The 70,851-nt window shown below is 39.3% G+C and overlaps 4 protein-coding genes across 4 annotated transcripts; 3 read left to right on the top strand and 1 right to left on the bottom strand.

The window, feature by feature from the left end:
- Nucleotides 1-35,057: 35,057 nt before the first annotated feature.
- LOC148082804 (zinc-binding protein A33-like) lies at nucleotides 35,058-44,129 on the top strand. The gene is made up of 8 exons (XM_087790061.1): nucleotides 35,058-35,129; nucleotides 36,570-37,042; nucleotides 38,813-39,004; nucleotides 39,084-39,179; nucleotides 40,327-40,560; nucleotides 41,710-41,857; nucleotides 42,032-42,058; nucleotides 43,093-44,129. The coding sequence occupies exons 1-8, from the start codon at nucleotides 35,123-35,125 to the stop codon at nucleotides 43,629-43,631; spliced, it is 1,716 nt and encodes a 571-aa protein (XP_087646187.1). The 5' UTR covers nucleotides 35,058-35,122; the 3' UTR covers nucleotides 43,632-44,129.
- Nucleotides 44,130-45,108: 979 nt separating this feature from the next.
- LOC148082803 (E3 ubiquitin-protein ligase TRIM39) lies at nucleotides 45,109-48,843 on the top strand. The gene is made up of 8 exons (XM_087790063.1): nucleotides 45,109-45,161; nucleotides 45,591-46,017; nucleotides 46,108-46,494; nucleotides 47,490-47,585; nucleotides 47,676-47,906; nucleotides 47,987-48,134; nucleotides 48,195-48,221; nucleotides 48,296-48,843. The coding sequence occupies exons 1-8, from the start codon at nucleotides 45,121-45,123 to the stop codon at nucleotides 48,841-48,843; spliced, it is 1,905 nt and encodes a 634-aa protein (XP_087646189.1). The 5' UTR covers nucleotides 45,109-45,120.
- A 2,546-nt stretch (nucleotides 48,844-51,389) lies between these two features.
- On the top strand, nucleotides 51,390-55,677 carry LOC148082802 (E3 ubiquitin-protein ligase TRIM21-like). The gene is made up of 7 exons (XM_087790062.1): nucleotides 51,390-51,479; nucleotides 51,930-52,510; nucleotides 52,589-52,684; nucleotides 52,759-52,992; nucleotides 53,423-53,570; nucleotides 53,644-53,670; nucleotides 54,077-55,677. Exons 2-7 carry the CDS (start codon nucleotides 51,935-51,937, stop codon nucleotides 54,637-54,639), a joined length of 1,644 nt encoding a protein of 547 aa, XP_087646188.1. The 5' UTR covers nucleotides 51,390-51,479; nucleotides 51,930-51,934; the 3' UTR covers nucleotides 54,640-55,677.
- A 1,317-nt stretch (nucleotides 55,678-56,994) lies between these two features.
- polr2a (RNA polymerase II subunit A) lies at nucleotides 56,995-70,299 on the bottom strand. The gene is made up of 29 exons (XM_087790071.1): nucleotides 69,993-70,299; nucleotides 69,263-69,395; nucleotides 69,049-69,185; nucleotides 68,767-68,940; nucleotides 68,025-68,306; nucleotides 67,338-67,499; nucleotides 66,987-67,207; nucleotides 66,790-66,922; nucleotides 66,418-66,542; nucleotides 66,132-66,342; nucleotides 65,838-66,047; nucleotides 65,607-65,775; nucleotides 65,029-65,123; nucleotides 64,756-64,959; nucleotides 64,462-64,684; nucleotides 64,178-64,361; nucleotides 63,261-63,432; nucleotides 63,063-63,168; nucleotides 62,537-62,742; nucleotides 62,172-62,435; nucleotides 61,881-62,088; nucleotides 61,709-61,809; nucleotides 61,285-61,389; nucleotides 61,029-61,211; nucleotides 60,761-60,964; nucleotides 60,509-60,695; nucleotides 60,331-60,444; nucleotides 60,034-60,183; nucleotides 56,995-59,909 (listed from the first exon to the last, which is right to left on the bottom strand). The coding sequence occupies exons 1-29, from the start codon at nucleotides 70,077-70,079 to the stop codon at nucleotides 58,759-58,761; spliced, it is 5,901 nt and encodes a 1,966-aa protein (XP_087646197.1). The 5' UTR covers nucleotides 70,080-70,299; the 3' UTR covers nucleotides 56,995-58,758.
- Between the last annotated feature and the right edge of the window lie 552 nt (nucleotides 70,300-70,851).

Raw genomic sequence — 70,851 nt, 5'->3', positions numbered from 1 at the left:
AATCCCTACTTTGTACAGTCGTATTAGCAAAATAATGTCAGAATATTAAAAAATAAATAAAAAGGTCCACGAAAGGATTCAACTTCAATAGATGTTACGTTGAAACAATATAAAGGTTTGACGATCAGGCAAATGTTGCCGGAAATGAGAGGAACACCAGGCCAGCACCACGTGACTCTCTCACAGGCAGACAGGGGAGCAAACCGGAAGTTATCTATCGTTCGTATATATATTTTTTTAGTTATGTGGATCACAAAACCTACATTTTGTAAAATTAAATATTTTACTTATACTAATAATAATAAAACAATAATAATAAAATAAAAGGTCGTATATTCTATAAAGTTGAAAGGGTGTTACTCTCACCTCCCAGAGACTCAGCGTACGAAAGGAAGTTGTTGTGTTTTAGGTGTTTAACTTCATATGTATGGAAGGAACTCACAGCTCAGATGCAGTACAAGGCGGTCCCCACTCAAGACCAAACATGAGGTCCTGAACCTCAGTTCTGGTGGCATGAAACAAGTGTTGATCAGAGGGGATGTTGAGTGTCGTGTGCAGATGCGTGACTGTGGCGCATGAATGAGGCGCAGGTCAACATGAGCAACAACATGCTCACAAGAACCCTTCAGACGAGTTTACACTAACAGTCTTGAGAGCTGCAGGGATCTTGTTCCACCATGAGCGTCTATTAGCCCGCGTCTGAGTTCGAGCAGAAGTCTTTCCCAGTGGAGACCACGTGGGCGAGAGATTACAGCAGCAGCACCAAAGCAAACTGATGAGGGCAATAATAACTCATTCTATGGTCCATTCACAAAACACACTTACAAAACAGATCAGTTGTACTGTAGTCACAAAAAAAATACATTCATATTTTAGCTTAAAGCAGACAATTACATGTAAACGTTTGATTTTAAATCAAAGGGAAGTATTGTTAGAATTGTTTTAAGAATGCACTCAGTCATTCATGTGACCAAATTGTTTGAGCATTCTTGGAACAGATTATACATTTACCAAACTGTCTTTAACAGGAAGTATCAAACTCCTATCACATTCCCTTCTTTCATCAGTCTCACTATTATTGGAAGACTCTGTGTAATGACTGACATCCATAATCTATGCACCTTGTCTTATCTTAAACACTGGCATCTTTATAGATCACCATGTACTGTATCTAGTTTGGAACATTACATTATCTCTATTTGTAAATCAATTCGATTCTGCAGTGTATTATCATTATGTTAGACCCTCCAAACTCCTAATTATTTTATTTTTCCAATATTTACTCTGTAAATATGTGTTGACTAAAGCCAATCTTGGTAGTTCGTTAAAACTAAAAACGACGCGATAAGATGAATATATCTGAAACAACAGCGTCCTCTAGTGGACACACGGATAACACAGTTGGAGTAAATATAATTGAAAGAATAGGCAGTTGAAGGTTTTAAAAACGACTTGAAAAAATAATATAAAAAAATTCCGGGGAAATCTGTACTAATCGTATGATTTAATGGACAACCAAAAGGAATGGGTGACAGAGAAAATGTTCAACTGCTGAGATGATGATCTATTAGCCCACATCTCTGTGAGAGGGGGAGGGTGAGCGCGAGGAGAGAGAGAGGGAGGGAGGGAGCGCGCGAGAGAACGAGATCCTGTTGCCAGCTCTTCTGCTTCCTCACTATCGCTTCTTCTCTCAATCATCTGGTTCGGAGGAAAGCTGAGCTTCGTTTCTTCATCCTGCCCGAGCCACCAGAGTCTCTCGCTCACCGCCGGTCCTCTCTTCTCAAGAACACCCCTCCATCCCTGCAGACCTGCACCGAGACCAGACTCACTCAAGTCCACTTGTACCGCAGAAAGTCCAAAGATGAGCGAGGTGAGTTTGTGCGTCTCTCAGGTGTGCGTGTGCGCATGTGCGTGTTCTCTGCACCAACCTCGGAACCAGCAGACCTCAGTGCAGCAGAGGCAACAATTAAACAGATCTGGCTCCAGTCCCAGCATTGACAGAAACCCTGCAATAAAGCAGCAGCAGGACACCCGCTCACCAGCTCACCGCCCGAGTCCAACATCTGTTGGACCTTCTCCCGTTGGGGGGCCCGCGGACCGGGAAAGGGACGCGAGAGAAACTAGTCGGGAGTAAATCAATCTTTGCTACTTAAAAAACCCAAAAGAATGAAACCCTGTTGCCATGAAAAAAAAAATGTAAATTAAGAGGAGCAGAAATGAAGATGAACACAAGAGTGATATTATGTTGATAGATAACAATGTGTACTAACAGGGAATGGAAATATATGTTAATTAAAAAAATGTTCTTCGAAAGATTTTTTAAAAATAGATGCTGCCCGGTTCTAAAAATAACTCCTAATGCACCTTTTCAACATTTTAAGAGAGTGGTCCCCAACCGCTGGACCGTGGACCAGGAGAGGTCCGTGACGCATTGGGCTGCAAAAAAAAATACTTTATCCAATTTTGTTAAATAATTGTTGCTTTCCTAAATTAGTTTTATTTCATAAAAAAGGCCAGATTATATCTACATTACCATTAGGCTGTGGTTCTTGTCAAGGTGCTTTAATGGGGAAGTTTACCTTTTTAAAAAAAGAAGAAAACAAACTCTATATCAATTTGATACTCCCTCTGATTCAGGGTTTTGGTGAGATGTACTTTTTTTTATGCCTATTTTAATTTTTTGCAGTTTTTTCATCCCACTTATTAAGTCAGCCTGTGAAAATGAATGTCAGCATTAAACTGGTCCACAGTGTTTAAAAGTTTTGCAACCCCCGTTTTTAGGGATTATTTGAAATGAGCTCAGGATTTATCTCCGTGTTACGACTAGTTCAGAGCTGACATAGCAAATCAGAAATGAAAAAAGGTCTGTACGCATGAATGTAAAAGTGGTCATGATGTATTTTTGTAGTTGAGTTAATCTAAGACTGCTCAAATATAAAAAAAAGGTCTACCTGAAGACTTAACTACAGAAAAGAATAAAGTAAAAGAGAAAAGAAGGCAAATTAATAGTGAGGTGACTAATAAAAAATACATTTCTTTTCTCATTGAGTTATTCTATATTGAAAGCTCCTAATCTCCGCTTTCTTGGTGTTACTAGTCTACATTAAATCTCATTATTATACAATGCAGGTTGTCAGTGTTCTCGTGCTGATGTAAGCTGTGGTAATACTCATCACCAACCCTCTTATGTGATCTTTTGAGCAAGTCATTTTCTGAATTCCAGCCATATATATTTTTAAAATCTACTTATGTCTTATCTATATTGAAAGCAATGACAGCAGATGCTTTAAATTATTGACATGGTTTCCTGTAATAGCTGAGGTGTCGCTGTGTAAACCTGCTGTGTGTGCATGCCACTGTAGGCGGATGTGATGAAATATATTTATAGCGAAGCTTGAAAGAAATATAAATGAAGAATTCTAATATAAAATAGTCTCTGCTGTGTTTGTATAGTGCAGACCTTTACATAGGATGTGATTCAGGAGCAGATGAAGAGACAGTTGTTGTTATGTAACACAAATCTTGTCATGATGTTCATGGATGTGCATGACAAGCAGATCATGATCCAGTAAATTCCTCAGATTAAGAATAATGTTGCTGTAGTCCCGGCGGTATTATTTTTTTTTTCATCATCTCTGAGAGAGAAGTGGAGCAGGCCGCTCCACAGGGACCGTCAGTGTGGTCCGGGCCCGGTACGTTCTAGTCTGGACAGATGGGAAGCATCAGTGGACGTGTCTGTCTTTCTGATGCACAGCAGATGATGCCACTGCTGCTCATGGGAAATTTTGAAGTGTAAACACAGAATGACTCATGGAACATCTGCTTGTCGCTTCTGCACTTCGCAGATAATCAGAATTTGCTGCATTTCGGAAAACTTTGTTAGTCACATTGGAGCGCCGAGAGATGCAACGAGCCGAGGCCGAGAGCTGGTTTGACAACCAGTTAATGCTTTCACTTTGACTTTGTGTCGCCAGATGTTTTTCCTGCAGGCGCCGTCTCCTATTGAGAAACTACTCTTCAGTATCAAGACAGAAACATTTCTATGAAGTCGTCATCTGTTTAGTCTTATATTTTACCTTGTTGTTCACTCGTTACATGTATCATGAAATAAATATACGTATAATTACACACACTTTGGCTAACATCTTTTTTTTAATTTAAACTACTTTGTACAGGTGCAGGAAGTGTAACCAAAGAATAAAAACAAACATCATACTTCCAAATTGAAGGGTGTAATAAATTGTTTTCCACTAAGAAGAGATGTGGAAATGATGTTGAAACTAAATACTTTACCTTTGCTAACTGAGAAATAGAGCCAAATCTAACAGCACAACATGAGGGAAAAATCAAGTGTTTGGGTTTCAATTTAGTGATAATAGTGTGACAAGTGTGGACAACAAATCAGTTTAACCTGGAATAAAAAGAAAGAAGAAAGAGAATCAAAAAACAAAGGAGAGAGTCATCGTCTTTTGATGCTAGCTGAGCTAGCAAGGAAGAAGACGTTTTTAGCATTAGCAATGAGGCCATGCTAATGTAAAATATGTCTTCCAAAGTATAAACCAAAACTGTAAGAAATCATTTACAAAACCAAAATGGCTGTTAGATATGAAGGTTCAAGAACAAAAGAGAGATTCATCCTAGAGAGCTAGTGAGGACGACGCTTCGAGCATTAGCAATGAAGCAATACTAGAACCAAATATGTCGTCCATATAAACACTGCACCAGAGCTGAGACGTCGTGTTAAAAACAGAACATTTGAAACTGTCAAATTTCACAAATCAGGATTCCTGAAAAAAAAAAAAAAGTTTAAAATTGTTACACAAAAACTAACTTTTCTGCAGTGTTTTTCCGATAAAAAAAAAAAAGGCATGAAGGAATTCTGTGTTGTCCTCGAGAACAAGCGCAAGCATGCATTGTGGTCACTCTCAGCAGCTGGTCAGTCTAATCTCTGACAGTCATCTGTCTTTTAGCATTTGAACGGATACAATTTGAACTCTTGAACCTCTCGTGCATTATACAAGCATTGAGAGTCAAATTCTCTGAATGGATAAACAACAATAATATTTTATTATTATTACCCAACTGGCACTGCTAAAAATTAGATATTTATATTTCAGAAAGTATATATTTAATGTGCATCAAGGAACAATCAATTTTAGACAATATCTTCATGTTGTTTTCAATGCGATCAATGTATGTGTATTACTGCACATTGCTATGAACTGCATTAGAGTGCTTTTACGGAAACTTACCTTGAAAAATGTGTGTTTTGACGCGTACTTTTACACTACAATTACTACAAGTAACTGAAAAAAGTTAAACTAATGTTTATTATGTTATAAAGATACATTTGTTATTAAAGCTCATAGAAATGGACGCAGCATTTGAAATTAAATTAAACAAGATATTCTAGGATCCAATTGTTTGAATCTCAGCAGTAAGTTGTCACTTTGCCTTTGTTTTTGCGAGAGCCTTTTCCTCCTCCAGCTGCAATCTGGTCCCCCACTGCCTCATTTGCCTCTTTATTTCAGTCGCCTCCTTTTCTAAAGACACGGCTGTATTCTCCTTAGCAACAGCAAGACCTCGTATTAACACGAGCACATCCGCCAGCTAGCATGCGCACAGTATGAGGTGTTGAAGGAGTCAAAACCAGAAAAGCAGGCTTGGGGGGGTTGGAACTCTTCAGTTATAGAAATATGGATTCCAGTGAATTAGATTGTAAGTTTCTTGTGGGCCCTTTAGGTTGTTTCCCCCTCCTTTTTTAATCTATTGTCATTAGAAAGCACACCTTAACACTTAAAAGAGAGAATTCAGATTCCTCATTAGGCTCCTAATGAACGCCCTCACAAAGCCAGTGTGTTACAAGTGCATGCTGGGTAATTAGCTGGTTGCGACGTGGCTCGGGGGCCAATCTGAAGCTGCTGAGGTGCGAGAACCACAATGTTGTTTCTCTTTGTCAATCACCATCTGTCACTCCACCACTACACTTTCTCCCTCCCACGTCCCGCTTTTTCTCCCCCTTTGTATATTTTTCGCCTCCCCTCCCCACCCGTCCACTCACATGAGATTGTACAGCATCTGGCATGTCTGGAAATCACAGGCTTCCCCCAACCCCTTCATGGAGGTATAATCCTTTTATTTCCGTCTAAAAATACATTTCTGCTGAGCTTTTAGAGACTTTCGCTGCCTCTTTTTTGCCTCCCCTTCCTGACAGCAAGTGCACGACTAAGCCCAATGTGTGTGTGCTTTCAATAGACGACACTCTCAGAGTGGAGCCGCACAAACAGAAAGAGGATGTTTCCCCCCCATTATGGGCTGTCAGTCGGTAGTGTTTGCTCCAATTTTTCCCTTTGAGATTTTTTTAAGACCTCATTACCAGTCTCGTCCCCTCCTCTGGTCCACCGCCCAATCACCTGCGTCCCCGAAGAGATGCAGCTCTGTGTGTTTACCCGATATCAAACACTGAAATGTGAATAGTTGATGACAAAGATGCATGCCTTGAATACTAAGCAAGCTGAATATGTAAAAGCGTCAACATGGTCACGAGGATGTCCACCGAAGCTGTGTTACTAATCTAGGTCAAATCAATCTATTTATGTAGCCAGCCATACATTCATACCTGGCTATGATGGTCTAGCTACATCCCACTGTATTCCTTTATCATTACACCATCTTTTAGATGATGTCACTGTTTTTATAAAGCAGGGAGTGTTATTTTGACGGAGACCTACAAACCCACATTTAGAAAATGGGAATATTTGTCTTTTTATGTGTGGAGACCTTTCTAGTGTATCCAATAACTCTTTATAAAAGAGATTATTGGTCTTACCAGGAAATTAACTGCCAATTAATAAATAAATAAACACGGAGGAAACTAGGATAGATTGAACTCTCAAGACTAAAAGGACAACATCGCATCAGATTCATACTTCCTGTTGTCAACAAGAAAAAGATGGTTTGACCGGTGATTAAGTCTGCCTAAATATTATTGGCCCCTTGTGTAGTTAAGTTTGCTGCCCCTGATTGAGACCTTAGCATATACCATCCTTTTTCAATGTCACTTAACTTTACACCAGAATAATTCAAGGCAGGATTTATTCCTCACTCGGCTCTCTGTAAACTTGAGAATATAGTAGTGATGACATCCTTCATTACAATGGCTGCTGTTCCAAAAAAAAAAAAGAAGTCCATGTGGAAGAGTTCGATCAATAAGCGGGGTTTTAAATTTTCATGATATACTTGAACCTTGAACATGTTGCATATTTAAAATGAATATACTTGAACACACACATTAATTACTTTCTCTGCACGATAGCACAACTTTAAGTACACTCAGAACCGTGTATCATTCTTAACTCGGCTCATGACAGTTGCTGCAAGTCTGGTGCAATGCAGCCCAGACTGTTTTTATTCTGGTAGTATTCTCCTGGGTCCTTTTTGATGTTCTTAGTTGTGAACGAAATAAGTGTTAATAAATCTTTAAAATATATCTACAGTGTAATAAAACATAAACTTTCTTTCTTATAATCTTTCTTTAATACAACTGTATACATGTTTTACCCTCAACCAATTCATTGTTGTCGTAACCACCAGAGACACACACATATGCAACTATTATACCCATCTACCCTCAGGTACTACGGCTACTACTGAATGTACTGCACAGACCTGCACCCACTGACTTATGTAAAGCCATTAACTGGCGTTGTACTATTTTTAGTGGGCAGGTAGCACACATTCCAGTATGAGGAGTTGTTATGGCTCAAGAACAGAGGCTGGGGGGAACAGAGCTGCAGGATTGAACAGATGGGAGAAATGAATTGCAGTTTTGACACTGCAAGTGGAAGTTAAAAGTCAAGAAATACACACAGGGAAGCTGTTTGATACACGGATTGCACATTCTGCTTCAAGCTTTTTAGTTGAAGAGGGAGAAAAAAAGCCTCATTGTACGAAAGAGCCTTTATTAAGCTTTTGAAACAGGTTTTAAAATATTACTACAACATCCATTAGGAACGTAATGTCATGATCTTTGAGTCCATTACACAGTTTAATTATAACTTAAAGTGATGCCTGGGTTCATTAGGCTCCTCTATGTGATCTAGAATCAAAACAGAAAGCTTAAGAGTGTCAACCTTTTGATGTAAAAGCACAGATGTGGACTTGTAAGGTAGCGAACACAAATGCATGACGCACATCTGGACTCAGGGGCCGAACTTGAGCTGAGCACCTTCTCAGAGAGTGAAGTGGGAGGAGCAAAACGAGGGGGTTTGTAGAGCAATTGAGACAGGAGCCGCAGCGTGGGTGTGAAATTGAAGTGTAAAGTGCAGCAGAGGGAAGATGAGGAGCTCTGGTAGGGAGTAGATGAAGATTTGCCCCGTGCTCAAACATCTGTTCTTGTGGAACAACACAAGGTGGATGAACCAGTCGTGATACTGGCAAGTTCAGTCATTTAATTTAATTTAGGATGAGCCAGGCTGTAGAAGTGAGGTCCAGGAGGTTTGTCTTTGAGGGGGGAGGCTCTCGACACAAAGTTTTCCCAGTTTAAGCACTGGTACTTCTTCACAACCAACCTGTATCTGATAAAACTTAAGCAATACCCATCCCCAAACATGAAGACAATTTAATTATTTAAAGAAAAACACCACGTTTAATTGGCAATGGTAATCTAGGAAATTCATCAGTTCAGATTTCTTTTCTTTTTTTCTTCGTAAGGATGAAGAATGAAGTCAAATCCTTATAGTTCTTTGGACTATTAAGGGCAGTTTTAGTATGGTTTGAAGTTTATGGTGGTAATGAAGCAGGGATGATTTATCGTTGATGCAAAGATCGATGACTGCGCATCTTTATTTATTCAGCGAGGATGTTGTGCAGGGGCTAAAAAAAGGTCTGGCTAGGCTAAAGAAATGTGACAGAAGCGTGAGGAAAACCGAGGCAAGATGTATTTTCCCCGAGGAAACCTTGTTGTAAGTGTAGTGCATCTGAAGTGTTTGAGCGAGCACTAGAGGGATGGCATTGTTGTGTGTCTCTATATGTGTGTGTACAGTATAGGTGGTGTGGGTCCATCTGGACTCCATTAATGCCGGGAGAGTTTTCTCATCCATGTATGTTCTTTCTCACCAGAGCAGAGTTTTTTTTAATCACCCCCTCACAACAATGCACGTCTCTTTCCCTCTTGCCTCCTTCTCCATGCGTCTCTTTCTCTCTCTATCACCTTCAGCGGCTCCCCAGGGCAGCCTGTTAAATGCTGCAATCTGTCTCTGTCTCCCATCCTCTCTGCTCTCCTTGCCTCCACTCACTCGGCTGCTTCCCAGACTCATTGCTAATGAATCACAGTGCTAACTACAGAAGTTTAGTCAGTATATTTGCGGATAAAAAAGCAGAAAGGATGAAGATGAAATAGCTAATTCTTGGTGAATTGTTGGTATGTCCTTATCTCGTCGCTGGTGTACATTTTTCTCCTCAGTTTTGAGAATAAGTCATTTTATAGATGAGTTGTGAAGCGTGTTGACGTCAGAAGAGGGAGTAAACAAGTGTTGGTAAACCCAACTGTCAGCTGTATGAGATCAGGGTCAGTCTTAATGTGACAGCTGTGATGAGATGGTGCCACTGCAGGTTATTTCCACGTGACTTCTCACCACTGGAGGCTCCAACACTGCTTATACGCAGAGATTATTTGTCACACCACCACTGCTTTGTTCCACTTGTTACCTCCAGCACATGTCCCTCTTAGTGCTGCTCCGTGTCTGCGGCTGCAGTCCACTTCTGAATCAGAAGAATGAGAATATCAAGGGTTGAAAGTTCTACGTCGAGTTTGCGTGACTCATACAGTTATGATGTCATTGTGCTGTCAATGTAAGAATACATGACATCCAAAAAGTTAAATGTTAGCCTGTGGATATTAGGAACATGATGATGAAAGGACAGAAGAAAAAATAATGAAAATAATAATAATATCTACATTGTGTATCATGATAGATGATAGTTTCAATTATTCATGTCAAAGTCGTGTATGCTAGTGGTTAAACTATTGCGAATAAACTTCATCATATTTTTCAAAGGCTCTAGGTGTAACAATAATTGCTATGCTAATGTGTATACGCTAACAAATCAAAGATTCTAAAGATAAAAGGTGCTAAAGATAAAACTTTATACATGTCAAAAAGGGGTGTGCTCGTGGTTAAGCTATTGCTTTCATTTTGCAAACTAAGTGTGAGAATAATTGTTTTATAAATTATTTATTTAAATTGCTTAGCTACTTTTGTACTTACAAAACTTACTGTCACCAAAACCAATGAAATAGTTTTTCTTTAAAAATATGTATTTCTATTGTAAGGCCGAATCAATCGCACTAGTTAAACCATCAAATGGGCTAAAGATATATGCTGTATATTTGTTGCCTCATCAATAATTTGGTTGCGAGTTCTAGTTGAGTCTCGCCATTTTGCCACTTCAACTTCAATAGTGTCGTGCCTTTTTTTGACCTTAAAACTTTACAAGAGTGCAATTTGATATGTTTACTTTACTGTTGCCCAACTGTGAAACTAAAGAAGGAAAGCCACGATTCATTTTTTTGAACCGTAAGCCGATGAAAATGGTGACTCTTGATTGCAGCTTAGAGCTCATGCACGTATAATCTCTAAAAATTTTATCCAGATCCCAAACATCCCGCAGGAGTGCAGTGAGACAGCAAGCAGATATTGGACACTAATAGCTGACCAGGCAGCGTGAAAGCTGGTGGAAGAATGCAGCTCCGATATTTTATCGCTGCTAATTAGACCTGGCATATGAGGAAACAGACTTTTTATGTAACACGTCGGTCTTCAACCGTATTTGATTCCATTTGAAGACTCAATAGGCGCTGGATATTTCATCAGAGCGCTGGCTTTGTTTAACTTAACCATCCTGGTTTCTTGTTGTGTTATCTCTGCGTCCTACACCCTCCTGTCATCACTCATTAACATTTGGTGCCGTTCAATAACGCTTGACACGACTGCAGTGTGAGTGTTAGAATCCTGGGTCGACTCCTGCTCACTGGAGGAACAAACGTGTAAGGAAAAGATCTTAATTGCTAATGTTCTTAACGTTCTTCCTCTCCCTGCAGTTTCTTTTTTTTCTTCTGTTCATCTAGGCTAAATTCAGTGGTTGCCTGGTGCTCGGCCAATACGAACGCAGCCTTTCATGAAAGGCAGTTTTAATGCTGAGGGCTCCTATACTTGATGCTGAGCATACAGCTTCTCTCTCTGTCTCTCTGCAGTCTGTTTCTTTTTTGCTGCAGTCACACTCGCTCAAATCTCCGCAGTCTCCTCTTAAAACCATTTGTTTCCCCACATCTCTTCCTTTTTCTCTGCGGAAGCCTCATCAGCTATTTTAGTTTTATTCAATTACTCTGTCTTGTCAGGAACAGAAGTATGCAAATATAATCTTTACATTTTTAATAATGTCCCTTATCTTTGCAGCAATACTTCTTTCCTCCTCGCTCTTTTCCTCTGCTTTTCCTGCTCCCTCCTTCTTTCATATTCAAGAACGTTGATATAACTCCATGTTATCTTCCACTGCAATCCTCTTTGGTCTGCAGCTTTAAAATAAAATTGCCCTTTTTTAATCTCTTGTGTATTCGCTTTGTACCTCATTTCATTTTGCAATGCATAAATAATGCTTGTTTTCATTTGCTGATCGTTCACCAAACATAAATCAACAACAACAAAATGAGATGCAGTGCACTCTTTGTGTTTATTCATTGGGTCCTTAAATTATTATAATACTATTTTTGTTTTGGTTTTCATTTTTGTCAACTTTTTTTTTGTTTCTAATTAAATATGAAAACAGATATCCCCCTGAGATAACTTAAAATCGTGACTCGTAATTGGGATTTCAATATAAATTTAAAAAAATACATTTTTCATTTTAAATATATCAATGTGATCTAGCTTTTCTTAAACTTCCTTACTATTGTTATTTTGAAATTGGGAATAAATGGAGAGGATAGTTTTTCCAACGTGAGGCACACATGTGTCAAACTCAAGGTCTGGGCTCCAAAATCTGGTCTTTAAAGTCAGTGTTTGTGGCCCGCCAAATAGTTGGAGTAGTTAAACATCTATGTTATTATCATAACCTATAAAATGATCAAATTTAAGATAATATAATAAATTATTTATGTCAACGATTATACGAAGACTTCCAAAACTGATGTTGAAGGAATTTAATTTGCTTTGCGAGTGTTCGGTGAAGGAGGACAAACACCAAGATAAGTGAGATATATCAATAATAAAAACAATATCACACTCAGACTCATACTTCCTTGAATATGTAGTTTTGTTTGGCAGCGACTGGCTATGCTTGAGAAAACTTTTCAAAATATAATGTGCTTAAGTCTTACTTGCTGACAGAGTTAATTCTGACAAGGTTCAGAGTAAGATCACTAAAACCCCTCCATCCCTCCAACTATTCAAGTCTTCGCCCTCCTTTTTCCTCTTCTCTGCTCACTCCTTCCCCTGCTGACGCCTCCTGGCCTCTTCATCCAGACACATTTATTTCCCTCACTGTCTGGATTTGAACGAGTGCTCCTGACTGGCTGAGGATCCGATGGGTTTTTTCTTTTGCACGTGTGCACACAAACATGAATCACACACATCGTGCTCGCACACATTTGGAGTGGAGGCGAACTCCTACACAATCTCGCTCTGCATGCGTGCTCCCGCAACACGCCACAGACCCTTTAGTTATTGGCAGGGCAGGAGTGAAAGGCCTGTCTTCACCCACTCCTTTCCGCTTTGCTGGACATTATGTCACACACGGGTCATTTGCCACGAAGATCGTAAAGTGCAATAAGGACAAATAAGAAGGGATGAAGCATCATGGACACACACATAGGCACTGACTCTGACAGGCGGCGACAATTCTTGACGCCTGAGTCATATTGCATAACCTAAGTCTGACTAAATCGTCCTCCACCTTTGTGTCACTTTCCTCGCACTGATCACTGACTCACTCCTTCACAACAGTAACACTTACAGCGGAATGGCGATTTATGTCAAAACAGCGGCGAGAACTTGTGAAAACGTAAAAGGGAAACGGGAAATAATAAGCAAGTTAATTTAGGATAGACACAAATGGAGGTGTGAAATACATTAAAAGTCCGAACTTCAAACTCCTTTTTAGAGTTATAGGCAAAAAAGTACATTTATTTAATGTAAGCGACTGGAGGTTAGGCTCCTCATCTACATCCAAAAAGACCCCTCAAAACGTCCAAATACCTCCATACTGCTTATCTGTAATTCAATCGTGTATTGAAGCCTCGACAAAAATAATTTTTCAGGAAAAACTTAAACAAGTCTGTATTTTAAGCCTAAATATCGCTTCCAGTGTAGACAGTAGACTGAAAGCACTTGCGTTATTTACCCAGATTACTTCCTGTCTGTGTAGGCTGATGGCCAAGCAGCGTCCACTAAAACAAACTTGAAATATAAACTTGCTTAAGGTTTTCCGTAACAATTCCTCTTGTCCCGGCTTCTATACAAGATGGTCATTATTAACGAGCAATATGGAGGTGTTTGGATGTTTTCAAGCTTCATTTTGCAGGAAGATTAGGACGATGACAAGTTAATATCTGCTTCCTGTCTCACTGCACTCCGACGGGCCAGGAGGTGTCTCCTCACGTTATACAAACTCTTTGTTGATGACACAGAAACCATGACACAAAAAGCACAGAAAGTCTTGAGCATTTGCTCTGATGAAATTTCTTTCCTTCATCATTAAATCTTCTTGTTTCTGTCTCTCTTTACGTAGCTCTGAGAGGAGCGTCTAAACTGGATCTTCTTGGCTGACTGTAAAAAAGTACCCTTTGTCGAAAAGCGACACAAAGTGTTAATAGAGTTTATTAGCTTGTTGATAACAATTTCATCATTTCAGGGAAATGGGCCGCAGGCTAATCCAAAGAGGTTGAAGGTCTTGATCTGGCCCGCAAGTTGAATGGCTCTGTCATGTTATATTTATTGATAATTCTTTGTGAATGCAACAATAGTTTATATGTCCTTTGTATACATGGTTCCTGGTCTTCTTCTCAAGTTCATGACTGGTAGTTCACATCGATGTACATGTGTGTCAAACATCATACGTGGAGTTTAAAAGCTGTCCACATATAATCCTTTTTACATGATACTACTCAACAGACGTTAAAAACAAAGGAGGGTGAATGAATGACAAATATTAACATTGAAAGACATTTCTACATAAAATCTTACAGCTTTGCTGAAACTGGTATAGAGAAAAAGATGAAATCCATTTATTTGCCATGAGCCAATGTCACAATTTATGTTTTCTATCCAAGTCAGAGGTCAGTAAGCAAAATATGGCCACAGATGAGTAAACCATCAGTAGAGTAAATGTAGAGTAAAACATCAACTGGTATAATAATAATGAAAATGAGGTAGAAGAAAAGGTAGGTTAAATTAGTCATCCTTCCATGACGGGAATAAAGTGATTACTTAGTGTCAAGATACAGGTTCTGGAAGGTTCTGTGTTCGCTCTGTTGAACAATAACCAAAGACACTCGTATTCATACGTCGAGCCGCAACCTTTTGCAAACCCTGCAGACAGGAAATACTGTGATGGTGGTGCTGACCCCATTTCCAACCTTTTCACACCTTCTGTAACCCACTAACACGACTACTTAAAGACATCTTGTTAATCGAGACATCTCTGCTGCAGGAAGAGGAAAAACACCAGGTGTAAAAAGGTGTAAAAGGAGAAAACATATGTTCATTATTAATACATTGTTTTCTTATGAATTGTTGTATTGTCATAAATGTACATATCTAAAGACTGTTTGTTACAGTTAATGCTAAATTATTTCAACCTTAAATAACATTGATATTCAGTATATAGACTTCTGTCTCTTCCACTCAACATTCAAGAGTCGTAGCAGAGGAAGGTTTGGAGCTGGAAAGGGAGGGCATAGTAGCGGTAAAAGGCAGAATTACTGCGTTGTATTGATTCTTGGTATTAAAATATAGATCAGTGATGCTCTCAAGAAACATTTATTGACCGTTAAAGGTTTTACCTCAAGTCTTGCCAAGCCCTCACCGGAGCCAGTCAGCGGGCTCTAATCTGTCATGTCATAGTTTGATGCCTTTTCTGCTTGTAAATCATTTTCTCTGTTGAAGTACATTAATTTTACATGCAGCCTGAATTATTCAAAGACAACTTTCCTGAAAAGATGTCAAGCAGAGACCAAGACAATTACTGAACTTTTGTATTTCCTATAACCTTTTCCTGTCAATCAAGGTGTAGATTCTTATTTATATAATTTATAAACATTTATATACTTTTTTGTGTTGATTCTGATGGTTTGTTTGTGTTTTATTGCATAAGGTATTTTCCCAAAAATACTCTATGCTAATGCAAAAACCTTTTTCCTGATTTCTAACTTGATATATACTTGATATATGAAATAAAGAAAAGAGAAGAAAGCCCTGTATTTAACAAACTAACGGGAACCATCATAGATATGTTTCCTTAAAAACTCAATCACACCAGGGACAAAATATTTTAAGTGTCAGCCAAACCAAATATATATATTATGTGTATCGCTCGGATTAGATTTGTCTTTATTCCTATAGTTAAATCTATTTAAGCCTTGTGTTGTTTCTGGGTCAGGATGAACGACCTCCCTGGCTTCCAGAAATACATATGCAGTTACGGAGGTTGTTCATCTTGATCCAACATGAAGGCCTTTGGGTCGCCTTGCCCCTGATATAACCCGAGGGTTCAATAGAATAGGCCAGAAGAAGAAAAGCCAAATTTAATCTGCGTGATACTCCTAAATAATCATTTTTATTTTTTATGACTGCAACTTAAACTGTTAAAGGATTGATCTGGCTTTTTGTCGACCTTCACCTAAAACTTACATCAAATCCCTTTCCATTGAAATTGCTTTTATTTTTAAAGAAAGTACCCACCCTTGCCCAGGGATATTTTACAAGGTACAAAACTGCAAGAAATAATTTTAAATAAAAAATGTGAAGGCCGAAAAGATTCCGAAAAATGACACGAAGGTTGCAAAGGACTAAAAGAAGGCCAAAAATGTTGGATGAATTGTGAGTTTAAAAGGCTGGAACTTGATTAATATTTGAGCTACAGACTCTCAGAATTGAGTTGAACCTTTCTTAAATGAGAAGATCTCTCGAGGACCCCAGTAGCACCAATGCGAGAACTAAGCTGGCTCAAGTGCCCTTTATAGATGTACAGATAGTTGTGACATCCTAAATCTAGGTTATTTATCTTAACTTAAACATGAATAAAAATCTACTTTGATTTTAGGTCAACAGTAACAAAATGGGCTTGATATTGTGAATTATACCATAGTCATCATTACTCCACCACATCACGGTGTGTGGGAAACTTAACTTTTAAAATAAACATATTTTTAGTATTCTGTCATTCTGTCAAACTTTATATTTCATTTCTTTAAAATGTATGTTTTATGGGGGTTTTTTTTTATTGTAAGCATCCTATACAATTCCACTTTTAAGATACTTTGAACCATTTCTATATTTGCACAACAAATGGCTGAATAATATCAATGAAACAAACATTTACATAAGGAGATCAATAAATATCATTAAGGGATAGTGATAGGTTGATCTTCTACACCTTCACTTTAACCAAACAAACCAGGGCGTGCATATGATGACCACATTATTGATATGTCTCGTGAGAAAAGAGGTGAAGGTGGTGCAGCGTCTCACTCCTCTCAGTCTGTCTGCAGTATTGTTGGGCCTCTTCAACAGTCGGCAGAAGATCACACAGCCTGTTTGTTTCACTTCCAGACTGCCAGAAATGTTTTGAGAACGAAATAGAGATTTCTTGCCAGTATTGATTTATCCACGGCGAGTGTGTGCTCTAAGAGATGTATTAATGACAAACTGAAACTTCACACCCACAGCGGAATCATTGGAAAACCATTTCTCAACTGAGTGTGTAGAAGAAGGTTGTGTGTGTGTCTCCTACTTTCCGCTTTAATTCTATAAAGTTGAATTGATATTGAACTATAGACTTGAGATATGGATGAAGTATAAATTCTGTGTCGTCACCTGTCTGTTACTCAACCTCGATCTCCAGTCGTAACCATTATGAAAATGCTGGCCTCTGGTTTAACCAAACTCCGGTCAAGAGGAGTTATGATTGGGCGATGAAACCGCACCGACTGAGTTGACTAAAACTGATGAAAGGGATTATAATCAGGAGGGAAATGTTTGGAAGATAATTCACCCCAATAAAGACCGAGAGTGACATAAGTGTACCATGTTTTTTAAATGCCTTAAAAGTCAGTTTTAGCTGGGTGTGTACATGACGTCCGGTCTTTCTGTTGCCTCTGGTGGACACAGTGAACTGGAGCTCTTTGGACTTCCTTATTGGCATAGAACAGAGGTTGCAAAAACGAACGAGAAGTAAAATTGAAATTCCAATTGATGAATTTGTTGTAATCTATAATCATGTTTTTAATGAACATTTTCATATTTGATACAGACATTATACCTATATGTAGTTTGACTGTCAAATTTTGAAAAATGGTAGAAATAAAATCCATAATGTCTCAGAATACTTTCCGTAAACAGAAATGTATATTTTATTTTAGTAGTTGTTAAGTATTTCTTATTTTTGAGCAAATTTGTTCAGCTTCTGTAAAGTTGTAAAAAGAGGTTATAAAAGAGGTTATAAGATTTATTTTCAAATTCTTCAAATGAATTGAACCGAAATGTCAAAGTCTGAGTCTCGCAGTGCCCTCATGGGTCAACAGCTGACTTTGTTGATGTTGTTATGAATACACAGGTTAAGCAAGTGTTTTTTTCTCTTCAACAGCTTGCATCCACCAATTCTGCAAACAGCAGCGAGATGACTGGAGCTGACAATAAAGGTATGTTGAACCGAGAGCTTCTTTTAGGTCACGATGTCAAGGTTCAGTGTCAAAGTGTCTTCTCTTGCTCAGTGGTTCATGTCATCAGCTTTATTTAGCTAGTCTAACTCTGTACTGCCGAGCAACAACATCGAAAACTCACTGTGTTTTTGGTGTGAAATCACAAAAAAAGTACAATTTTATCTTGATTTATCGTCAGCAGTACAACCAAGCCTCCATACTAATTATTTTGAATGAAGCTTTTTGTAAATATTTAGCATCACAACAACATTTATGAAATATGTCCGTTTGTTACAAGTCTGCACAACAAATCCGTCAAAAACAGTGCAAAAAAATTATGTTTGTTTCCTTATTTTGAAGAGCTACAGTCCTGACAATAACTTAATATTCTTTGTGTGATCCCTGAACTTGAATTAAATGACTTGGAAAAAAAACGTTAAGATGCAATGACAAGTGCCTGTAGTGTCAGTGACTCAAAAAACTCTTGTCGTCATCACTGTTGTGGCTCTGGAAGTAGAATATGATTGAATTCACATTCAGCACCGAGACAGAACAATCAAAAAATTGCAGCTACAGGACAGATTTAATAACCACTTTTCACTCTGCTCTCAAAAATATGATGCAAAGTGCACATTGTGACACAAAAAAACTGATCTTGATCTCATAATATTGTAAGGCATCCATCAACTGTTGAGGTGTGAAGTTAATACATCCAGGTGAGTTTGCTATCTCAAACTAAAAGTGTCAAAATGTGCTGCATCTCTTTCCAGAGACAAAAAAGTTTGCAGAATTGAAGCACATCTCTCCTCTGAAGTTTCAATAACATCCCATCTGGCTTTTCCATTATCTAAGCAATCCAAGCAAGGTCATGTTTTGGCAGAGATCCACGCTGTGTCATCCAGTAAAGAATTGGCTGCATTCGTCATTATCCAGTTCTCCTTCTGACCTTCAACCACAGACAGAGTTTGCTGCTCTTTGCATATGTTTGTAAGGATCAAAATATATTCATAGATGGATAAAAATCTTTTATTTAAGGACTTTTACTCAACATGTGTAGCTAAATATCATTGATGCGAAACAAAGCCAACCAAAGATAACTATCAGAGAAGTGAGGATTTTGATTACAAATGCACCATAGTTTTCATGATCCAAATGACTAGATCGAGGATAAAAGAAGATCTTTAAGTAGTGTTAGTTAAGTTAAGATTGAGTGAATGATAAGCAAGCTCCTGAAAAGTTAACTGGCCCATGAGACAAGACAAGCAGACTGAATATTACTATATAACACTGGCAAGACTTAAGAGGCAGGAATCCATACATTTAGAAGTGCATGTATTTAGTGTTAAAGTTGTGGTTTACCTATATTAAACATCTAAAACTTTTATTATTTGTGAGGGACAAAAGATGTTTAAATCAAACTTAGCAGTTCTTTTTTTTTCTTTCTTGAGCTGAAAAATAGCAGCAGGGAAATGAGACGTCACCAAATGATGCTCTTGACCTGGAACATCCATTAATGTTCCTTATGCTGAAGATTCGAGGGAGTCCTGCGTGGTCGCGCTCATTCAAAGAATGTGCTGTTTGTTCTTCATCTCCACACAGCCGTCATCGCAGATTAGACCGTCACGCTGTGCGGCGTGTTTTTAAAGGACTGTGTAGCTTGATACTGTCATTTGGAGGCATTTATAGTCTCCTGGTTTTATTACTGACTTTTTTCTGTCGCTCATTTGTCATTCTTGTTCAGAGGACAGGATGTTTTGGAAAGACTTGAGCGCTTTGTGAGCCACCTCTTGCAATAAGAGCAATTTAAAATGTGTCAAGGCCTGATATCTCTCTCACTGCATAAGCTGAGTTATAGATATTTAAGGTAATTTTCAACTTCAGCTTTGGATTGTCCAGCTGATTAAGAAAAATGGATCCTTCTGTTCTCAGGTCCTGACCTGAGTAAATATTCTAGGAAATAATGTATGCCACTTTTTGTCTTCTCAGAGTATATTAACAGCATGTGATATCTCGCTATTAAACCGCTAAATAATGTAGGATAGCTTAGATAATCTTCAAAAGAAGGAACAGCTAGTTTAGATGCACTAAAGACTGTTTGACAGCAGACATCGTGCTCTGTGGGTGTTTGGTGCAAATTATTACATTTTAAATTTTGATTCAGTAACAGTTGGATCTTGCCTTAGAGCACTGAGAGAGGGAATATCTATGGAAAAGAGTGCATTCCTTATACGTTAAATTAAGTAATTTAAAGGTGATTGATTAAACCTTTGAAATATTACAATTCATAATCACATGTTCCATGTATCAAAATTAATATTTTGGGGAAATATGTATGGAAGTTAATCATTTGAAAACCATAATTTTTGTTAAGTTTTTTCAACAATTGAATTTAATCATTTATAGGTTGGACGGTTTTAAAATAATTGTTATACATTTTTTAAATAGTTATTTGGTAGAAATCTTTCATAATACAAATGTTTAATTGTTAAAATGAATTAATTTCGTTTTTCTAATTCCGATTATTCAAAAATACACTTTCAAAATCAAATATTTTTAAAATAAATTAATTTTGTCTTGCTCATGGAGTTTGACATTATAATTCCAATAACTGAATCACAAATGTATCCTGTTTCACTTATCATTGTTAAGCCCTCATGCATGTCATTACGAAATAAATTATCTCAAAGTCAATATAGTCTACCAGCTGCTAATCAAAGTTTGTTGATTTTGAATAGATTGCGTTTGTTTCTAACCCTGTGTTGATCCACGATTGCCAACACTTTTCCCAAGCCTAAGAGCTGTTTTTCCCCTTGTCGTCTGTACAGAGAAGGCCGCAGCAGCGAAGCCTCAGGAGCAGGAAGAGGAAGTCGACATTGACCTGGAAGCTCCAGAGACGGAGAAGGCAGCCCTCGCCATCCAAAATCAGTTCAGGCGTTTCCAGAAGAAGAAGAAGTAGAGTGACTGATGATGGGTGGAAAATTAAATTATAAAAAACAGGAAAAAAAAAAAAAAATCTTCATTTGTACAGGATTACTGTGGATGGAAAACTGGTTGTTGGGGAGTGGCGATGGAAAATTGATCTTGTATTTGGTTAGGATGTATTGTAACAATATGCAAAGTGTCATGAATCGCCTTTTTGCATGAAATGAGAGAAGGGTTCAGAAAGATGTTTAAAAAAGATTGGAATTTATAATCTAGCATGAAGAAATACTCTAACCTCCCATCACCACGTTTACCTTTGCCAATATCCATGCACCCCCCCCCTCTCCCCATCCCCCTGTGTAACAACAAATACTACCCTCTTGTCTCTCCTCGTCACCAATCCAACGATCCGAGGGATCTGAAAGGAAGCACATTTCTCCCAACAGCTACAAAAAAAGACGCACAAAGAATACAAAAGCACAGGCAGTTAAAGCTAGTCTCTCTGAACGTGAAAATAAAACCAAGCGAGTGTCTCGGGTGTAAAATCACCTCAGAATGGCCTCTCGCGTCAGCCTCATATTGGATTGCCTCGGCAGGGCTGATCTCACGGGTGACAGAGGTGGTGGTCATGGAAACTGGCAGCTAACTCTCACAGGCAGAGGCAGCTCGCTGAAGGCGAGGGTAATGTTGGACAGACATGCAAGTGGGCGCCACATTTACAACTCAGTATTACCAGTATTAGCATCATAACAATGTAAATGAATGACCCTCATCCTACTGTCAACACTAAATCTGACCTGCGTTTAATAAGACATGTGTAAAAGGATCCCCGTCTGGGTGGACTTGTTAGTGATAGCCGGAGCTCTTGAAGTTGCGATTAATAATTCTTGCTGTGAGCGTGATCATCTTCTTACCTACGTCAGCCTGAAACCTGATTGTCTTGGTTTTGAATTCAGTTTCAATGCAAACATGAAGCTTGATGAAAATACAATATTTGTGTTTTATTTAGTTGTATAGTTGACTTGTATATGGGCGTTAGGAGTTTGGAATTTATTAGATCTATGTCTTGTAACAAACTTTGAGAGACTTTTTTCCCTCTAGATCTATCTGTTCCGAGATCATCAGTTGAAAGTCAACTTGCCTGGCTGATGGCCGCCTCTAAATATCTGGGAAAGTTTATTCAAGTGTCAACTATATTGTTACACAACCGGTGTCACGTTCCACACCCTGTAAGTCACATTAACGGCATTTAAACATTCTGTCAGCAGCTGAGCGCTCTCAACAGCGCTGGGTGTCTGGTTACTTTAGAGGCTCAGCAGGTAACTCAAAACTCTTCTGTCTTTAAATAAACACTTGATAACGATTCTGAGCGGGTGCCAGCCCTGAACTTGATCCCTGTCACCTTTAGATGAGTCTGTCGGAAAGACAGAGACACCGAGACAGAGAAAGATGAAGAATAAGAGAGTCAAGTTCCGGACCAACCCCCCCACTTCCTACTGTTGCAGCTCTTAATATAGAGATACTGTATGAAGCACATGGGCCGACCTAATTTGCACAACAACACATCAAAGTAAGAAAAGAGATTAATGTATAATCTGATGTGCTCGCAGACCACATGTAGCTCACTGAACTGCTTCTGAAACCCACATTTATTCCCAATTGCTATATTAACCATCTCACTAATTACCAGAATTATTATTGGAATGTAACCTCTTTTCTATTTTAAGGATCGACGCAAAAAGTGCAACCAGAACACGAGCGCAATCATCATCTCCCAATTACAGGCATTAAAATGAAAGTGGGTCTTTACTGAGAACAATGATGAACAGAGATCAGAGAAACCTCTTCGAAGTGTTTTCTATTAGTTAGTCCTAAATCTGTGTCCCCAGTTTTTTCCATATCAACATCATTTAATCCAGATTATTCTAGATTCATTAGCTAGATTTCTCATCGGCACTGTGGGAGCAGCTCGTCGAGGATGTGTTTTGTATTAACGAAACTGTCACGCACAACCTGTTCAGTGGCTCACATGAAAGAGAAGACCGTCTCTGACTTGAGGCTGTAGTTCTCATTCAGTTTACAGATCCACGCTGTTGCCTGGCAACAGACGCGAGCTCGCGGCTCGAGTCGAGTCGGCGCTCAACTGGTCGACATACATATTGCTACAATCTTTCACCTAAACACTTTTGCATGTCATCGAATGTAGTCATACATCTGTGAGTATGATGAAGTACACCTGTGAAATATACCTGCTGGTGTGTTTGGAACAATGGAGGGGAAAATGACTGCTAGTTTATCTTCTGCTAAAAGCCATAATGCAAATGAACTCCCATTAACATAGCTGTCACTAAAAGGGGTTAAATGTCATGTTATCGTGGCCTTGAACACACTAGAATCCTTATTTTTAAACACACACAGATTTACGACTTTAAAATTGTTTAATGTTGTGTTCACGAGTGATATAAATAATCTTGATCAATATCAGTGTGTGTTGAATGAAATACTTCATTAAGCTATATTTATCTTATGCTAGGTTATAAGTGTACATTGCTCAAACTAAAGTAATATATATATATATATCTGTATATACTACCTCAGAAATGAGTAGACAATGATTTGGAAACTACTTTGGAAATCAAACAGGGCTCACGATTAGGGTTTTTGTCCTGCAAAAACACTTTTGTAGAGCAAGTGTGTATCAAATATGTTGGGATTATGATCACTATTATTCAATCCGTGTCCATCAGTGGTGGTTGAGAATCCCGTGTTCAGGTCTGCTCATCTACATGTCCGGCCTCTAGAGTCAGCATTAAGCCTGTTCGCCGAACAACTCTCTCTTTATTAAGAGAAGTCTTTGTCAGTGTTGTGCTTTGCTTTGTGAGCCTGACCTTATTTACTAGCCCTGAAGGCAACAGAATGCGGGGTTCAGCGAGCACAATGTGCTTGCTTTCAATAACCGGAGACACACAGACCATGAATGGAGGCATATCCACGGTAAAAACCCTACATCCTCTTTGAAGAAAAACCTCTTGACGTCAGAACAGATAAGAGCTTCGGCACACACTCGCACTCCAGACTGTCTCCACTGTGTCCCAAAATCCATGCATGCTCAGTATAATCCACATATTATGTATAGAATTCATCCATTAGCATTGCTTGACAAGACAAGACGATGGTGAGAAGCAGTCGATGAGACATTCCAGCACAACTGTTACAGCCTCGAAACGACTTGGAAGCCATACAAAGAGAGCAAATGATCAGAAAGATGATAAATTCTTTGTTAAAGGGGCTATGTTGCTGTGAACGAATGACCTCAAGAAGAAGACAAAAACAAAGGATTCCATTTGTGATTAGGTTGACCACTATCCTTTCAGGGAGGCATCTGCCAATCAGGAAGCTTCACACAAAAAATTAAACATAATTCCATCCCACTGGCGTGATGACTTCTTGGATCATGCTCTGTAAAATTCTGGTTTCTTTCATTTCCCTGAATATCTATGTTGTTGTTGTAAACATCTCTTCATTGTTTATGCTGTGAAAGCATGTTGTGATAGGACTCCCATGTTTGTATATTTTAATATACATCTCACTTTCCTTGTGTGTGTTTTGACAAATAGTTTACGATGTGCTCAGAAGTGTCAGCTGGAGAGAATGCTCCCAACTTTCCCTGTACTGTGTTTTAAGCATTGAATAAAATTTGCTGCGAATCGCTTTCAATCTGTTTGATGTCATTTTGTGTAGCAGGACGGACTCAAAGAAATTACATCTTGTTTCTAAAAAAAAAGGTTACCATAGAAATATTACTGACAGGTACCAAACTTTTTTTTTTGTATCATACTAATTCTAAATATAACTTGATTAAGTATAAAAGGAAATGTAAAGAACAAAAACATCTTCATTGTGCTTTTTTGTTGGCTTATATTTAAATACCATGTAAATGAAATGAAACAATATACAACAGATTAACCATTTGTATTAAGATTGTTTAAAGCATTTAATTTATCAATAATTTAACGTATACCAAATTAGTAGGGTAGGAATTTAGTCAATTAGTCAGGTAGGAAACTGACTTAAAGATTAAACTATAAAGAACAGACGCAAGATTTAATTTATTTTATTTAGTCATTTTACTTGCAAGTGAGAAAGTAAAACACACAGTTAACATGTCTGTCTGAATCCTTTCTGAGGCACACAGCTGTTAGTTTGCTGTTATATCTTTCACAAGCTGTAAATGATCTTACTTCAGAGGTTTCCACAACAAGCAAACTTGAGTTGTGTTTTATCCGTAAGGTCGGGTTGGCGTTAACTCCTCCACAGACCTGGCACGAAGTAGGTCCTTTTTTCACACAAGCAGTGACAGAAAATACAACCAGTGAAATAATATTATATGTGGTAACATAATCTTTACAGGCATATTATAGCTCAGGACTTTCCCATCACACATCCTTAATTTCATCATTAAATTCGTTTTTTTTCGTATTTTTTTTCTTCATCATTTCTGTTTTATTATATATTTTCATTTTTGTCCTTGTTTTTTGGCAAATTTTTAGTCCACTCTGCCCTTTGGCTTGACTGCCCCTTACAAAAGTAGCAGCAGTTCAATGTGGACCCTTGGGAAATTAAATTACCCACCTCTGACTCAGGAATTTTATCTTCTGTTCTCTTTCGGTCATGACCCAGAGTTAAGGGCGATATGGGAGAATAAAATGGAGATGTGAGCAGAAGATAGAGATGTATATTTTGTCCAATTCTTCTGTCATTCTTGCAAAATACCCATTCAAATCTTTCAAAAGAATTGTAGTAAGAATTGACTCTATGTAAGACATAAGGAATGTCATCTCTGAGCTGAGGCTATCCGGAGACAATGAAGGAGCCCCTGTAGGTCCTTGTTTCAATGAGGTCCTGCTGGGTGCTGCCCCAGTTCAAACAGTCTAGAACTGATAGTAGTTCAAACCCCACTCTCATCATGTGTGATCAGTCATTTTAAGATTTGTGACGTTTCGTGTGTATTTATTCGTTTATAAGCCCAAGAAAAACATAACAACTGACACGGAATAGTTACATTTAAAGCAACAGTTTGGAGTTTAGGAAGATCTGAGGTTAATTCAACACAATAACAAATGAAAAAAGTTTCATAAAATATGAACAAAACAAAGATGTAAGCAGAAAACGTATGTGACCCACTTTGTGGAAGCATGTCGGATTCTTAAGTATCTTAGAAGAGCCGGAAGATAAGCTCTGGATTTGAGGCAAGAAAAGCTGCATCAATCCATTCAATCTGAGATTTCTTTGAGGTTTTGATAACACGTTCTGATGTTGCTGAGTCGTCACTCATGAATATTTCTCTTGCTTATTCAGACAAGACAGCATATTTTCTTGGCATTTGACTGCGGGTGCTTGAAATTATGATTATGAAGAAAGAATACATTGAAGCAATGATGCCTTCTGGTATGTTAATGTTAAATAACCATAGGAACATTTGATTATTTAGTGACCTTCAGTGATCAATGTACAGCTTGTGAAGTGGCATGGAAGTAAGGCTGATACATTCGGCAGGAAATAGATGAAGTACTGAAAGAGTCCTTTCCTCAAGTGTAGAAGTGCTGGTTTCTCGGATGACACTGGCGTGAGCGCTCTGAGAATCCAAGCAACTGGAGTGTTAATGAGTTCGCTCTTCTACCCCCTAGTGAGATGGGACAGACGGGAGATCTCTCAGTTTTCCAAAATGGTTTCCATCATAACTTACTGTGTAACTGGGAGAGTGAGATCATAATTAGAAATGGCCAAGATGACATCACACAGTGTGGGTGTATGGCGGGCATGGGCTTGTTATGTATATAAAGTATACATATCGAAACACATTAACATTAAAGAATGTATTGCCCAATATGATCTCCTTCTATTACACGTATGTGGAAATATGTTTCTTCTCTGTGTTTTTCCAAGATCAATTTTCATAGTAGAGGGTCAATTTTCCCGCAAATCAATATTCTAGCTGGTCATCAATGAACTGCCACAGATAGCCCTCTGTAAAAGTGGTCAAAAATTCAATTTCATTGACCATTATCTGTGAAAACGACACCCACTTCCTAAGCTGCACTGCAAGAAGTCGATAATTCAATCAGATCGCCCCCACAGGATGAATATATACCTTTGGATAGGAGTGGAAAATTAAATATACATGACTGTTATACACAAAAAGACAGATGAATAAAAAATGTAACATGATGGGGAACTTAAATATGAATATCTTGAAAAAGGAACATACTAAAGTAAGCTATATTCTTAATTTGATTGTACAATAATTAATTTTTTTAATTGATTTAAAAATTGCATATTTCACATATTTTCGTAAATTAAAGTGCAAAATAATGTTTTATTATGCCATATAATAAATGTAGTTGTATTTCATTTGATATAAATTAAATTGAAAACAATATGATATAAAACAATACACATAAAAGGACAAATAAAAGGTAGAAGGGGAGGAAAAAACATCTTCAATAGGTTTTACTATATAAGAGTTAAACTAGTAAAATAGTGAGATAACCATCTAGGTGCCACAGAATGGCTGCCTTGGTTTTTGGTTCTGTTTTTCTATTGTTTATTTTGTGTTATTGTTATTTCATTCTTTTATTGTGTACTGAAACCTCAAAAAAATCCTATGTTGTGTTTACAACACACCTGTGTACCATCATATAAGACATTTCTTTGATTAAAGTAACGTGAAATCACTTAAAAAGATTTGCTGTCCTTAATTTCTCTGGATTAAACTAGTCTGTGCGAAAATTAAAAACAGATACATTTAAAAATAATACAAACATTCTCTAATCCATGGTAGTGGAAGAAGCAACAAAGCTGAATTTAGGTTAATAATAAGCAGTCATAAAAACGCAAAAAGCACAAATCCTAGGGTCTTTCAATGTAAGAAATATTATGCGTTCATCTCAGTCAGTACTTCGACTGAAATGCATGTGCAGTTTTAAGTGTTTCTCTGGGCGGAGAAAATGCTAATTAATATATTTTCTGCCTGCCATGAGTCCTGGAAATAACCGTGGCCTAATTCTGGAGTCTCATGGTATATCAGAGCAGCTACTGGAGCTGAAGGCGTCATGGAGTGAGGAGACCTGGGTAAATTCAATCTGTCAATCCTTCTGTTCCAGGTGTCACACTTAACATGCCACCAGAGAAGATGTTGTTAATGCTTGAGATGACATGATATCTAAAAACCAGTGGCATTGTTGCTATATCTAATACTCTTGGGGTTGTGACTGTCTTCAAGGATAGTGACTTAAAATATTGTTAAGTTGTTCTATACATAACCCACACATGTATTGATGTAACTGCTAAATATATATATACTTAAGCCTAAACACCAATTTTACTATTGACAGACTGTATGTAGATATATTTATATATATTTATTTTTAGTTAATTTCCCACCTTAGATGGATCTGGGGTGATGATCGGTGACGACTTGACTGACAGGTGAGCATGTATAGCCTTAACTATTTCATCACCCAATCATAGATCAGCCTGTATCTCAGCTCTGCCTCTTGACAAGGGATACAATTTTCACAGATTGGTTTCAGAACCGTGGTTCAGTAAAAGACGGGTGACGCCACATATACAACTTCCATATCATATACAGTATAAGGTCAAAGATCAACTTATCTTGAGCTGCAGACCTTGAGGCATTCTTCCAAGAAGTCCAACTTAATCTTGTTCTCTTGGTGTTTTTTTGTTTTTTTTGCTCTTCTCTGTCTGAACGATGAGAGCGGAGCTCCACGATGAGCAAGGGTAAAGAAGCCTCCTGGACAAATCCCATGTGAGGTGTTCTGGACAAGGAAGAAGGCTCCAGTCAGACCTGATACTAGGACGAGAGTGTTGCTACTGTGAATACTACTGAATAAGGTGAAGGGAAATGATGAAAAAAAATAATAAACACTAAAGGAGTTTCGAGTAGTCTTTCTCTTTAGTAAATAAGCCTTTATAGATACACCATTTGAGGTTTTTATGTATTATTGTATGCACCATTAATCCCTTAGGACATTAGATACATTTCATTTTAAATAGCAGAATAGCATTAAGCAGTAAAACCACTGGTAACAAAAATAAGACACACTTTCCCTGTTTAACCAACTCAGTTATAATAATACAGTGTGAATTATTTTGAATCCTCATTGCTCATTAGTTATCCATATTTGTAATATTGTTTTTTCTCTGAATGACAAGGTCACAGGGGGTCAGCATATCCCAATTTTACCCAATTTACGCTTTTTTTTATTTATTTTAAGATTAAGGTTTTTTTTATATTTTATTATCAAGGGGCCATTTTTCAGAAAACAAGGTCCTGCCCCAAACATATTTTTATATTTGTAAATTAACCAAACTGTCCTAATATGGTGAGTCTGACTGATGAGATTAATGCGCTCCATTTTTGACTCCTCTACTAAGCATTCCCAGCAAATTCCATTCCTTTGTCATCAGCTTTGCCAATAATGTTCATTGTTATCTTATCTCAAACACTGGCATCTCTATAAGTCATATTATCAACATGAACATTAAACTACTCTGAAATTCAACCAACCATTCAGCAGGATGAAAAAAGTAACCTGACGGACCAAATTTGGGTTTGATTGAGGAAAGAAGGGGAGGACCGATCACACGCAAGAGGATCAAGATTTCATATTTTTATGAACGACCCAAAGAAACCTAACGAAGATGTTACATTTTTCAAAATAAAAAGATTGAAATCCCAGACACAGTTCTAGTAAAGCAGTCAGTATTTGCGTTCTTACCTGGACCAACATGAATAAATATTTAATATGGTTTATGCTCAGTTGCCACAAATATTTGCCAACGTTCATGGGTTTATTCAGAGTGTTTTACTGCCAACATACTTGAAAGTGTCTACTCCTATTGTGTCGAATTTGAACACACAACCTCAAAATGTCTCACGCAATCACGTGAAGGAACTCCATGTTGCCTGTGTCGCCCGACGGCTGTATTCAGAGAATTTGCCTCAAAGTGTACCACGTGAGAAGAGATGAAATCAGATCAGATGGCATCAGATCAGATCTGATCACGTCAGACAGGAGAAGACATGACTGCTGTCAGCTGCAGCACTCTTTAAGCTGCTTAAGCAGAATGTTGAGAGAAAAATCCACAGCCAGAGATGCTAACATGTGACTTATCTTGGCCTCTATAGTATTACTGTAACAGGATGATTTGATGAATGGGTTTATGTCAGACTACGATTACCCCGACAAGCACAATTACGACGGCAACATTGCTCTTTCCAAACAGGATTTGAACTTTCATGGCATGTCATCGTGACATGTGGTTCCAGATTTATGTTGTCACAGTTTATTTGTTTTCGTCATTTGTCCTAAAAACAAGTCCAGATTGGAACTGCAATATGTTGCCAAGCAGACACGGCTGAACTCTTTGGTTCATGCACAACCATGATTTATATTTATTAGCGATAAAATCCTCTCAAAGCAGAATGGAAGATAAAACATTACAGTTCAGCTCTTGGTCTTTCAATTGCTCAAATGTCAGAAGAGTTAACGGGTCTGGAAAAAACATGTATTTTGTAAGATGATATAGAGAATTGTGCAATATTAAAGTAATAATGAATTCAGTCTACCATATGTTTCACACAATCTTCCTCTTCCAACTTCCTCTTTTTATGGTTTGAATGTTGTGTCTATTAAAGGGTTAGATAAGCCAATAGTCAAATTTCACCATTAATATGAAAATATTTCCCAACCCTTAGTCAACATGAGGGTGAGTAGAAAATAAGTGAAGTTTTAATGTTAGTGTGAGTCCCTGCAATGCTGCAATCTGCCACAAAACATGACCATTTTTAGTGTGTGTTCCATTTATTATCTTCATGCCATGTGATCTTACTTCCCCAACTTTGCAATAGTCATATAAAGCACCACTGCCAAAGACCATCAAGACCACAAATTAGGAAGTGGCCTTAAGAAACAGCCTCATGAACTACAACATTACTTGTTTTTTTCTTGGCCACTCCAACTGAAGACCTCATTCACGTCTTACTTTCTTTTATCGTTTTCTAATATAAAATTCAGTAGCATTGCACTTCCATTTATCTGCCATATGTTAACAGATCCACAAGCACCAGCACGTGACAGCATCCATGTGTGCCTCTAATCATCTCTGTAACTCTGTTGTCCATATTGAAGATTAGATGAAAATCACATTTTAGGAAAAAAGCTTCCAGTATCTTTCTGTTGAGGGCGGATGATGACTGCTGTCTCTTTAAATCACTGGTGACCCTGTTCAGGATTACTGAGGCTTTACCATTTGTCCCAGCAGCAGGTGAGTTTGCTGAGCTGTTGGCCTCGTGAGGTTAAATTCTCCTGCGGATTAAACCGATTTAAAATATTCTTTCATTTCTGCATCTGCGAGGCATTGGCTATTAAAATAAACCAGAATACAATTCCTGGTTATTTGATGACTACATTGTGACATCTATTTTTAAGGTAATATTGTCATTATAATCATGTCTGTTGAAATAATAACACACACACTCATTCATTCATTATCTTCCACTTATTCCAGGGAAATATGCAACAACAGCAAGAAGGAGGCAATCATCCAAATGACTCGAGTACGAGTTTAATCTGCAGATTTTTTATATCATTTTGTCAGCACTCTAATAATATAGGAAATATGCTTCCACATTATTCCTCTGTCAGAAATAAAATAATTATTTAACATTCACATCCATTCATGTATCTTTACGGAGTTAATTTTATCTTAAAGCACATTTGCTAAAAGAGCTTTGTATTGCAATAATAGCATTCTAAGCACTGTCCAATGTAGTCCAAATGAGGCTTCATATAGTCATATTGTTTTTTAGAATTTAACTTACACGCTTGTGAAAGTGGTGAGGGTAGGGACTTATATCCACCGAGTTTTCGGCTTCGCTGTCTTTGTTGATGCCGTTGATCTCACCTCTATTCTTCCCTGAACATGACCCAGAGATACTTGACCTCCACTTGGAGCAGGATCTCATTCAAAGGCCAATAAGTTAATCTTATGGTAGATAAAAATCTTCCATGTCATGAGACTCTCTGTAAAATTTCAATATTCATATTAAAAAGGAACACAAATTCCTCAAGCAGGACAAACTCTGTGCCCACAGCAGATATTGGTGGTTATTATTAGATTGTGTCGGAAGTTGAATTGAAACATCAGGTCACTGGGAAAAATGGAACCTGTGATGCTGAAACTTCTGTGAAACAAACCCAAGAGATGTTGAAAAATAAATATAAAGGGTCTTTGTTTAAATGTAAAGGTTAACTTTCTGGATGGACATTGTGCAGGTTTAGTTTAGCACAGAAGTTGTGGGCCAAACCAAATGCATTTTTACCAAACTGTCTGCAACAGCTAGTATGAGTCTGACTGTGATACTTTCAATTGTTCGAGGCACGATACATCTGAAGTATGTCGTCTTTTATGAATGACCTACATCAGTTTAACAGTCTTCACAAGTTTTGGTACCTTAATAGTTTTGTACTAAATTATTTTAATAAAACTTGTGATGACACATCAACTTAAAGGAAACTTTTTGCGACGTTTAGCGAGCGCTCATGGGAAATGTGGTCTTCCATTGGGATAACTATTAACACTTTAGTCCACTGGCGTCGCTCGACTAAAAACGGCATAGAGCTGCTTTAAGTGTTGACATATAGTATTTATATTCCTAATCTCAATTTAAAGACAAAGAAAGGCTTCATTTTAGGTCATTTTAATATTGAGTTGATTGAGCTGGACATTAGTTTGACACATGTGGACTCGCACAATGTTGGGTCTGAGCATGGCCTTACCAAGTAGAGGATCAGGATTTGAGGCCGACCCAGTAGGTGTTATCCTCACTCCCTCTTGCAAGTGGTGTCATCGATGGGATGGTAGCACCCTTAAACCATACACAATGATTCAGTTTTGTGTGAAGGACCCAAAAGAGGTGTGTTGAGCAAGAATGTTCCTGGTAACTTCATGGTTTGTAGCCTTGTTCTCTACGCTGTGACTGCTCAGGGCCTCACTGTTTGGCCTTCTCCTCGGCTATGATGAAAGATTCAAAATAATGAATGGCTTTCTCTGATCAATGCAGGACAGTTTCCATAGTTACACATTTCCTTAACTCTCCCAGGAAATGCAGTGACAAGCCATCGCTAGGCAACACCTCTGACTGGATACAAACGTTTGTGTTTATTAAAGATATGTATTTTCGCGCAACACTAACGTTCTGACAAAGCTTCAGAGCAACATAATCCCAGTAGATAAATATCATACGATCAGACTCCTGGGGCAGAATCTGAGTGGACTTTGTCCTCCCGTTCTGGGGTTATGGTGCACTGCTTATCAGTAACATAAGGACTGTGACACCATTCGTCAATAATTCTGCCTGGTGCCGGCGTATATACCCTGGAGAAGAAAGTCTCACTGAGACACAAGGCAGCATCGGGGGGGTGATACCACCGGAGCTGTGAGCATGCAGCAACGTCCTGCTGATGTATCTCAGAAGAGTGGGAGATGAGTGGAAATGAATAGGAAGATGAAAAGCGTCAATTCAAATACACTTTTATAAGTGGATTGATGACTGCCAGAAGATGGCGGGTTCCAGAAATGCCACTTTTAGCCCAGAAAAAAAGAGATTTATAACAGGAAGCTGACTGATGAACAGATGAGCGGGTGCTTGTAGTGGGACTAACCAAGAAAGAGGGGGATAGAGCGAGACTACAGGGGGGCAGGGGAGGAGGAATTCATTTACCTTGACTGACACTGCGACAGCGAGAGCAAGCAGACTTCCCCACTCATAGAATTTGTAGCTCCATAACATCATGCGACACAATCTCTGCAGTGCTGGAGGGGGACAGGGAACGCCGTGGGACGTGACCACACACCTTACATATCTTTGGGTCTATTCTTGTTCACATGCAGCTTTCTTTGTGTCTCACCCTGAACCCGACCACGGATTCTAACCTCCTGAGAAGCTGGAGCAAGAACACGACGAGATAACAAACAAAAAACATTTTGTTTTCAAATCTAGAAGAAATAAATACATTTGAATCATCATTTAGTTTTACTCTAAAAATAATGTATTTCCATTTCAAACTGTTAGCACCATTAACCCTTGTCAACAAAAAGTGTTTGTGTCTATCAGAGTATTAAATACGTAACTGTGCCTACATAAGAGTGACTTTACATGCTTGAATGTGTATTTGTGTAACCTGGCGCATGTCACTACTCCATAACAAAATGTGGTGTATTTGCTGGAAGTCCAACAGAGAGACAATGAAGGAACACAACTCTGGTGTCATACAATGACCTATTGACGTAAACTTTGTCAATATGGTGCGACACAGCTGGTTAACGTTGGACTCCGTCCATTACTGCATTTGAAAAGTATGGAAAGAAACAAGCTAATGATTAAGGAATATTTGACAAATATAAAAATCAGCTGTTCGGTGCGTGGATTAAAAACAAATATATCAAAACAAAATCTCAGTCGAAAAAACTGCAGTTTCTACATTGTTAACACAATGCTACCACCCAGTGGTGATTTAAGATATCGCAGCTCCAAGAATCAAGAACATTGAAACGTTAGTAAGTAAGTAAGTAATTTCTATTCGTAGAGCGCTTTTCCAAATGGAGAAAATGGGAACATATTACTATGCGGCTTACACATAATGTGAGCTCATATGTGTTGAGAGAAAATGCAGTATAAAGGTTGAAGCTACACTTAGTATATCCCACTGTCGAGTGTTATAATACACCACCTTGTTTATGAGTCATAATAAACTACTTGTTCTCATTAGAACACAAACCTTTTTCATGAAACCCCTTTTGGCCATACTTTTTCCATTCCTTTTTTAAAAATATTTATCTTTTCTTAACCACAGACAGCAGAGAGAATCTGTTTGGCCCAGTTATTTAGTTAGGTACTTGAGCCTATAGTGTTTGAAGGACAGATCCACTGAATCAGCTGCCACACTGATACTGATCCCCCCAGACTGTGGTATCAGGGCGTCCGACTCTCACTGTGGACCAGCTCTGTAAGAATGGACAGATCCACACCTCAGTGTCATGGAAACCAGCCTGTGCTAACAAAGGAGGGCATGTTTGTGGATCTGGGTGTGGTTGAGCCTGAGTGGGAGGACTCTGCAGGTATGAGGAAGGCCGAGGAGGCACCTGTCGCTGTTATTCATCGCAAAGTCCACAGAGTCTAAACTTCTCGACGACACATCCATGCAGAGTAAGTTTGAAGGTTTCTTTCATTTTTAGATGTCCTCTTTTTGACAAATATAATGTTGTATTTGAATCAGGCTGGAGTTGTGTCTAAGGGAAAACTCACATGTTTTTTAGTGGTTACATTTATCTATCTATCTATCTATATACCTATCTATCTATCTATCTATCTATCTATTTATATCTATCTATCTATCTATCTATCTATCTATCTATCTATCTATCTATCTATCTATCTATCTATCTATCTATCTATCTATCTATCTATCTATCTATCTATCTATCTATCTATCTATCTATCTATCTATCTATCTATCTATCTATCTATCTATCTATCTATCTATCTATCTATCTATCTATCTATCTATCTATCTATCTATCTATCTATCTATCTATCTATCTATCTACCTATCCAGATACAATAACTACAAGATGTGACTGATTCACCTCATCTTGTCGTTCTTGGCAATTTTGTTGCAATTAAAGATAATAACAAAACCCATGTTGTGTAATTATATGTATGTATATGTATCATTGGTTAAATACATTTTGGTTTTATACATATGTATGTTTCTAAATTATTTTATTTCTTTCTCTGTTGTCACTGATACTTTGTTAATATTTTACCAAAACTTTGTTTTCTTTTAAATCTTGTGCTCGAATGTCCTGTATTTCTGCATTCCTCACATGCCTTCCACCTCTCACAACTACGTGACGTCTGCTCGTAAGCACAATTATGTTGTCTTGAGAAAAACTTTCATGGACAACATTTAGTCAGTCACTCAATTTGCTGAAAAACAAAAATATGAAAATGTATTATCTGCCAGGTTGTGTATGATGACATGTAATTACACAATATTTCCATGGTTACACTTGCATCTCACTGCAACAAATAGGTGGGAAAATTAATGTTGTTTTCCAGAAAATGTAATCTTTTATTAATCTGTTATCTTCCTGACAACTTTATTTAATTTAGGACAACAGAGATACATTTCCTGCAGTGTTCCATGTTATATCTCCAACCAAAACATAAGATTATTCTACCATGTCGTACTGCCTTACTTATGTATATATCCATTTATTTAGTTAGTTTCCCTTTGGAATATTCATATTTATGTTAATATTTGCAACAACTTAGTGGACCGATACTTATGGCTCTCGGGTACTTCAGAAATTTCCATATTGTACTGCAACTGACTGATCCTCATGCTCTTGTTTGTTTGGCCATAAACTGAAGACTGCAGATTTAGATTTCATGTTAGGAGTTTGACACTTTGATGTCACTGCAGCTCAATCTACTGATTGTGGATGGGCGTTGTAGCTGTCGTCAGGCTAGCTTAATGCTAAACCAACTTCTGCAAACTAGTGCTGACAAGTACTAGATGTTTAGAACCTATTGGTATGATTTTGAAAAGAACATTGATTTAATGGACTGTCAATCATTTAGGCATGGGTACTCCAGGAGGCCGGGCCCTCTCTGAGGACCAATTCAGCTGTTCCATCTGCTTGGAGATCTTCGTGGAGCCAGTCTCCACACCGTGTGGACACAGCTTCTGCAAAGCCTGCCTGCAGGGCTACTGGAACCACAGCAAGAAGTTCCTCTGCCCAATGTGCAAGAAGAATTACTCTAAAAAACCTGAGATGAGCGTCAACAGAGTCCTGGCCGAGATATCCTCCCAGTTCCAGGGCCTGATGTCTTCGGGAGGAGGAGGGGATCTCGCCGGCGTTTCCGGATCTACGCTGAATCTGAGCTCCGACAGTGGCCACCGGAGCACTCAGGGGGGCACGAGTGCTGGAGAGTTTGCACAGGCTGGAGACGTTCCATGTGATGCTTGCATCGGCAGGAAGTTGAAGGCTCACAAGTCGTGCGTGAACTGCCCTGGATCCTTCTGTGAGACCCACCTCAGACACCACAAGAAGGTCAGTGTAGTTCAACTTGATGCTTTATTGTCTTGACACATGCTGAGAAATATTCCGAGTCAGGTTGACCCGCAGACATCACACTCATGTTTGTTCCTTACAAAACTTGTTTTTTTATGAAAAAGTTTTCTGATTTACTTCTCCAGTCGTAGTCCATCATCTCCTGGGAGATTATCGAAAGAATCTTAGATTATTTGGGACCTGTACAAATGTGGTAAAAGCAGCCAATTAACAAAGTTGTTTTGTGTTTCTTTTATTTTTAATTTTTGGGGGGGTTGTAATCACAATGTTCTATTTTTTTAAGAGTATGTCCCACAGAATACTTATTTTGTCTTTCAGTTTTTTTATTTATACAAAACAAAAACACACTATAGTATAAAATGCTTTTTAAAGGTTTCCCCATCCTATGAAGGCCATTGTTCATCATCCCTTCTTTCTTTTGCCCCTCACACAAATCAAGATCACATAGAAATTAGTTTTCTTGTTGACAGCTGAGGACGAGGACAAGTCCCAGATAGCAATTTACAGTGATTAGATGTTGATTATTGACCGGATCCATTTTGTTTGATGTTGAGCAATCAATATTGATTCAATGTTGAAGTACTGTTACCATTTCAAAGTGTAAAATCTGTCATTGAATCAAAATTGAGTCAACATACGAGAAATAGATGATGGGGAAAGGGGACATATAGGCGGGAACTTTGACACCTGTGGCCAGTTGGGACAGAGCTGGGTATCAATGGAATCAATGCTTATATAGTTGAATCAATGCTGATTCCCTGTTAGAATTGGTTGAATGTCCAACGCTGTCTTAATGTTGTTGCTCAATGAACACTCTCAATACCAGCAATAAATGTTACCAGACATTTATTTGTAAAAATAATAATGTTATCTGGAGTGTCTCAGGTTAATTGTTAATGATAACAGTCGCTCCACCCAGTCCCACCTAATTCATACAGCTTAGTCAATTGTTTGCTAGAAATCAAACAGTAGCTGAGTGAAAACACTTTGCAGCGAAATGTGGACAAAACTGAAACTCTGGTTATTGCTCCTGATGATAAGGTTCCAGGGTTGAGTCAGTACTTGAGTGACTTAGAAAACTGACCAGAAACTGTTTCCTAAACTTAGGAAAATGAAGAACATGATCTGGAGCTTATAATTCATGCGTTTTTGTCTTCTTGTTTAGACTATTGAAACAGTTTGTTTTTGTGTCTAAACAAGAAGGAGCTGTCTCGCTTGCAGGTAATACAAAACTCTGCAGCAAGAATTCTGACCTGCTCTAGTAGAAGAACTTACATTTCCCCGATCCTTAACTCTTCACTGGCTGCCAGTTTCTTTCAGGATCAGTTTTAAAATTCCGGTTCTTAATCTCAGAACTATTCATGGTCAGTCTCCTCCTTACATCAGTGATCTGATCCAGCCTTACACCCCAGCTCGGGCTCTGAGGTCTGTGGATCAGAATCTACTGATGGTTCTAGCACACGGTTCAGGACTAGAGGAGAGATATCCTTACAGGCTGTTGCTCCTAAGCTTTGGAATGAGCTTCCTCTCTCTTTGAGTTTGATGGAGTCTACTGACTCCTTCAAGAAACATCTAAAGACATTCTTATTTAGGCAGGTTTTTTTTTATTGTTAAAAGCACTTTGGGACCCTGGTCTAGAAAGGCGCTCTAGAAATAATCATTACTTACTTATTTACTTAATTACTTCATATCAACGAGATAAAGAAATAATGAACTGAATTCAAATTGAAATGTCTGACTTGTTCTCAGGTCAAGTCTCTGACATCTCATCGCCTCATTGAACCTACCTTCAACTTGGAGGAGAAGATCTGCAAGAAGCACGAGCGCCTGCTGGAGGTCTACTGTCGCAGCGACCACATGTGCATCTGCACCGCCTGCGCCGAGAGCGTGCACAAGTCCCACGACATCGTCACAGTGGACCACGAGTGGAAGAAGAAGATGGTGAGATCATCAGGTCCATCACCAGGTTGGACCCACTGTTGTGTACGATATGGTTGTGTGACGCTGGTTGTCTCCGCAGAGTAACCTGGGAAAGAAGAGGTCTGAGCTGAAACACCTGATTAAGGAAAGAGTGAAAAAACTGGACGAGGTCAAACAGTCAATCAAAGTCATCAAGGTGAGTCCAGTCTAATATTTTTAGTATATTAAGTAAGTATATTAGAAAATATATGTGTCAAGCCAACTTCGAAACTGTGAAGTAGTTTCTATGCGCAATGAAAAATAATCAGGTATAGAAAGTAAGTAACATTGTTAAGCTGAATCTCTTGGTCTCACAAACTACACAACATTACAAACAAAAAAACAATTACAAATGTATTCTAATTCTACTATGATCCTCTTCCAGAACAACATACATAATGTGGTTTGTTTTTGTGTCAGGATTTTAAATCATGGAGTTTGTTTAGCCTGTTAAACAGGATTCACCTTTAATTACATAAGAAAGAATTTGTCTTGGTGTCATAACTGCAGCTGTCGTACCTGACACGTCACATTTTTACAAAACCCCAATAGTGACAATTTCTACTGTGTTATATATGATGATCACAATTTCAAGGGCTGTCTTGTCTATGCTCTGATATCCATCCCTGACCTCGTCTGACCAGTAAGATCAGTCAAAACATTTGTTCGGTTTTGTTCTAAATCTTGAATCAAAACTCATATTCATTCCAATTAATAGAGTTTAATCCTTGTTTGTCAGTATAATATAATCAGCTTTAACTATCATTATTGTTTCTTAATTGAATGTCAAAGTCTTGATGTACAGCAATAATTTAAATAAAAGAGTAAATAAATAACGAATCCAATATTTCTACAGAAAAATACTTGGCAGTTGACAACAATAAACAAAAAATAAAAATAAACATCAGCGATTAAACAACATATGTAACTATGTTACTTCTGACCTGGACATTTAAGTAATCTTATTTTAGTACCAGTTTGCTGTCAGACCAGTTTATCAAGTCGAGCAATGGGAAACTAAAACTTACAACTGGAGGATAAAGCTTGTTTGGAGATTAACTGTTTGGTGATTTCTATCTCACGATCCTTAATGTCTGACGATTTTTTATAGCTGAGATTAAAATATGTTTAAAATAGTTCAGGAATCCAACGTAAAAATATTCAAAACAAGTCGAAAAAGTGCCACAAGTAATGGCTGCTATTCGAAAGCAACGCCGACAGGTGGCGCTAACGCGTTGACTTAATCCTCATCAAGAAAGTGCGAGACTGGTTCCGTCCATTGAACCTTGTGCTGTGGGTCTCAGGCCAGCGCCAAGAGGGAGCTGGAGGAGAGCTGGCAGGTGTACGCGGAGCTGCAGCGGCTGGTGGAGCAGAGTCAGGCGGAGCTGGTGGAGCTGATCGCGGCGCGGGAGCGCGAGGCGGAGAAGCACGCGCAGGAGCTGGCGCGCGGGCTGGAGAACGAGCTGAGTCAGCTGAGGAGGAGGAGCAGCGAGTTGGAGGCCGTGGCTCACACTCACGACAAAGCGCTCTTCCTGCAGGTGCGTCCAGAGTCCACGTCCACAAGTTTGATTTTCCACCTGTTTATTTGTAGTTACACACATAAAGCATCCAAGGATTCCACATGAGAGGTCAACAATTCTGATATAGTAATGGAATATCAGGAAATAAAATAGAAATAAAATCTCTTCCTGTCAGGGTTGATATCTATATCATTATTATTAATCTATTGATGGCAGTCTCATTCTGTCATCGTATCACATACATCTGTGATTTAGACACATTATATAGTGATTGATAAAGGGGAAGGAACTTTTTAAACTTCTGTTTATTCTTTGTTTTTTACTGAAAAAAATATTTTATTTGGGTTTTTGCTGTTGATTTTACAGTCTGTGTTGGTGTTAGTCATTATTAAACCTTGAGTTATCTCTGGATCAAAGTGACCCAGAGACAACACAAGGGATAAAACAATTACATTTGTTTTAGGGCCATCAGGTCACCTTGATCCAGAGATAACACAAGGGTTAATGTTTTGGTTATTATTTATGTTTCGGTAGATTTTGATTTTGATTTCATTTTTTTTTTTTAAATCTTAGATTTATGTTCTTATCCTTGTGAACGATGACTCTGGTTCATTTTTGTTTTAATTTGTGTCCAGGGGATGTTTTCTGCTGCTTCCAGTTCTCAAAAAAAAAATTCTCTATACTTTCTTATTTTGATCCATCACATTATTCCTTGTATATCCATATAAGTAAGTGTTAATGTATTTGTACCTTTTTCCTTCTAGAATTCTGATTCAAATCTGTACAATGAGCCCATTTAATGACTGACGCCTAATTACGGACTTTGATACTAACATAACCAGGTTATTAGTGATGACCTCCTCTTGTTGCAGCCCTTAAAGACCTCTGGAATTTAATAAAAGGTCAGAGGTATTATTTGTTCATCAGAATCAGAATCAGAAAACCTTTATTAGTCCCGCGAGGGGAAATTCGGTTTAACAGCAGCAAGAGAAATAAAAACACCCAGAAATAAAAACGAGAAAGAAAATCTAAATGGAATAAAAGATAAATCTGCGCTATCTTAGATAATGTATTCATATTATATCTCAGGTTGGCAAGGGCAGGCATTAGCTAGGTCGTTGACACTCTCTAATGACTGGGAAAATAAGGTTTTGCCTTTTTCAACAGAACCTCACCACTCTACATCCACTGCCCGAGCCCACCGACTGGTCATCTGTCAGCATCAACACTGACCTCTATCTAGGAACCATCCGCTTGTCTGTTGGCAAACTGATGGAAAAGATTCAGGAAGAATTGAAAACACTTCACTCGAAGGGTGAGTTAAGAGTTGCCCTTACTTTAGATCTGGCAGCAGTCAGGCCACTGAGATGCAGGGAGGCTTGTGACTGACAGCAGCAGATGTCTTAAGCTGCCCAGTATTAGATCTGAGGGTGACTCACACTTACACATCCTTTCTTGCCCTCACACTGTTTCTTTCTTTTTCCTTCAGAGCTGCGGAAGGTGCAGAACTATTCAAGTGAGTATTAAACTATTTACAAAGTAGCTCGTTTTAGTTTTGCCATACTCTACCTCGCCACTTGGGGTGCCATTTCTCTCACATGCAACATTTCCTCAAATAAATAAGGAGAAATACAACTAAAATAAACATTTAATATATTTTTTAACTTGAGTGTCGAAAAATTCACTTGAACCTGCGGTCTTACTGACCAAGGTCATCCACTACAGGGGTCTTCAGCCTGTTTTGACGCCAGTCCGGTTTAATGTTGCTATAATATTCACACTTTCACAAAAAAGGGGAGAAAAGATTTTGCCACTTGTTTCACTACGTGTCAAGAGTCCGAAATTACTTCAGAGAACTACTTCAGAGAAATTATGTTTTTTCAAAGCACAAACCAATAATTACTGGTGATTAAAAAACAAGTATTAAAATTCCTACTTCACTCACTTTCTATTACCCTCATGCAATATTCACTGCATTTGTTCATTGTTGTGTTGCAATTAAACCTCCAGCAGCTAGATGGCAGAAGGCATTCTGTTATAATTATATAAAGGGGTGATATAGCTCAGATGGTAGAGTGGTTGCCTGCAGTCCAGAAGGTTGCAGGTTCAATCCCAGCTCCAGACAAGCTTGTGTCGTTGTGTCCCTGATTGCTCCTGATGGTGAACATGGCGCAAGTGTGCATGCCTACTCACATCAGTATGTGTGAATGGTTGAATTTCCCCTCGCGGGACTAATAAGGGATTCTAAAAAAAAAAAAGAAATAACCTGCCAAAGGAAAAATAAAATCCCTCAAGAACTTGTGTAATACTACAAATATATCCTTGTTCCTACAGTATTGCAATATTTTGTTGCTGCTGTATCGTGATACGTACAGTTACGGCAGATTCTTGTCAATACACCGTCCCTAGTTATAATCAATAGAAAAATAAATGATATAAGTTCCCTACAGCCCGGTAACAAATGCCTCACTGAACGTTCGCTAAGGACCACTGATCTACATGAAACATGGTATCATCACACATGTCTTTAAATGCTTGACTCTTTACCAGGCGAGGTGATCTTGGACCCAAGCACTGCCCAGCGTAACCTGGTCGTCTCTGAGGACGGCCGTCAGGTCAGGTATGAGGAGCGCAAGGCCTCCCACTCTGAGGGCCCCAAACGCTTCAGCCCGGCCCTCTTCGTCCTCGGGAGAGAGAGTCTTAACTCGGGACGACACTACTGGGAGGTGGACCTGAGTCGAAAGACTGCCTGGACTCTGGGCATGACCGGGGCAACTGCCCGTCGCAAGGGTGAGATCAAACTGAGTCCAGAAGGAGGGTACTGGTGTCTGTGGCTAAAGAACGGGGAGGTAAAGGCTCTGGCTGCTTCCCGACAGACCCTTATGATTCCAGTCCAGCTCAGTAAAGTGGGAATATTCTTGGATTACGAAGGAGGCCAAATCTCTTTCTACGACATTAAATCCCGTCTCCTCCTCTACACTTTCAATGACACCTTCAATGACAGCCTGTATCCCATCTTCAGCCCGTGTCTGATCCATGACGGTAAAAACTCGGCACCACTCAGTATAACCTCTGTGAAGCACACTTGAGGTTCCAGGTCGACCAGCAGATGTTGAAAAGATAGCGGTCCACTCAGAACTAAATGTTGAGATATGGGGAGAGTTGTTTGTTTCTCTAAAGGTCTCTGAAGTGTTCTAGCACTGTTCTATCACTGCGACAGATTCATTAGCAAAAAAAGATCTTCACTTCAATATTTCTTCATGCCTGTAAATTTACATTTTAATCCTCTGTATTGTTTATTAAATTCATAAAAAAAATTATATTATGGTACAAGGTTTGTACATATGTATTATTGAGACGAATCACTGGCTTAAGGATTGAGCTACATATGATATATATTCACTTTACATATTTTTATCAAATGAGACTTTTGTACATTTTTACATTTCTTTTTTAATATAATAAAAAATGTGGGTAGCAGCGGTGCTTAATAAGTTGTTGATATAGTTCAGAAGCTAAATAACACCACATGTTTTGTCAATCATGATGTGTTTCTGTTAAATTGAAATAAAGTATAAAAAAAAATAGTTTTTGGATGATTTTCATTTATTTTTTTAACAAAAACAATTTTCAAGCAAAATATTATTACATTAAAAATAATAATAATAATTCATTTTATATAGTGTGTATTATTGTTTTCCATGCAACTACAAAAGTTAAAATGACTTTAAATGTGATGGTGAGTCAGATAAAAGACTCGGGACTCTGGAGGAGGAGATAAAGGTGGTTTTATTGAACCGTCAGATGACTAGGGACAGGTGTGTGGATGACAATTCTACAAATATATCATTGTTCCTACAGTTTCACAATATATTGTATCGTTGCCCCTGTATCGTTATATATGTACCATCAGATCCATGCCAATGGCGTCGCGGGATGGCTGCCTTCTTGCTTGGTTCTGTTTTTCTAAGGGTTATTTTGTGTGTTATACATCATTTTATTATATACTGCAACCGCAAAAAAATCATATATTGTGTTTACAACACTCGTAATTAATGTGTCAGATTTGGATTACACGCACTGAAGGAAGCTTTGTAGGGAACTTCCAACATTATTCTTGATATTTAACTAATTTTTTTTATAACATTTACTTTCTGGTGTGTATATGTTATCTACGGGTCAGGGTTTGGTTTATAATTATACAAATATAATACTGTTTTATAGGAACTGCCAACTTTAGTATATATTTGAATAAATTAAGTTACATTCATTTTCTTGATTCCGGTCGATCCTTTACTTTAAGGGGTTGAGTCCCAAAACCAGACCAGCTGAGATCCACTTCTCTATGAAAGTATTCAGGAAGGTTTTATTTACATTATTTCTATAGTATCTGTTGATTTCTGCACTGTCTGCCATGTTGGCCTCAAATTAAATGTCTGTCAGCCTCAGAAGGTTGTTGGGTATAAATTTAACCAGGTTAAAAGAGACAGTGCGGGTGCGGGTGTATTTTGGGTGTGAGGTGTTACAGTGGTGAAGGGGTTTAGGGGGTTGGCGGCGGCTGTGGGGAGCGTCCTTCTCATGTGTCAGTGCGCAGGCAGCAACGACGCAGCTGCTCTCTGGTGAGTACCTTTTCAATCTTTTACCTCTTTTTATTTCCTCTAAAGGTGTTTAAACTATATCATATCATCTCTTATTTACTCCACTGCAAAGATAAACAACACAGCTGTTGAATCAGTGTTTGTAGTAGACTTATAAAAGAACATAAAAGATATTTTTTTAAAGAAAGTCCAATAAAGGAGTAAAATTGAAAGCAGGGTAAAACATGAGATCTTAATGCTTTATACATGAAGTTATAATATGAAACCTTCTGTGGGTACAAGTTAAGCTGAGGACTATTATTGTTCCTCAAGTTTATAAATAGTCCATCACATCACACACATCGAAGACGCCATTAATTCACTCAAAGCAGCGACAAACACCCTTGTATGATTGCATGGAAGTGAAAAAATGCCAAAATCCTTCTAACCCCAGTGACCTCAATATCACAGCAGGTTTCATGCCCCATTGAAAAGCTTGAAAATGACCCTGCCTCTCCGCCGTGCAGGAATGGCCACCACTGGGAACCTTTCAGAAGAGCAAGTGCACTGCTCCATTTGTCTGGACGTCTTCACCAACCCTGTGTCCATCCCCTGTGGACACAACTTCTGCCAGGGCTGTATTTTGGGTTACTGGAAAACAAGTGCATTGTACCAATGCCCTATGTGTAAGAAGTCCTTCCACAAAAAGCCAGATTTGAGCGTCAACACTGTCTTGAGGGAAATTGCAGAGCAGTTCAAAGAGATCAAAGTTGGTTGTATGGAGACAATGGAGAGACGAAAGAGGGCAGATGAAGAGAAGCTTGTGGAGAAAGGTCAAAGGAAGCAGCTTTTGGAAGAGCTGAAGCAAAAGCAGGAAGATGACAAGAGAAGGAATGAAGTTTCACAAGAAGAGTACCCACCTGGATCAGCTTCCCAAACACCTCCCCAGCCCATGCCGAGATCCAAATCATCTCAATCGTCTATGCAGGGACCTCCACAACCAACACCACCATCTTCTCCTCAAACTGAAGATCCTCCACTGCCAGCGTCTTCCTACCTGATCCCATCTTTGATCTGGGAGGACGTCCTTTGTGACGCCTGCCTGGGAGACGGAAGACCAAAGGCAGTGAAATCCTGCCTGGTGTGCTTGACCTCCTACTGTGAAGAGCACCTGAAGTCTCACACGGTGAGGTTCACCAAGCACAAGCTGATGGAACCGGTTGCAAACATGGAGGACAGGATGTGCCCCAAACATGAAAGGCTTCTGGAGCTGTTTTGTAAGAAAGAGCAGATGTGTGTGTGCGTTCTATGCACAGAGACTGACCACCGTGCGCACTACACTGTCCCAGTGGAGCGTGAATGGATCGATAAAAAGGTGATAATGACTTGATTTCTAAACTTCCAGATCCTGCAAATTAATGAATTAATGATTCTATAGCCTATGCTAAACATCTGGTGATGGTTTGTATGGGATCCTCTAGTTGTGTTTAGGATCTGTGAATATGATAGGTATTGCAATATGGGACGTATATTTGTTTAACTGTGTAATGTTTTCGATTGTTTAAGTGTGACCTGGGTCTGAGAAAGCGCTTTACAAATAATAATTACTTATTTACTTGACTGTGACCCTGGTCTAGAAAAGCGCTCTATACATACTAATTACTTACTACAGGATTTAGAGGCCACCTGACTATTGACGAAAATTGTAACTCCTGTAACTTCGTCTGTCTTAAACCATAATATGTCCAAACTTCAGTTAGAAAGCTGAAGGAGTCGACTGTATCCTCTCAGCCATCGAATATCACATGATTTCCTGCTACACAGGAAGTAATGACTGCTGCCATCTAGCGGCCGGAAGTTTAATTGCAAATAAAAAATGTAGTGAATATTTGCAAAAACAAAAAAGTACATATATTGTATTTTTATTTGAATCTCTATTTATATATAAACCATAAAAACTATCAGATTTTAAAGTCAAAGAATGCAGTGCTGTTGAACGTTGATACAGTATTGTAAAAGAAAAAAGTGATATTTACGTGTATCGAGATTTTCTTAAATCAATATTATTCATACAAAGATAATGAACTAACCAAATAAAGTTGTGACATGTGGAAAATACACAAATAAACTCTAGGTATTCCAACAAAGCTTAGTCAAAGATATTGGACATGTACTTTTTCATTGGCATGTTTGGATTTCATAGAAGGCAAACTGCAAAAAAAAATCAGATATTTCTCATCTACATGCTGGGATGGAATTCTAACATAAATCCTGATGTTATGGGTTTAATGCTGTAAACAAACGAACAAACTGCAACATGGATCTCTGGCTATATTTCAATAAAAAAACGAATATTCAATTATGTTTTAGGCTCAACTGAAGAAGACAGAAATAGACGTCCAGCAGATGATTCAGGAGCGAGTAAAGAAGATGGTTGAGATCAGACAATCAATAGAGCTCAACAAGGTAAGTGATATCCAAGGTTAACACAAATCTAAAGTATATTCATAAATGACTGGTAGATTTTTTAAATACGTGAATGATTGGGCGTTTCAGACGAGCGCTCAGAGAGAGATCGACGACAGCATGCAAGTCTTCTCAGAACTGATCCGCTCCATCCAGAGGACTCAAGCCGACCTGGTTCTGGCAATAGAGGAAAAGCAGAGGGAGACTGAGCAAAGGGCCCAAAATGTTGTTGCTGAGCTGGAGCGAGAAATCTCCGAGCTGAAGAAAAGAAGCACAGACCTGGAGAACATGGCTCGGACAGACCACATCCACTTCTTGAAGGTGATTCTGCACGAATAAAGACTTCCTAAGACATCTTCTTCTCTGGTAAAGGATTCTAAACAACCTTTAATGTTCATCAGATGTTTCCATCCCTGAGCTCCACACCTGCTGTCAAGGACTGGTCTGGCACTAGTGTCCCCTCAGACATATGTGTAGGTATGATCAGGACCGCCGTGACACAGCTGGAGGCCACTTTGGATGAAATGATCAACCATCTTGCAAAAACTGGTGAGACTACTGTCATTTTTCCCAAGGTCAAAATATCCATAAACAAACTTTATTTTTCAGAGATAAAACGGATCCAGAAGTTCACAGGTTTGTTTTTGTTTCTTCTCTCAAATGATTGAATATGTATGGCAGTATATGGATAACGTCATGTGACCTTGCAGAGGACGTCACCTTGGATCCCGACACGGCGAACCCCTGGTTGCAGCTTTCTCAAGACAGGCGACAGGTGAGGCACTTAGGGGCGTGGCAGGACCTGCCCGATCACGCCGACCGCTTCGACACTGTGGTGATCGTCCTGGGCCGGGAGGGTTTCACTTCCGGAAGACACTTTTGGGAAGTCCAGGTTGGAGAAAAGGACGATTGGTACTTGGGCGTGGCCAAGTCTTCCGTCAACAGAAAGGGTCGGATCTCCGTCAGCACGTCTCAGGGCTACTGGGCTCTGGCCATGAAGAAAGGACAAGGGTACCGTGTTTCCACGTCCCCGCCACTCCTGCTCAACCTGGATAACAAACCCAAGCGTGTGGGCGTGTTCTTTGACTACGAGGAGGGTAAAGTGTCCTTTTATGACACAAAGGCTCAGACTCATATTCACACACTGAACGACAGATTTACAGGAAAGATTCTGCCCTTTTTCTACCTGTATTGTTGTGACAAAGCTTCTGACACTGTTGTGATTCTACCTGGCCTGGAGAAAAACCTCATCAAGTGAGAGTCTTACTTTACGTTTTCTAATTGTTGATATGTGTTTATTTTGAAAAAAACTGAATATATTAAAATGACCACGCATGTACACACTTTTTTTGCAGTGTGATTTTCTTTATGTGGTGAAATATTTTTTGTAAAAAGATGATTTATTTGAATATTAACTATGGAAGTGAATATGTGCCACCAGACTTTGAATATGATATTCTTAAACTCAATGTTTTTACATTTAAGTGTTTTAAACATTTAATTTTATCACATAATATATTACACATTTTTACATTTGATTGTTTGCAAATAACATTTTTAAACGTTTTACACACCAAATGTATTTCTACATATATAAAAGATTTTTTTTTTTTAAATATTAAGTCTGTAAATATTTAGTGTAAGGAATGCATTTATTCATATTTAGGTGGCACACATTTATTCCCATAGTGAACATTTTAAATGAATATTAATATAAAGTCGTTATATTTGTAGTCCTAACCCTTGTGTTGTATCAGGGTCAAGGTGACCTAAAGGCCTGAAAACAAATGTGCTTGTGATATCCCTTGTGGTATCCCTTGTCTAGAGTCTAGATAAACCATTGACCATGAGGGTTAAATGTAGTCGTTCATTCACAGGACTTGCTGTGCCACTTTCTTTTTCATTTGATTTAGAATCAAATATATTGTCTTACTTTTGTGTTAAATTCAGATTTCTTGTTATTCAAACAACTGCCAGACAGAAACATGTATAGAAACCCATTTCTAATTCCGGTTTACAGTAAATTAAGTCATGTTTCTTGATGAGCAAATTGATGTGAAGTCTAAATATTTCTATCATAGCTACGTTAAAGAAGGCAGAGAAGCATGAACTGTCAACCACACAAGTATACAGCAGTTGGGACACATTTTTTCATTTTGAATGAAATATATAAAAATGAAAAACACCACAATTCTAATGTTAGGGATTCCGTTCACTCTTTCTTGTAAAAGAAAAAAAAAAGTATTTTTAATGGAATGTGGCTAATTTAAGTCAGTAATTGTAGGACAAAACGTCTCACAAGAATAAGAAAATAAGTTGTAGTCATATGAGAGAAAGACTTGAGTCACTAGAGGTTTATAAACTCGTCCACTTGATCAAGTCTCTTTCTGGACAGCGACATGTTTCTGAGCAACAACATTCTCAGACAAACGATATCTTAAGTATGTTTTCTCATTGAAATGATTTCTGTTGAATTCTGGTCTTGTTTGTGATTTAACATTCTTATAGTGAATAGAAAACACATAGAATTCATAAAGGAATCAAACAAAAGTTTCAGTTTCCAGCACATGATCTCTTTGGTTCGCGTGTTCATCATTTAAACCATGTCAGGGGTTCTAAAATGTTCCATCTGTCTGAGTGAATTCATCAAGCTGCTTCCAAACGGACATAACTTTTGTCTGGCGTGTATCAGAGAGCACCGGAGAAACCAGGAGGTCCTCCGGTGCTCTCTGTGCAGGGGGGTCTTCCTACGCTAACCTCAACTTTAGGCCCACCAGCCACTCGACTGGTGAGGACTGGAGCTGCAAAGATCCTCGACAGGTTACAGTATGTTCTACTCCTAATATGTGCCACTTTATGGTTCAGTGGGGAAAAAGGTCTTTAATTACAAGTCACATATTCTTTTGACATCATTTGTACAAGTTTTATATAATATTTGCGAGGTGTAAGTCATGAGAGTCCGTTAGGCTCCACCTAGGGGTTGATGTCCAACTTGGGGTAATTCTTTGAGACCGAAAAAATGTTTCATCAGGACCGAGTATTGAACATTTTTTTGTTTTCTGGTGACAAGTTGCATGATCAAAACCTGATGATGTGTGTATTTGAAGAAAAAAAACCCAGTGAAAATCAGATTAATTTGTCACTTGTTAACATGTGTTCTTTTGTACTGCTAATTATTTGTTATACATTTTTTTCTGTGAGAGCCCAGCTTTGACTGGAAAATTATGAAAGCTGAAAACAATTTGACTCAGAATTTGTACTATAAGTATTTTACTTTTATTAGAATTGATCTTATAAAATTGCTATCGGATAAAGGATCTTTCAGGAACCGGTATCGAAGTGAAAGTAACATTGATGTTTCTGGTTAATGTTGCCGCGGCCACACAGATATCAAAATCCTTTTATTCTCTGCAATATAGTTAAAGTACATTTGTGTGGATGATTACCAATGAAAAGATGTTGAACATGTAGATGTCGTGACACTAGAGTTATTGTAGGAATATAAACGAAATGCTACGCAAACAAGGGAAGGTGTGTGAGCTGTTTTGTTAAATCATGTAAAAGTGACTCCCTGTGAGCTCTAAGAAGACAAACAAGTTCTTTCATCTAAGCAGCGACACGAGAGCAGCTCAGGTGAAGTTATCTGCATAATTGGGCCATTGCCACGACCTGTGTTTGTAGTTAATGCTCTTGTAATAAAAGAGAAATGATATCTAAGTCCAATATTTGATCTGAACCTCCAAGCTACACTCAGATGTTTTGCTTATTTGCTCTCTTCATGGGAGTGACAGAGCAGGACTGGTAGAGAAACGAAACTAGACAGAGAAGGGAGGGATCAAATAACACTCGTTCAAGGAAGAAGAGGAACTCAGAAGTCTCTGACAAAAGCTAAAGGTACTTCTTATAAGACTTGATTCAAATGAAACATGATGAGACGCTGATATGGTGGATTTATTAGTGTTTGCATTAATGTGGCTGAATTTGACCTGAGAGTGAATTATTTGTCATGAAAACTGATTTCAATTGTCTCACGGGAGCGTCACTCTGCTGGCAACTGCTTGTATGCTAGGAAAGGATTGAGGAAAAATTAAAAGTAAAAAGAAAAATGGAGACGAATGAAGCTAATGATCTAAATGGAAATACCATTCTTCAACTGATCATTCGGGGGCCAGATATCCATATATCAAGGACCACAGCAGCTTATGGCTTGCATGCTAAAAAACTAAAAGAAAGACAGACCAAAAGACAGACAGACAGACAGAAAAAACCTCAGTGAGGAAGCATCAGACCAAGTTGTTCTCAAATGACAGTTGAGCAACCTTAAGATGACCATTTTTTTTGCAGCAACAATGGCGTCCAAAGATGACTCGGCTACAGAAGCCTCTCAGTTGGATAAAAGTCTGACTTGTAGCATCTGCATGGATGTGTTCAGTGAGCCTGTCACAACTCTCTGTGGTCATACCTTCTGCCAGAAGTGTCTGCAGGGCACCTTCCAGTACAACGATCATGCATGTCCTCTGTGCAAGCAGTATTTGACCAAAACTCCGCAGGTGAGCATCATCCTGAGAGACATCATCTCTCAGCTCAAGAGCAGCCAGGAGCAGAAAGGCAATGAGTTTAGTGGTAAACCCGGCGAGGTGGCCTGCGACATTTGCACTGAACCCAAGAGGAATTCCAAGAAGTCTTGTCTGGTGTGTCTCTTCTCGTACTGCTCTGCCCACCTGGAGAAGCATCTGACCACCAAGCGGCTGAAGGGTCACAAACTAGTGGAGCCTGTGGAGAACCTGGACGAGAGGGCCTGTGTCAAACATTGTCGCCCCCTTGATCTTTACAGCAGAGCTGAACAGAGATGCATCTGCACGCTGTGCATGCGAGACGGTCTGGAGGATGTGGTGTCTATAGAAGAAGAGTGGAGCAAGAGGAAGGTGAACACATGAAGAAACATGTCATATTATTTTGAGTAATTATAATGTGTATTGTTGATTTGTTGTTCTCTACTGCAGGAGAAGAATGAACAGGTCAAGACGGAGCTAGAGCAGAAGTTAAAGAGCAGACAAAGGAATGTGGAGGACATTAAAATATCCAGCGACTTCTGCCAGGTGTGGCCAGCACTTCATACTACATTGATATTTATTACACGTTTTTGCAGGACAGACTCATCTTTCTTTTCCAGGTTGGGCTGGATGATGAGCGGCATGATATAGAGGTGATATTCTCGGCTGCAGTTGGTCTCGTTGAGGAGGCCCAGAAGAAGGTTCTGCAACCAATGAATGAGCGCAAGCAGGTCTTGCAGAAAGAAGCTCAAGCCATCACCGATGGCTTTGAGGCCGACATCCGTAGACTTGAAAAGGCCATCGCCGACCTGGACGATATTCATTCTCTCGAGGATCCCTTTCAGTTCCTCCAGGTGAGACGAGATATTCAACTAAACAAACACTTGCACCAGAATGTTTATTAATGTTTAGTTTCACTGGTATTTTAAGTCTCTGTATATCCGTTGACATCCATAACACTGACACTGGAATTTTTCCATCTTGTTCTTATTTTATTTTGATTATTTCTTTATGAAAAAATGTATGTATTTGCAGTGGCTAATTGGAAAAAAAACAATTTAAAGTTAGTTTAAAATAAAGTTCTACCTACCTACCTATAAACATGAAAATGAATCTCCTTTGATTACGTGCCTATCTGGCGTGTAACATTAAATGGCTTTGCAGGCCAGATTTGGCTTTCGATCCATGATTTGGACACATCTGAACAGCATGCTAGCACATGAACAATTAATTGTGAAGAGAAACCATTTTTAGGAGTTTTCAAATCCTTACATATTGCCACAGACTTATCCATCTCTACATGAACTGGAAAGCATGGAGGCTGACATCAAGGTGTCTCTCGACACTTCTGTTAGTTTTGGGACGATGAGGAAAACCACAATGTTGATGCAGAAACAGATTGAATTGGAAATGGAGCGGTTGACAGCCTTTGGTAAGAGTTCATTTGAAAGCATGAGAGGAAACATTCATATGATGAACCTGATTAACCTTTACTTGCAATTCAGAACTCACAAGAATTCAGGCTTTTGCGGGTGAGTAAATTATGCTTTGGATTGAAATATATTGCATATATTGGCCCTGATGTCTAGAATCCTTCTTAGAATAGTAGATAGTATCTCTGCCTTAACACTTAAAAACCGAGGTTCGATTTACAGGCACTTTACTCATACGACATACACTCCACACCAGACACACCAGGCATGTGTCATGTGTTGTCCCACACTAGGAGAATGCAAGCCTGTCTTTAAGCAAGGCTCTCTTTGCCTTGTGATTGTAAATTTAGGTGACTTTTATTTATTGGCCGGGATAAGTGCTGTCATAGGTGCATTTCTTCATGAGGAAGAAGCAAATGAGTTAGTAATATTAAATCAACAACGAAAATGGACATCAAATACATTGTAGAAAATTTGATCCCGTATTTTCAATCTTTCTTTTTAGTGGATGTGCAGCTTGACCTGAAGTCATCACACAAACATCTAATGGTTTCTAAGGATGGAAAGGAGGTGAGAGACGGTGGAAAAGAGCAGGACAGAGAAGACATGCCGGAGAGATTTGATCTGTTCGCCAGTGTTTTGGGAGTCAACGCACTGTCAGGAGGGAAGGCTTACTGGGAGGTGGATGTAGGTGACAAGACAGGATGGGATCTGGGTGTAACAAGTATCACAGCAGAGAGAAAGGGGAAACTCTCCCTGAATCCAGAGGGCGGCTACTGGGTGATGGTTCACCATGAGGGGGATAAGTACGCCGCCATGACAAGCCCGCCCACGATCCTCGCTCTGAAGCAGAAACCTACAAGGGTTGGAGTGTTTGTGGACCAGGACGACGGTGTGGTGTCTTTTTACAATCTGACCGCTAAATCTCACATGTTTTCCTTCGACGAGTGTTCGTTCTCTGAGCAGCTGCTGCCATATCTCAGTCCTCATCTGAGGCATAAAGATCAAAACACTGCCCCACTGAAGATCTGTACAGTGGTGAATCACAACCTGAAAAGAGTGATTTAGCCTGCTGCTGCTGTGATGTCTTACATATCGTACCTTGGTTGAGGTATGATAGCAAAATGACGTACACTCATGCACCATCTGTCTGCCAGGTCGATTGGGGTGCTTCAGGATGTGTCAGCCTGCCAAGACTGCCAGAAGCAGCATCGTCAGGGGGGGCTTAAGGGTTCTTAAGGGTTAACTTAATAGATATTCTACATATTTTTGATTTGTTTACCAGAGTTTTCAACTACAATCATTTTTATTTGATTTTCCAAGTCATCCTCTGTGTGATATTGACATTTTTTACTTCTAATATATTTTGTATTGCCGTTGTTGTAAGGCTTTTATGATTAGAAAAGTTCTGGGTTTGTATGCCATGATTTATTGAATTAAAGTTAATTTCACAGTGTCTTTAAAATATCCCTTTTTGGATTTTTTTATTACTCTTTATTTAATATTTTTGCAGTATTCACACAGACAGAAAGAACTAAACTAATACAAAATAAACAAAAAACATTTAAAAACAACAACAACAATAACAACACAAAAATAAAGTAAAAATACATTCAGGCTGAGTTATTTTTAATGTCCATTTGTTCATCTGGGGCAAACATCTTGAACAACAATTATTTTCAATAGACCAAACTTAACATTAAAATCTTGTATTAATGGCATCCTGTCTTTCTTTATACGAAAACCACTTCTTCCACTTTTTTGCTTATTGTTCAGTTCTCAACCTAAGACAGAAGGTGATTTTGTTCCATTACACAGATTCCGTTTACAACATTACTTCATTGCTTAATGCTTGGTGGTTCAGTTTTGTACCAGTTTTTTGTTATAGATTTTTTTTGCCGCAATCAACAATATTTTACATAGGTATACATCTTCCCCACAAATTGTATTGTGTCAATAAACCCAAGATGAGTAATCTCACATCATGTGGAATTTTGTATCCAAATATCTTTTCCATAATTAATCTAACATTCGTCCAGAAGTCCTGTATTTTTGAACAGTCCCAGAAAATGTGAGCGTGACCAGCAATAAAACATCTGAAACGTCTCCAGCACTCTTGCACAGTTTTTGCTTGTTTGCCTTTTGAGTGATAAAAAAAATAATTTTGAGTTATAATTGTTTTTCGCTTTTCTTTTTTTTTTTTACATATAATGCATTGTTTTTTCCAAGATGGTGAAGGGCACGATATTGTTTAGAAATTACATGACATTTTGTTTGTATGATTTGGGGACCTTTTTGGATTTTTCTCCTTTAGTGTTTAACTGTCTATTCTGTTATATATAAAAATGATCTCAGATTCTGATCTGCAGGGCTTCTGTTTTGGTGTGTCTCACTGTAGAGGTTGGGTCCACAAGATGTTATATGTTGGCTGAGGAGCAATATAAGTTCTTACAGGTGAGGCTCCACTGCCTCTGCTGAATTACAATTGCAAACATTTTCTCAGGTGGAGCCCCAAAAGGAGCTGAACCTCAAGCAAAGCAAGCATACTTACATAAAGGAGCAATTTTTTAATTATTAAATGTGTCTTAAGTTTTATATATGGATATGACTGATTGACCAAAAACATAAATTAAAGAAAAAAAGACTATTATATTAAAATGTACTTATTATGAAGACATTAATATAACTTTTTTGAAGGGAGGAAAGAAGAGAGGCTGAAACTAAATCACAACGTGTTCTTCACTTTCATTTCTGGAGAGGAAACTGAAAAAGGAGGAGCATGAGTAGGAAACAAAAAAGTTATCCTCCCGTGCGTTTCTGTTATTGCAGATAAATAAATGCGATAGAAAGTCACATTTTTATTCCGATAGATCTTGTAACTGCAACAAAATATATATATCTGCAGTTAGAGGTAAGTTTCCCTGGTGGAAAAATCTGATGCAGCGACGCCTAGAGGCTGAATCTAATAGTTAAACGTCAAAAAATAAAAATGCGTCAGCTCAGCGCTAACGTAGCTAAATATCACATATAGTAAATAATACTTTCAGAGAACGAACCAACGTGACTCGTATGTAATACTGCTTTTTTTCAATATACATGCGGTAAAAACCTTTCCTTTGTCATAGAACATTGAAATTAAAAGTTTATGCATCAAAGGTTTTCAGGACACATTCATCGACATCATAAACAACATAAAATCGTTTTCTAATGGGAATGAAAATTGACGTCTATATATGTAGCAGACAAAGCTAATTTTCGCTAAACACAAGTTAACTAAAAAAAATAATTGCATTTTAAAAGATACATTCATTTGTTAGACAACCATTTATGTGGATTCATTTTAAGAACAAATGGTTACAGAGGTATATAGGTATTAATGCAACACATAAATGTTTTAAATGGTGTACAGCAAGGAAACAAGAATGTAGTACAATTTTTATTCATTTTTTTCAAAGTCAAAAAAATAAAACAAGATACAGAAATCGATACTGAATATCATCTATACAGTGGCATTTTTAAATTAACCATTTCTTTGTCCAGACGTGGAGTCATCCCTCACATTTGACCCTGGCTTGCCCTCACACATAGATACATTTAGACATTTGCAAAACCCGGGAGTCCAAATGATCAAGATTGACAGAACATCACAAAACAGAGAGCAAAATTGAAAATTCTAGCAAAGGGGATAAATAACCTCCAACATTTGGAGCCACAAAAGTGTTTACCAGCTGGAAAAAAAAAATCCGCATTTCTCTTTTTCTATGTTTGAAAGCAAATTGTGTTATATCATCAAGCTAATCTCAAAAGTATTCCCAGACAGATGACACCAATAAGAAGGAATTTCTGTTTCACACACACCAGTACAGGAGGAAGAAAAAGAAACACAGATTTTATAAATGAGAACTTCTTGATCAAGAGAAAACTTTGGTGATTTCTTTTGGAAACGAATGCTTCAAAAAAAAGAGAAAAAAGGAAAGGAACGGCTGCTATCAGATGCAAACTTGGTATTCTGTATTTAAAAAAAAAAAAGAAGCAGATCACACTAATGTAGTGGGTAAGAGTTCTGAAAAAAGATTCACAGGTCAGTTTGACCAACTCTGTCTCAAGATGAAAAATATTTAATCAAAATGCTGCCCTTGTGGCAAATAGAAAAGTGAGATTTCTTTCTGAATACTCTTGAATTTGGTATTTAAACACGCAGACCCCGCCGTCCTTCACAGAACGTGAACCCCTCGAAAGAGATTAATAAACGACACAGAAAGTGAAAGCAACAGTCATAAAAGTGTCAACTTGTTATTTTTTCTAAATGAAGTCCTTTTAACTTTAGCCATCTCAAATTATGAGCCACAAATCTAACCTAAAGTTTTGATTTATGCTGACAAACATTTGCTACTCATGCAAAAAACATTTGTCACCAAACATGACTCACTTTTTCATCAAATTTTAACATTTGACTGCATTACTACGTTGATAGAATTCTTTGCCTTCACATCCGCAGGTGAAGTGATGCGATCAAGAAAACCCCCCCCCCCCCCGAGAAAGAGGCTGCTGGTGGATGTTTTCAAGACATCAAATTTCATTTCTGGGGTAAAAACAAGAGGAGAAGTTCATCTGCCTCCAGCAAGTTGCCAGGTTTCACAGCATCCCCTATAAAAATACACTTTCAGCTTTCATTCAAAGGGTCAGCAAAAGGATAATCTTTTTTTTACAACAAAGACGGTCAAACGAGTGCCACCTCAGTGAAATATGCAGTATCAATTGTTTGCTCTCCATGTTCTTAAGAGTTTATACTTCAGTGATTTACAATCCTCTGTTCAAAAAGGCTTTTGGCAATATGTACATGTGAACTTCAGCAGCTGATGATGACGATAGGAGAATGGTGGGCTGCAGTACAGGGTAGGAAATTATCCTTCTCCCTCTTTCACTTCAACACTGTGTGAAAATTAAATACATTTCAAAAAGGCAGCCTTTTATCCTTCAGGCAAAGCAGTTTGTGTCTTTCACATAATAGTTTGGACTACTTTGAGGAGAACAGACAGAGGATGACAGACCGCTGTGGCCCAGAAGAGATCAAGAGAAAAACTGCAGTAGCAGGACCATGTCTGAGTCAATCCTTCAGTTGTCCGCTGTGGTGGTGGAGAAGCTTCAGCTGCCTCCCTCCTCCTCCTCCTCATGGCCACCAGCTCATCAGTTGTTCTCATCGTCGCTGTCGTCAGAGCTGATGGCCGGGCTGTAGGTGGGGGAGGTGGGACTGTATCCAGGGGAGGTGGGGCTGTACGTGGAGCCTTTCGGGCTCGTCGGAGAATATGTGGGAGACGTTGGCGAGTATTTGGGTGAGGTAGGGGAGTATGTAGGAGAGGTGGGGGAGTATTTGGGGCTGGTTGGGGTGTAAGTGGGTGAAGTCGGCGAGTAGGTCGGGGAGGTGGGACTGTATTTGGGGGTCGTTGGAGAGTAGGTGGGTGAGGTGGGAGAGTACTTGGGTGAAGTCGGTGAGTACTTTGGTGATGTGGGCGAGTACTTGGGTGACGTGGGGGTGTACTCTGGGGAGCTTGGGCTGTAGGACGGTGAGGTGGGGGTGTACTTTGGGGAGGTTGGGGAGTAGGATGGGGAACTTGGGCTGTAAGAGGGGGAGCTGGGGGTGTAGGTGGGTGACTGTGGCGTGTAGCGAGGACTGGAAGGGGAATATGAGGGGGAGGTCGGAGAGTATGAGGGCGAAGTAGGAGAGTAGTTGGGGCTGGTGGGGGTGTAGTTGGGGGAGGTCGGCGAGTAAGAGGGAGATGTCGGGGAGTATGAGGGGGATGTGGGTGAATAGCTGGGGGAGGTGGGTGTGTAATTAGGAGAAGTGGGACTGTAGCTTGGGCTTGTCGGAGAGTATGAAGGAGATGTTGGAGAGTAGGAGGGAGAGGTGGGGGAATAGGAAGGAGAGGTAGGGGAGTAAGAGGGGGAGGTTGGAGAGTAAGATGGAGACGTGGGTGAGTAACTGGGTGAGGTCGGGCTGTAGCTGGGGGAAGTAGGACTGTAGCTGGGGGAGGTTGGGGAGTAGGAGGGGGACGTCGGCGAGTAAGATGGGGAGGTTGGAGAGTAGGACGGGGATGTGGGGGAGTAGGAGGGAGAAGTGGGAGAGTAAGAGGGGGAGGTTGGGGAGTAGCTTGGCGAAGTAGGGGAGTAGGATGGAGATGTTGGGCTGTAGTTCGGGCTGGTGGGAGAGTAGGAGGGAGAAGTAGGGGAGTAGGAGGGTGAGGTTGGAGAGTAACCAGGACTCTGAGGAGTGTAGCCTCCAGGGGAGCGTGGCTCGTAGGCGGGAGATGTGGGCGAATAGTTGGGGGACATGGCACCACCTGAGGATGAAGACAGAATTTTACTTTTCAGGAGAGATTAAAACAAAAATATAGATATTTAAATATCAAAATCATTTTTTTTAGAGAATTTACATTTTAATTCTTGAAAATATCTGAGACCAACCTGGAGATGGGATGTAGGGGCTGGCAGGTCCTGGTGATCCTGGAGACCCAGGAGTGGGGGACCATGCTGGAGAGTAACCTGGAGAAAACCCACTTGCATCTGATGCTGCACTTGGAGAGAAACCAGCAGCTCCAGGAGTCATGCCGCTTCCTGTTTGATTGAAACATATTGTCAGATATAATATCCTCCGGTGGATACATCTGAAATGTTTTTTTTAACACGTTCAATGGTGATCTTATTTGGATAATAGAATAAAAACCAAGAATTGGTAGAGCGTCAGTGGACTCAATTACTTACCAACACTGGGCGACCAAGCGCCATAGGCAGGCGTAGCGCCATTGTTCCAAGGAGTCATGGCAGGAGACATGCCGCTCATGGGGCTGGGCACTGTACCAAAGAACATTCCAGTGGCTGCAGACAAGAACAATGTCAATACCATCAGATTGAAAAACTTCATGGAAGATGTCCGACATACTTCCTGCCACACTGATTCCAGGAATGTTTGTCGGGATCTCCATGCCGTCTTTGCATTTCTTGGCATCCAGTAGCAGGTCGAAGCAGCCGGTCCCGGCAGGTGCCAGCTGTCCCAGCATGATGTTCTCGGACACGCCCTTCATAGGGTCGCTCTCGCCGTGAGACGACGCCTCCATCAACACGTCCACCTGAAGACGACAAAAACGTTTTCATTCATTTCATTTCTTCTCCGACTTGTCAAACTCATTCTTACCGTCTCCTCAAAGGAACACTTCATGAGGGGGCCAGTGTCTTGTCGGTTAATGCCGTGACGCGTGATGGCCATCAGGTGACCGCGACAGGTCATGGTGTCGCACAGCAGAGCCAAGTGGCGGTAGTTGACATACGAGCCGTCGAAGGAGATGACGTGGTACAACTCTCTCTCCAGAGCTTTACGCACAGCTTCGATGCCCAGCACCTGACAAGGAGTGAAGAGGTGAGCATCGGTGACGTCAAGCGATTGCTCCGACTTTAGGTCATACCGTAAAGATCTCCACAATGTCGTTGGATGTAGTCCTGACGGGGTCCACGTCCTTCTCACTGAGGACCCTCATGAGGCTCACGCCATCCGTCTCCAGAATCCACTCTTGCAGGGCTTTGAATTCGCCTTCCTCAGTGATGATGATCTTCTTCTTGTTGTCCGTCTGAGGCAAGTGCATGTAGACCTAGAGAGCGTGGACTGTCACTCAACTGCGCCATCTTAAAATCATCATACTGTCAATCAAGGCTCTACGTTACCTTGCTGATCTGCTCAATGCCTTGGAGGGTCATGTCAGTCAACATGTTAGACTCGATGCATCTTAAGAAGACGTCGTCGTCCATTTTGTCAACTACCTCTTCATCCTAGAAAAGCACAAGATGGTGGTTAATCTGAATTTTGATTTTACATAACTAGTGGTGTCAAAGTTATAACAATCTTACTACGCATGTAATTGAAGCTTACAACCCCTGTGTAATCTGTAACACAGATTTTACGAGATCCGTTTTACCACTAGAGGTCATGATTCGAACACCTCCTATTCCTATTTAACAACCCATTGCAGTCGTTATCACAACAAGATTCTTTAATCGTGTAGACATTCAAACTTAGTTTAACATTTTAACCTCTTGTTTATTGCCACCACCGCATTCCCTAGTCAACCTAAAGTGACAAGACACTAACCTCATTAAACTTGTTCTCATCACTGTTCATGATTCGAATTCGCAGCACAAGCTTTTCTGCGTTGTCGTCATTGAAGATACAGTTCAGATCGTCACCAAAACCTGCAAGTGAGTTGGCAGGGTTAATGACCAGTAGATCATGAGGGACATCAGAGGAGGCCACTCAAACTGACCAGTGTTGATTTTCTCTGCAATCTGCTCCATTGTGAGTTTACGATCAGTCATGTGCTTTCGATCGAGCTCGATGCGCAACAGCCAAGGGGAAATACGAGTGACATCAAAATCCGGCATCTCGTAGTAGACGTTGACCCACTCCTGGTCCTCGGCCACCACTGTGTTCTGCGGGTTTGGGTCGTAGTAGATGGCAGTGTTGGCGGTCACCTGTTAAATAAAGTTATTTAGGATACCACTTCGTGAAAGTAATGTCAAAATGGCGTTGGTCGTGAACCAAAAGTTGCTTCTACCTTTCTCAGCGTGGTGTGCTCCAGACGGCAGAGGATGTCCTTAGCCCGCTCTGCGTCACGGGCCGCCTGACCCAGCAGGAATACCGTCAGCGAGGGGGTTTTGGGCCTTTTGGAGATGTTGATCAACTCCTTTAGACGGGGCACACCAAGTGTGACGTTCTTGGCTGACACACCGGCGTAGTGAAAGGTGTTCAAGGTCATCTGAGTGGCAGGTTCTCCTAGTGACTGTGCAGCCAGAGCACCAACCATCTCCCCGGGGTGAGCCTGCATACATTTGTAGAACACAGTCAGATGAGTTAAAAGACAGTTGATAATCCAGCTTGTATTCTATATCAACATTGAAGGAGTTGTGGATGTAACCTTACAATGGACTGGTTAAATTTCGTCTCAATTTCTCCCAATAGCCAGTCAAAGGCCTCGGTTGTCAAACGGAACTCCTCCGTCATGCGTCTGGAGCACAGAGTGGAACGCAGGTGGATGTTGAAGAGCAGGGTGGCGTTCGCCTGAGCTTGTTTGCTCAATGGGTCTTCACCATTCACAATCACAAGCTTCTTGCTCAGCTCGTGGACACCTAAAGACGAGCACCACATGCAGAGTTAACGTCTTAATAAACTGTACATTAGACATGATAAATTAATTGAAATTAAAAATAATAGTATATTTGAGTGTGATGAGATGTTGGTACTTTAAAACAAAGAATCTCATGTATGGACGATACATCACAAGTGAATGTATGTTTTTTTCACTTTAACATGTCCATAATTTCAGGTGGAATAAAACATTATTTAAAAATAATATAATAATTATTATTATTATTATAATATAATAATAATACGCCATGCACCAAACACTGATTTGAAATACCACACTTAACCTTTAATTTTAGTTTACCTTCAACAACCCTCAAAGGGTTGAGGTCAGTGGGTGTCCTGTTGTTGATGCGGAAGATCTTTTGAGCATTCCAAATCATTCTGGCAAGGTTGCACGGCAGCACCACCTGCAGGCGAATACAAATAACTGCAGTGAGTGGAGCGGAGGCACAAAGGAGGGAGGGAGGACATTTTGTTGAGTTGCATTGACCACACACACCTTGCTGTCACCCGTTGGAAAGATGGTACGGAGGGTGTTTCTATCCTTCTTCATGGTCTCAAACTCTCTCTCCAACACACCCTGCAAGTGAGCGTTGGTCAAGACATCTTTGACGACGTCTTCTTGCAGCGTTCGCCTCAGAGCTCGTTCGTTGTTGCACTCGAACCTAAACCTGAACAGATTTATTAAGATTATCAGTTACCGTTCAATTAAATTTCAACATGTGAATACAGGGTTCCTACAGTTTAAGACAAATTAAACAAGACTTTTTATACAGTTTGGAATAAAACTAAAGAACAACCTAACGAGCATTTATAATAAAAATTTAAAAGAAAACAACACATCAATTATTGTTGCAAGCAAGTCTCCTACTCAAAATATACCATGCCTCATACAATTTGCCTGGTATACTATCAGCAGTGAAGATAAATCTTGAATTTACACCTTTCAATGTTGCCCAAAGCACATGCCTTTTTCCAAAGTGTCTACATAAAGTGTGAACTGCATCTGCTGTTTGCAAACGATATTGTTATTGTGCCTCAATCCGTAAATTAAACAAAATTATATATATATATATATATATATATATATATATAATATGATAATGATTTTAAACAAACTTACTTATGTGTTGACACATAAAAACCTGATTAAAGACCTTTTAGTGCCTATTAAAGCCGTATTTATAGATTAATGTATTGACTTTTAAGACTAAGGATCCGCGGAAACCCTGTAATGCAAAGATTAAATTTTAAAAGCTATGAGATTAAGTAATTATGTTCGTAATTATTAAACTGAACATGCATAAAAGTACATATAAAAAAATCCATAAGAGAGAAAAATAGTTAGGAAGCGATCGAACTTGAGATGATGGTCGAAAAATAATGTTTTGATTATCAGTCTTATGCGAGTCTTACTTCTTTTCGAAAGCCTTGTGCGATGGCTTGACTGTGGCCAGATTTTGGAACTCGACATTCTCTCCAGCCAGTCCGTCCTCACCGTACCGCAGCTGGACCACTTGGTTGATAGAGTTACGCACAGTGCCGTCGTACTTCACCATAACAGACTCCATTGACTTGATGAGACGACGCTGAATGTAACCTGTTAGGGATCAAACAGTTTCTCAACAACGTTCTCATGTGAAGAGCCTTTTATCAAAATCTCTCAATTCTTTATAGTTAAATGAGGGATCTTGACTTGCCTGTCTCAGCAGTTTTGACAGCTGTATCGATAAGACCTTCTCTTCCTCCCATAGCGTGGAAGAAGAACTCTGTTGGAGTCAGACCAGCCAGGTAGGAATTCTCCACAAAGCCTCTGCTTTCAGGACCGTAATCGTCTTTGATGAAGTGAGGCAACGTGCGGTGTTTGAAACCAAACGGGATTCGTTTACCCTCCACGTTCTGTTGTCCCACCACAGCAATAACCTGTAGAGCATCATCGTTAGAACCTGGAACGAATAAACTAAAACGGACGAGGGAATTAAAAACGCTTTTACCTGTGAAATATTAATCTTGGACCCTTTCGAACCAGCGACCACCATGGACTTGAAGTTGTTGTACTCCGACAGGGATTTCTGAGCCGAAGATCCAGTTTTGTCACGAGCGTCGTTCAGAATACGGTTCACCTGGTTTTCAAAGGTTTGCCTCAGCGTGTTACCAGGTGTTGGCTCCAGTTCGTTGTTATGGGCTTTCTCAATGACCTGACAGATTCAAATACAAGAATAGTTCATAAACATGGACCATATGACTTTTTTAACATTGACTCTTACTTCTATCACATCCTGTTTCGCCTTCTTGATGGTATTCTGAATATCAAGGTAGGTCTTTGCATCAGCAATAGAGTCACCGATACCAATGGAATGACCTGAAGATTAAAAAACAAATAAGTATATAAAGAATTACTTTAGAAGCATATCAGGGCCATCAGAAAATTGAATGATTTAATTACACATTTTAATAGTTTATCCTTTGATTTTATTTATGTTGTTTTTGATGGGGTTTTTTGGAATAATTTATTTCAATAACTTCTATATTGAAATGTTGAAGTAGTTATTACTTAAAACGTAAATGTTGGTGTACAAATGCTGCCATACTAGTCTCTTGGTAGTGTATGGTGGCACAATTATACCAACATTTATATTGAATTTAAACGTTTATAGATTAAAACATTTTGAATTTAGAAATTAATTTTTTGAATCATTTGAAAATTATTTAATTTAATAATACATTTTAAAAAATAAAGTTTACACAATAGAAATTTGGTATAACATTAAAATATTTGATGGCACTGATATACTTCCATACATTACTTGATACAAGAACCTCCTTCAACGCATCAAAGACTCACCTTCGATAAGCAGCCAGTTGTTGACCACAGTCTGAATGTTAGAGTAGAAGAGTCTGGTAATGTCGTGGCCCATCTCCAGGTAGGAAATGTGGACGAGTGACCCAGCTGAGGTACCCAGGGACTTTTTACACAGGATCCCCATGATCAGCTCACCGTTCTCCACAATAACCTGAGGGAAGAATGCATCGTGATGTTAGCTGCAATGACTGTCGGAGACAAGTTCATCAGTACCTTTGTGTCTCCTGGCGAGATGTGCTTGTACGGGCCACTGTCTTCCTCGTCCGGGTGGGTGCTGTGCGTACGGATGACGTTGATGTGTCCAGGAATGATGAGGCTGAAGATCTGCTTGCCTGTCCACAGAGGACGGGGTTTAAGGATGGCTGGCTGAGGCATTTTCCCATCCCAGGTAGAGAGGAACATGAGGAGGTTCATCACTTCGCCCTAAAGAGCAGAAACAAAGAGAACGTTCAAAGTTATTCCATTACCAGTAACAAGAGGTTTCCAGTGTTGTCAAAAGGTCCTCACTCTCTCTAGGAAGACGTCTCTCTTTGTGAACTTGCGCACAGCTGTGAGGGTGTCCTGCACAATACCCATCACAGGCCTGTTGGACTGAGGAGTCACGATCATGCGTGGCACCATGGCCAGCTCTTGAATCTCTGCTCTGGTCTCCAGGGACTGCGGCAGGTGGAGGTTCATCTCATCTCCGTCAAAGTCAGCATTGTATGGTGTGGTTACACTGTGACGAAGGGTTTTAGGGTCTTCACAAAAATGTTTTGGGCTTCAACACCAAAGATGTTGTTTTTTTGGGTACCTGAGATTGAGTCGAAAGGTGGACCAGGGCAGAATTCGCACCCTGTGACCCATCATGGACATTTTATGTAGCGTCGGCTGTCTGTTGAAGATGACGATGTCTCCGTCGCACATGTGTCTTTCCACCTAAAACACAAACATTTCAATTACTTCTTTCGGACGCTTTGTATTTAAATAAATACTCTCCAGCTTTCCAATCAAATTTCCAAATATTTATTGATTTATTAGAAGAAAAAAATGTTTTAATTTCAGTTTTCACTGTAATAATTGAATAATCGCTGGATGTGGGAACAACTACCACCATCATTACTCATCACAACCACAATTTAATTTATATTAACGTACATTTAACTGTTATTTTTTGTGTTCATACCCTATAGCCAATCTGCAAATGAAGGTCACTTGGTTTGGGGTGAAATCGCAGGTCAATTCTGTCTCCGTTGTCTCGGATGATGTATTTGGCTCCAGGGTACTGACTGTTGCCTCTGCGCACCAGCTCTTGCAGTCTAATAACACGAAACAAAGGTCATAATCTTGAAGATAAAGACGCATGTTTTACATGTGTTGTACCTGTCAATGTTAAACGGTGTGACGATTTCTGGGAAGGTCATGTTGGCTGCGATGGATCGTGGTACTCCCACTTGGTCGATTTGAAGGTTTGGGTCTGGCGTGATGACAGTACGTGCTGAGAAGTCCACACGTTTTCCCATCAAGTTACCTCGGACTCGTCCTTCCTTTCCCTTTAAGCGTTGCTTGAGGGATTTAAGAGGTCGCCCCGACTTTTGCATTGCCTGTTAAAGAAAAATGAAACATTTATTGAAAACTACATTTACAATAGACTACAACTTGACTTGAAGAGATGTATCTATATTAAATTACTTGCGGCTAAACACTTGATTTCAGCATTAGGGGCCTACTTACTCTCGGCAATCCCGGCAACTCATTGTCTATCATGGTGGCCACATGGAACTGCAGCAGTTTAACATCTTCTGCAATGACGTGAGCAGCTGCACCACTTTGCTCATTTCTCCTCAGTTGGTTGTTGATTTTGACGATGTCTGCTAGCTTGTGGGTCAAGTCGTCCTTTAAGAAACATGCAAGAGAGGTTACACTCCAAGGAGTAAGAAAACATCAATACACTTTTTTTTTTTCACCATATACCATAACAATAGTCAATAGCACTGTGTTGATATTTTTATTGACAACTAACATCCAACTATGTGTTTTAATTTTTCTGTAGAATTGAACTGCTAAATGGCAGAAGTCGTTCAGTCTTCTGCAGCTGAATGAACAATTCGATCATGCAAGATCCTGGCGATGACCCAGGACACATCAAATTTTAAAGTTGATTTTTGAAAATATGATGAACATATGAAAGCTGTTAAGGACTACTTAGAGTCATGTGTTTTGTAAATTTTACAACACCAGAGTCAAGTACTCAGACAATGCTAAATATATATCCTTGTTCCTACAAAAATCGCAATATATTGTATTGTTGACCCAATTTCATGATACTAATGGTAGCCATATTATTTCCAATACATACCCCTAATAAATACTACTGATGCAAAGTCACACATGAATATGCATCTGGAGCCACAGTCTCACCTGGTTACGAGCCGAGCCTTGCATGACCACAGCAGGCCTGACAGCAAGTGGTGGAACAGGCAAGACCGTGACAATCATCCATTCTGGTCGTGAAAATTTGGGGTCCATGCCCAAGATGACGTCTTCCTCATCTGCAATGCGTTTGAAGATTTCATGCACTCGCTCAGGGCTGAGAAGGATTTTCTTTTCCTGCGAATCTTCATTGACATGCTTCCACTCAGCATAAAGCTCAAGGCCAGAGCGTCTGATTCGCGGCTGGTAGCGCCCACATCCACCATGTCCCTGTGTTGGCAACCAGTAAGGAAACATTTGTAAATAAAGATGATTTTTTTTATATAGCAACATCTTAAATTCACTGTGACTATTTACGATAAAAAAAAAAATGACATGTTGTGTTAAAAGGATTACAGGTTGGATCATGGCTTCTTCACACATTAAACTGCTCAATGGTTTGTGACAATGTCAAAATAGTTTATTTTTAAGGAGTTATTAGAGCATGGAGAAAACTGTAGCAGTACACCTGTGTGATGACGTTTTTATTTTATATCAAATGTTATTCATGTTTTGTTCAGTAAATTAACAATAAAATAATTGAACTTAATCCTGCCACTTGCATTTTTTTAAGTGCGTCTTATCTTGTTTATAAAGCCGTTACAACCTTATTAACAATATCTTCAGTCATGTTAGCATAATCTGAAACATAACTAATATATGAAAGTATGACGGATAGGAACATTTTAACCTTCTCTTTTGTAATGTCCTCAGATGTTTCTGGCTGCTCCATTCCAAATTTGTTATCCATCTCCTCTCCCCCTTCACAGATGTTTTTGCCCTTGCAAAGGTCGTACACATGTGTCAAACGCTTTCTCGGATTTCCTTTCGACTTTGTCAGGATGTCCTTGATTTTTGGGTTATTCTGAAGAGAAAGTTTAAGACATGATTAATAATTCAGAAAAGTTACTTTAGATTATTTTCGTCCACACATTTCTCCCATTTTATTTATGAAAATGTTTATTGCACTTACCGAGTCCACTAATAGCTTGGAACAAAAGAAGCAGACACAACGAAGGACCTTCATTATTTTTGATACAAAGCCAACATGGAAAACGGGCTTCGCCAGTTCTATGTGCCCAAAGTGCCCCGGGCATTCCGTCATGTTGCCTGTGTATTCAAATATTTGGTCAGAATTTGGCAATAGAAAATGAAATCACAAAGGTAAAAAAAAGATATACAAGTACCTGCACATGTCTGACATCTTCCACTTCGTTCTATGACCCCTTGTCTTGGGTCCATAAGGCCACCAAGTTTTGGGCGTCCACCCTCTGTTGTTTCGGGGTACTTGATCCCCCCTTCAGTGACAGACATTCGTTTCTGAAGAACATAAATATTCAGAATGTATTATACATGGGAAAAACTAGGTATCCGTGTATATATATATATATATATAAATAAAACGTTTATTGTCACGATAATTTCTAACTTTGTCTAATAAAACGCGCATGTTTAAAAGTAATTATAAAGTTAACAATTTTGGAATCCTAGCAAATACTGCCCGGTGCTCAAATAACTCAATAAAACCGCTTACTTGACAGTGTTTAGTTTATTTTTGGAGAGAAAAGACAAGCGAACACATCACAGATAGTACCACTACAATGGTGCAAAACGATCGGGTAAGAACGTTAAATATTTGCAGATACAAACTGGAATTTTACTGATAAAATATGAACTGCGTTTCATTCATGTTATAACCGTAATGTAAATCAGTGCTTCAAGTTTCCAAACTTCCGGCAGCAAGCTAGTTAGCTTCACTAGCCGGCCACGGCTAGCAATGCTAAGCTAACGCTCCCTTTGTAAACAGAACGGTGTATTTGCAACATTTACAATTGAAAGATCACTCGAGAAATTGCGAATAATCGTGTGATATCGGTAGAACAACCAATAACATTCCCAAGTCCCCAAGAAACCTACGAGTTCATCTGGGCTGATGATGCCGAACTGAACTCTCTTGACCGTGCGCAAGGGGCATGCGCTGTCGCCGGAGGGCGGTCCGTGCATCCTGCCTATTCAAAGAGACGCGTCCTTCCTCAGCACGTCGCTTTGTGACCAGGATCAGCTTTTAGTCGCCACCACGGCTCCGGTCAGGCTGCCAACGGTGACCGGAAAGTCTCCGTGGGCGATGTCCCTGAAGAGACGCCTTGCTTTGCCCACAATTGCCTAAAAAGAAGATAAATTCAGCCTGTTACTACCACAACTGGCCGTCTCCCTTCCTTTTTTTATCTACACTCTGGAGCGCACTAAGCGCTTCTGAAGGATCGACTGGCCGACGCTTCAATATATAGAGCTTCTGTCTGCTACGGGGTTACACAGTCCGAAATGCAGGGAGTAACTCATCAGGGGGTGGGACATACGGGGCAAGACTCTAACGCTCATTGGTCATTCCACACTCCGTTGTAATAATTTGCCCCACAGCCAATAAGCAATAACGTTCCAATTCTTTAACAAATGAAAAATAGAGGCGGGAATTTATCGCGCCCTTGCTACTCTCTATTGGTTCAAAAAAGCACAGTGGGTCGGGACAACTGGGTTACGCGCCCAAAGATAAAAATGTTCAGGTCAAATATTCTCATTGGTTAGTTCTTGTTGAAAAAAATCGTTTCGGTTAGAAAGAGACCAATGGAAACGCAGATACGCACATTCTTAAAATAAATTACCTAAAACCCTCCCCTTTTCCGATGGTTGCCGAGCACGGCCGATGTCCACTCTCCCCTCAGAGCAAAGATAAAAAAAATCCACTGTCCTCTTCTTCGTCTCGCGCTGGGTGAGCCTG

This window comes from Callionymus lyra, chromosome 4 (assembly GCF_982586985.1).
Source record: "Callionymus lyra chromosome 4, fCalLyr1.hap1.1, whole genome shotgun sequence".
Classification (NCBI taxonomy): Eukaryota; Metazoa; Chordata; class Actinopteri; order Syngnathiformes; family Callionymidae; genus Callionymus; species Callionymus lyra.
The sequence above is the reverse complement of the archived record's forward strand: the minus strand, read 5'-3'. Positions and strand labels throughout refer to the sequence as shown.

Excerpts from the sequence above, each read along its gene's own strand:
- LOC148082804 (XM_087790061.1), top strand. Across the intron at positions 39,005-39,083 it reads ACGAGTGGAAGAAGAAGATG|AGTAACCTGGGAAAGAAGAG; the intron begins GTGAGATCATCA and ends TTGTCTCCGCAG. Across the intron at positions 39,180-40,326 it reads AGTCAATCAAAGTCATCAAG|GCCAGCGCCAAGAGGGAGCT; the intron begins GTGAGTCCAGTC and ends TGTGGGTCTCAG.
- LOC148082803 (XM_087790063.1), top strand. The coding sequence starts at position 45,121 with ATGTGTCAGTGCGCAGGCAGCAACGACGCAGCTGCTCTCTG. Across the intron at positions 46,018-46,107 it reads ATGACAAGAGAAGGAATGAA|GGACCTCCACAACCAACACC; the intron begins GTTTCACAAGAA and ends TCGTCTATGCAG. Across the intron at positions 46,495-47,489 it reads GTGAATGGATCGATAAAAAG|GCTCAACTGAAGAAGACAGA; the intron begins GTGATAATGACT and ends ATTATGTTTTAG.
- polr2a (XM_087790071.1), bottom strand. The coding sequence starts at position 70,079 with ATGCACGGACCGCCCTCCGGCGACAGCGCATGCCCCTTGCGCACGGTC. Across the intron at positions 60,965-61,028 it reads ACATTGTGGAGATCTTTACG|GTGCTGGGCATCGAAGCTGT; the intron begins GTATGACCTAAA and ends ACTCCTTGTCAG. Across the intron at positions 60,696-60,760 it reads AGTGTTCCTTTGAGGAGACG|GTGGACGTGTTGATGGAGGC; the intron begins GTAAGAATGAGT and ends TGTCGTCTTCAG.
- LOC148082802 (XM_087790062.1), top strand. The coding sequence starts at position 51,935 with ATGGCGTCCAAAGATGACTCGGCTACAGAAGCCTCTCAGTTGGATAAA. Across the intron at positions 52,685-52,758 it reads TATCCAGCGACTTCTGCCAG|GTTGGGCTGGATGATGAGCG; the intron begins GTGTGGCCAGCA and ends TTTCTTTTCCAG. Across the intron at positions 53,671-54,076 it reads AAGAATTCAGGCTTTTGCGG|TGGATGTGCAGCTTGACCTG; the intron begins GTGAGTAAATTA and ends CTTTCTTTTTAG.